This window comes from Corvus kubaryi, unplaced genomic scaffold (assembly GCF_017639235.1).
Source record: "Corvus kubaryi isolate FWS band 111438036 unplaced genomic scaffold, C.kubaryi_AGA036_p1.0 37157, whole genome shotgun sequence".
Lineage (NCBI taxonomy): Eukaryota > Metazoa > Chordata > Aves > Passeriformes > Corvidae > Corvus > Corvus kubaryi.
In genome coordinates this window covers 1,074,218-1,135,743 of record NW_024581041.1, presented here as the reverse complement: position 1 = coordinate 1,135,743, position 61,526 = coordinate 1,074,218, and the positions used below count along the sequence as shown (strand labels likewise).

General features: G+C 43.3%; 3 protein-coding genes and 1 non-coding gene across 12 annotated transcripts; 1 reads left to right on the top strand and 3 right to left on the bottom strand.

Moving 5' to 3' along the window:
* Nucleotides 1-5,189: 5,189 nt before the first annotated feature.
* Nucleotides 5,190-19,745, bottom strand: NFS1 (NFS1 cysteine desulfurase). Of its 2 annotated transcripts, XM_042021719.1 has the most exons (14): nt 19,613-19,744; nt 19,547-19,582; nt 19,382-19,449; nt 18,524-18,640; nt 17,030-17,113; nt 16,208-16,360; nt 15,181-15,274; nt 12,497-12,631; nt 10,969-11,126; nt 9,466-9,571; nt 9,218-9,299; nt 7,822-7,905; nt 7,605-7,694; nt 5,190-6,966 (listed from the first exon to the last, which is right to left on the bottom strand). In XM_042021719.1, exons 1-14 carry the CDS (start codon nt 19,707-19,709, stop codon nt 6,903-6,905), a joined length of 1,368 nt encoding a protein of 455 aa, XP_041877653.1. In that variant the 5' UTR covers nt 19,710-19,744; the 3' UTR covers nt 5,190-6,902. The 2 variants fall into 2 exon arrangements, with proteins under 2 accessions (XP_041877653.1, XP_041877652.1); XM_042021718.1 differs by having other exon boundaries at nt 19,547-19,745.
* ROMO1 (reactive oxygen species modulator 1) lies at nt 19,712-22,246 on the top strand. Its single transcript, XM_042021720.1, has 3 exons — nt 19,712-19,814; nt 20,367-20,497; nt 22,056-22,246. Exons 2-3 carry the CDS (start codon nt 20,367-20,369, stop codon nt 22,162-22,164), a joined length of 240 nt encoding a protein of 79 aa, XP_041877654.1. The 5' UTR covers nt 19,712-19,814; the 3' UTR covers nt 22,165-22,246.
* A 1,422-nt stretch (nt 22,247-23,668) lies between these two features.
* Nucleotides 23,669-52,791, bottom strand: RBM39 (RNA binding motif protein 39). 8 transcript variants are annotated; one of them, XM_042021716.1, is made up of 18 exons: nt 52,502-52,787; nt 49,335-49,398; nt 49,039-49,111; nt 47,429-47,478; nt 46,171-46,365; nt 40,683-40,748; nt 40,521-40,574; nt 39,018-39,135; nt 38,253-38,405; nt 37,572-37,709; nt 35,967-36,032; nt 34,743-34,947; nt 34,454-34,531; nt 28,827-28,859; nt 27,747-27,822; nt 27,494-27,599; nt 24,756-24,834; nt 23,669-24,667 (listed from the first exon to the last, which is right to left on the bottom strand). In XM_042021716.1, the coding sequence occupies exons 8-18, from the start codon at nt 39,078-39,080 to the stop codon at nt 24,567-24,569; spliced, it is 1,098 nt and encodes a 365-aa protein (XP_041877650.1). In that variant the 5' UTR covers nt 39,081-39,135; nt 40,521-40,574; nt 40,683-40,748; nt 46,171-46,365; nt 47,429-47,478; nt 49,039-49,111; nt 49,335-49,398; nt 52,502-52,787; the 3' UTR covers nt 23,669-24,566. The 8 variants fall into 8 exon arrangements, 6 of the variants coding, with proteins under 6 accessions (XP_041877650.1, XP_041877651.1, XP_041877645.1 ...); XM_042021717.1 differs by having other exon boundaries at nt 40,521-40,571; XR_006014981.1 differs by lacking the exon at nt 49,039-49,111 and adding an exon at nt 32,696-32,876 and having other exon boundaries at nt 24,413-24,667; nt 52,502-52,791.
* Nucleotides 52,792-54,799: 2,008 nt separating this feature from the next.
* On the bottom strand, nt 54,800-54,871 carry TRNAE-UUC. Its single transcript has one exon. It is a non-coding gene; the product is annotated as a tRNA-Glu (tRNA).
* Between the last annotated feature and the right edge of the window lie 6,655 nt (nt 54,872-61,526).

Below are 61,526 nucleotides of genomic sequence, written 5' to 3'. Positions count from 1 at the left end.
CGCGCGCGGGCGGACGACGCGTGCGCCGGGCGGGGGGGGCGGGGCCCTGGGGCCGTCCCGCGGCCTGCGGGGAGCTGCGCGCGCCGCTGGGCGCTGCTGCTGAGGGGACGGCGCTGGAGGGGAGCATTGGCCTTCGCACGAAGAAAAGAACCCTGAGAGCGGCTGTTTCTAACTTCTTGACTTACGACCAGGTTGCAGAACTAAAATGAAAGATTCCCGGGGGCCGATGCCCCGTGCTATGTTTGTCCTTGGCTTGACTGAAGACAGCACCGATAACCAGGCAGTGCCCTGAGCTGAGAGATCCCCAGACCCCTCTGGGTTCTCCATCACTGCGCTTCAGCAGACACAGGCACAGTAGCACTAGCCATTTCCAATGGAAAAAATTCGGTGTAGTCCTCTGCAAGAAACGGATAAAAATAAATCATTGCCTCCCTTTGCAAACAATTCTGCAGCAAATTTTGGAGTTCAACAATTCAGTTAACTTTGACCCCGGTTTCTGTTAAGGGGTGAAAACCAACAAACTCTCATGGTTGTACTCTCCTGAGGCAGAGTGATCCAGATACATTATACCATACAGCAGCATAATAATCTCCACTCCCTCATTTGTTTTCCTGTATATCCCCTCTTTCTACTCCCAAATTCTACTTTACTACTCTCATCCCATCCCAGTCAACAGCCCACGCTTGCTCATCTTCTCCCTATTAACCTCAGTTTTTCAGGTTTTGTATTCTGTTTGGTATTTATGATAATAGATGGCCTGAAAATACCAGTTCTGCCAAGCTAATATCTCCTTTTTGTCTTGGCAGGTGTGCCATCTAGTTACACACCTCTTTTTGATTGCTGTGGGCAGTATCCAGTAATTCACCTTTCTATAGCACTAGTGACAATAGGCAGGGTTGGCTGTCACCATGCACCCCGACACAGCCAGAAAAGTAGGTGATTGAAGTCACCAGAGGCATCAATAGCCAGGCTTGCCAGCTTCCCTGGAGAGCTGGTTGCCTAAGTCATGCAAGGCGTAGCAGGAGCATCTGTAGCCCAGGGATTCACTCTGTGACACCATAGCACTTCCCAAGCTGCACCAACCACCCTGCAGTGGGGAGACAGTGTAGGATAACAAAAGGACAGTGCTGGAACACCCCAGGTCAGAGGAAAAATAAGACTTTTCAGCTTTTGTGCAATTTGATGAGTCACCACGTTACTTTTGTTGCTCAAATAAAGTATGGTGAAGAGACTTGTGAGGCTTACTGTGTAGACCATCAAAAAAAAAAACAGGACCAAGCTCCATAATCCTCAGTGGGCCTCTAGACTGTGTCTGTATAGACTCCATGAAGGCACTCTAAAGAGGAAATCCCAGTGTCCTGGACAGCTTCTGCGAACCAGCACATGTCCTTGCATCTGCAGTGTTCTGGTCTTTGCTTCAGCTTGGAGCAAAGTCTAGAACAGATCCCCATGACATACTACACCAAGTCTCCAACTGCCTTCTCAGCCATACCCAAATTTTCCTGGGAAAAGAATGTCTAGTTCACTCAAGACCAAGAAGCAGATTGCTTGTAGAGTGGATGAAAGGGAACAAAATCCTGGACTACTATTAGTACTAGTATTAGTAGCATTAGGAGCATGCCAAGGGACCAAGGGTACCAAAGACAAGTCAGCAGCATAATGCAGTTAGTTATCAACAGCAGCAGGAAAGTATCTATGGAAAGCAAAACATAGATAGACAGAGGGTTAAAGGACAAGGGATCATGTAACTGTGTCCAGTGTTTTCCCTGTAACATGCATGTGGGGGAAGGCAGGCAGAGAAAAACAGCTTTAGGAAGGAATGGGATTTGCCTTTATTAGATACTAGGAAAGCATTGGGAGCACACTAATTTATGTGTCTCCTTTACCTAAACCAAAAGTGAAAAAAGGTGTTAGGTATGCAACTAGGGGAAGAAAATTTACACAGGACATTTTAAAGTAAAGCTTGAGGTAACCCACATCCACTGTGCCAATTCCACATTTGAAATAAATGTTTTCCTCCTTGCAATATACTTTTGCTACACTATTAGTCTGGAAGCATTACCCCAAATCCAAGGTTCTTTGCTTCTCCAGACCCTAAAGGTACCATTCCATAAATACAGCCTCTGATCTTATTCCTTCATCTGTGGTTTGGATGAATGAACTCAGTTTGCTAAATGATTCATACTACTTTGTATTTTCCTTTCCAATAACTACATGTCAACCACAAATCTTAATTGTTTCCAGATCATTTAGAAAACTGTTCAACAGAAATAATCCTCACAGAGCCTCCCAGAAATACTCTCTTCATTCCTCATCCCAATCTCTGCTTAAAACCTGTCTGTCAGATACGACGTGATTTAATGGTCCTGTGTAGTTACTCTTAGAATCAAACACTTTGTTGGTTTTACTATGCCTACTCAGCACAAGCCCGCTCTGATTGTTCATTAGTATGAGCTTTGCTCTTACATCTTGGACCTACCTTTTTTTGTGACTCTGATTTGGACAGATCAGAGGAGCATCAGCTGTCAGAGGGATCATTTCTCTCAGCCACTCATATTGTCCATTTTAAAAACTGGCATTTTCTTCCTTCCTTCCAGTGCAGGACCTTAAGCACCAGCCTGAAATTTCATCAAAGCTGTCAGTAGTAGAGAAGAGGTCTCAGGCCAGCTTTTTGGGACTCAGCTGGCCTGAGACTCAGTTGGGAAACTGTACCATTTCAAAGCACAGAGCATACATGTTAGCAGAAACAATTTGACTGGAAACTGGCCCATGACTGATCTCACAGCAGAGGGAGAATCTCCAGCCAGTCAGTGAGGCAGGTGTAGTTCCCAAAGGCTTCCATATTTCCCTTTTTAAAAATCGGGGATATTTTCCAGTCAATGAAAACTTCACCAGACTGCCACGACTTCTCAAATTGATTAATTGCACTTAGCCACTTCCTCTGTCAGTTCCATACAGGCCTCCTGGTGTTTCTGCCTGACTTTGTTGGGATGCATTGCTTCTGAGTTCAGAAAAGCTGATCCTTGAATATCAACCAGCTTTCTTGGGCTCCTCTTCCCTCCAGGGCATTATCCCATAGGACTATATCAAGCAGATCCCTGATGAGTCCGAAGTCTGCTCTCCTGAAGTCCAGCACAGTGAGCTTGCTTCTCACCCTTGTCATTGCCCCAAGGATCCAAAACTCCACCATTTCATGGTCAGTGCAGCCCAGGCTGCCCTTGAGCTTCACATTCCCCACTGGCTTGTCCTTGTTGGTGAGAATAAGGTGGCATAGCACCTCTTCTCATTGTCTCCTCTATACTTGGAGAAAGAAGTTGACATCAGTGTATTCCAAGAACCTCCGGGATTGCCTGTGCCCTGCTGGGTTTTCCCCCCAGCAGATGTCAGGGTGATTGAATTCCCCCAAGAAAACTAGGGCTTGTAAACATGAGGCCGTTCCTATTTGCCTGTGATGGCCCTCATTGGCTCATCTTCCCGGTCAGGTGGCCTGTAGCAGACCCCCACTGTGATGACACCTGTCCCTGCCCTCCATTTAATCCTGACACCTAAATTCTTAGTTCCTCATTCATCCCCAGGTGGAGCGCCATGCACTCCTGCTAGCCATTGACATAGAGAGTAACACTGCCTCTCTTCTCCCCTGCCTGCATCCAACTCTCCAGTCACAAGAGCCATCCCAGCAGCTCTCCCTGTTGCTAGGAGGATCACAGGCCTGCAGGCACGTGCACGGTTCTAACTGAAATACTCGCTTCAGATGTCTTTTGCATTATTCACTGAGTGAAGGGCGTGGCTTCAAAGAGTGCGGGATCTGCCCAGGACCCGTCTTCCGGGGATTCTCCCAGTGCAGCAAACGGGAGAGTTCCCGGCTTGGAGAGGCCCCAGTACAGGGAGGTCGCTGCAGCCCAGGAGAGCCCCAAGGGTCTCCCTCAGGGCCACTGTTTATAGGACCACAAAAGATGGGCTTTAGTCACAACAATGTTTCATCCTGGCCCCACTTTGGGTCGGAAACTCTTTGAAAGTGGGAGAACAAGAATATTATGCCAGTCAGGAAAAGTTTTCAAGGCTGTTAAAAAAAAATTCAGGAGCTCATTGGACAACACCAGTTCCTGGAGCAATGTTTCTGATAAGCTCAAGAGGAGCTGAGCCCAAGTGCTGTTCATCAAGGCCAAGGCCTGATGCCTTAGGTCTTAACTTTTATATTTTTCAAATCCTGTACTGCCTAGTGTGTAACTCTGAAGTTTTGTGTGGCCTGTTAGCTGCTGTCCTCTCATGCTGGTCAGACATAACAAACCCTCTCTAGGTTTGCTCTCCAAGGACACCTTGATTGTTCCAGGCCCCAAAATGTGTAAACTAAAGCCTGAGAAGAGTAGGGGCAAATTGGGGTAATTACATCATTAACTGCAATTATAATTGGAGAATTAACCCTGATATGCAAATGGACCAAACTTATAAAAGTGTGAAGAACTCATGACCCAGTGTCCGTCTTGGGTGTAGCCTTTGGACTGCCCAGGGTGTACCTTTGAAGGCCCTTCAAATAAATACCTACTTTTATTCTCTTATTTTTGTCTAGCCTCTGTTTTCAGGTAGCCACTTGAAGGCATCAGCCTTGAGCATTTTTCAGATCACGGTGCAGCCTGATGATGCACCACCATACATTGGCATCCAGCTGGTAAGAGTGGGATAGACTGAAGCTCCCCTCCCTCAATGGCTTTACTGCATTCAGTGCGGTACAGCTAGGTGTTCATCCTTGGCATTACTTCTTTCTGTCATGGGGGAAAGTATCTCCACTATACATTTTTCCTCATCTTGTCCTATAAACATTTCAAATAAATATTTGTTACTAATATGAATGAGTTTCCCTAACCTTTACATGTAGAATTTCTATTTTAAATCTTATCACATAAGAGGTGGTCAGAATCTTCAAGATGTGGGGCTCCCTTTTTTTCAAAATAACCACATTTTAAGCTATTTGAGTTAAAAAAAAAAAAATTAGCTGAGATCAGGCATTGAGTTTGAGAAGAATGACTCTTCAAAAGTCAAATGTCAACTCAGTGACAGCAAACTTCTAACAGTGTTTGCAGAAAAGTTTATCCTTCTCTGTTGCCTAATGAAAGCTGCAATTCAGCAACTTACTGATTGTCCTGTATGGTTCACCCAGAAAGGTGGATCTGAAAAGACTGACAGTAGCCATGTTTAATTCTTATCTGTAATTTTTTATCATTCTCAAAACACAAAGAACAATTCATGAACATGTATTTCTAAAACATGCTGAGAAAGCATGTTAATCCAGAAAATATATATGGCCCAAGGATGAAAAAAGAGTACATACAACACCGCTAAAACATATTTATGCATATGGTAGTTTTAAACATGTTGTGATGAAATATAAGGTGCCAGCACTACAATATTAAAACTGCTAAAGCTAGTCATTTCAAATAGAACAACCAAAGATTAGCTTTGCATTACAAACAACTACATCTGTCCTTAATAATAAAAAATGCACAAGCTTCTGTAAAACAATCCATCTTGTGAGATTCAGCTTCGGCTTTTACACAACATGGTTGATCCTCGAGGTAGATTCCATCCCAAACTGAAGGTGTACATACTGTCTATGGCATATATCAAATTCAGCAGCTAACACAGCATCCACCAATCAACACAACTAATTTGAGAACTCTTTGTTTACGCACTGAAAAAAGGCACTTTGCCATACAGGGTTCGGTTTCTTACTCGAAAGATCACCAAAGGTAAGAAAGGAGAAACACTGATACGAATTAATCTCATCAAAATCTTTTTAACAGATACTTCCCCCAGCAGGTGCAGGGAAAGGATTCCCATGCGAATCTCTTGTCAGACAGCGCAGTCTGTGAAACAAAGAAAACTTCAGTGCCAGGTGTTCTTATCTCCAGACAAAATACACAGGCAGAGCTGGGCAGACTCCCTGCAGTGACAGAAACCAAGGGCCCACAGACAAACCAAGTAACAGCAAAGATCCCATGACAAGGGGAGAAAAAAAAGACAAGAAAAAAAAAAAGAACCCAAAACCCAGACTGCCTTAAGATGTTGCACTGTGTCTGCTCTCCCCACCACCGCTACTACTCATGCTCCCACAAAACTGGCGCTGCCTCCAAAGCTGACATATTCTGCATATCCCCTCCCCCAGTCATTCAAGTTTTCTTTCCTCACTGAGAAAAAATTGCATGGAAAAAACCCAATGGAGGGGACAGCAAAGTGCATCATGATTGTATCATAAACTCTGGAACACAGAAGAATCTTTTGGATTAATGCACACACACACACACACACACAAAAGATGCACACACAAAAAAACCAAGGAAAATGAGCCCAAAATACTCAACTTCAGAAAAAAATTGTACAACTTATCTGTGAAGGCACATAGCCACACTGAGGCATCTCTTTCCTCTAGAGATCCAAGTGTCCTCCTATCTGAGAATTTCTTGCAATACAAGGCATTTGAGAGGCAAAACCCAGCTAATGTTGCAGGATACCCACCTCAAACAGAACAAATGTGCAACAGGTCTGTGGTGCAAACACAGCAGTGACTTGGGATGAGTTACACTGAGAAGCAACCTCTTGCCAGGATTCACTGGCTTGAGAGTAACATGCTGATTTCATTTTCTCATTAGAAAATATATTTCTGAATAAATTACGTTTTAGCATAAATTTCTGTGTGTCAATAGAAACACAATGGGTGTTGCATCAGCCTGTCTTTCTCCACGATAAAGACTAGTTTCATTTTTGGCTTCTTAGATTTTGTGGTCTGAAAGGGTAGTTCTCCGTTCAAACTGCAAGCATCAGAAAACAGAAGTGCTGCATAATTTGCTCAAGACTGTACAGAAAAATGCATTTTAATCCACATCTAGTCCACAGATAGCAATGTTTTCTCAATGCTGAGTCCATTTAATGCTTTTGAGGTCAATTCCATCCTGCACCATTTCCCAGAGCGGGCTGTAAAGAAAAGAAGAAAAATGAGGCCTAGCTAAAATGCACAGGACATCATCAACAATAATTAAACAGACAATTTTATCAATGACACAAGGAATTAGGAGATATCTATCTGCCTGTCTCGCCCTTCTGGAGGTCAGTGAGCTTCAGGTGATCAGCCCTCACCTGTGTCCTCAATCCAAAATACAAGAGGTGAGAGGACAGGTGCTCCACCTCATTTCCTGTTCCCACTTTCAGCATAAAGCACTGGTGTCTCTGGGACTGAACCCTTGCATTTTCACTGTCCAGATGAGTCACTAGTCTTTCAGTTTCACCAGAATAAAACAAGTTATCAATACATTAACTCAGTAATACCATCTCTGGCTTAAAACCTCCTAGGTACTGCCCTATGTGCTTGCCCTACTCATATTCTTCCTCTGACAAAGGCAGGATCTGGGAAAAGGTTTGGTGTCAGATTTGCTTCCTTAGAAATTTGTCACTAATGTTAAAATCAGGCCCCTACCCACTTGGGGGACACTGCTGATATAGAGAAACACCACCAGATTTTTGAAGCAAAAAATTACTTTCAACCAAATAAATCCAATTCTTCCCATGATTATAACACCTCAGAAGTCTTTGTGTTCAACCTCACGTGTTCTCACCTCATTTCTCTCAGCCTCTTCACGTGCTGTATGCACTTCTGCACTGTATAGTCTACTTCTTCTTCTGTAGTGAAACGACCAATACCAAACCTAAACCAAAAGAAAATCATTAAGGAACTGAATAACATGCATATGGAGGGGGTGGAACAAATCTACCACTTACTTTTATCAGGAAAGAAAAATATTTGAAAGCATTAGGGCAGACCACTCCACACACCTTATAGATGAGTGAGCCAAGTCTTCATCTGTTCCGATTGCCCGCAAAACATAGGAAGGCTCCAGAGAGGCTGATGTGCAAGCACTGGGAAAGAGAAGGCAGGGAAATGTCAGACTTTTGTTTAATCTCTTCCAACAAAGAACAGGTCACTTACCTCTTTACAACAACCTGTATCAGCTTCCCCAGCCTCCTAGAAACCACAAGTGAATACAAGCAAGTAAAGTGATATTTCTGCTACCGAAGAAAAAAGAATACAAGGGGCAGGCATTAGCGAGAAATGAGAGTAATAAATTAGGAGCATAAGGAAAGGAGAGAGAATACAAGAATAAACAAAATGCCCCATAGAGGCAGCAGGAATGCAGATTAGGAGGTAGTTAAAAAAAGACAAAGACAAAAACTATCCAGAGAAGGTAACATACCAGGAACATAAAAGGGGAAAAAAAAAAAAGGCTTCACAAACTGCTGTTTGGCAGCAGAACAAATAAATGAAAAACAGTGCACAGAGGGATCCAGAGCAAGATGATTGCAGTTGTCAGTAGAGAGAGCTTCCACCTTGCAGCAGTATACAGAACTGGTTACATGCTGTGACTCAGTTTTTACAGGTAGCAACACGCAGTGCCAGCTGGAGAGCTGTAAACAGCTCCACACTGCACAAAGCAGACACTCAGAAAAGATCTTCACATTACAGAAGTGTTTGGCTTCAGAGACAGTCATGTGGAGACTTGTTCTTCCTGCTCATAGTGCCAACCAGTTTCTAATTAGGTTATGCTGACCACTTTGTTCCCAAAGGTGAGGGAAAGAGGGGGGAACCTCCTTACACTCCATTCATTTCATCATAAACATCAAGTTTGTCTTGTCACTCCTGTAGTCAGAAGAGCTCCATAAAAGCACATGTCATTTTCTTTCTTGCTTTTGCATTTAACACAGGAATTATGAGCTGACTTAATTCAGATACATGCCTAGCCTCACTAATTGCAGTTAAAACCTGCCAAAGGGCAGAAGCTGCTCAAATGTTGGTGGCCTTTAGAATTGAAGTGTCACCAGTACAAGTTGAGGCTACTCAAATAACCAGTTTGCAAGGCCAGTAGGTAGGAATTTCTGGGCTAGTTTTTGTGGCTTTGTGGAGGTCTTTTTGTTAGGATTTTTTTGTTGTTTGGTTTGTGTTTGGTTTTGTTTGTGGTTTTGTTTGGTTTTTTTTCTTCCAGGATAAGTAACTTTGACCTTCAGTTGAAATGTGTCACTTAAACACCACCTTAGAATGTAATCAATGCCAGTCTGACTCATTAACTGAATATGCAAATATTCAGAGGAGACTATTCCTTAGCTTTTACCTTCATTAGCAGAAGCTATTTTCTCTCAAAAATACATTGCTATCCTTCCTATACATTCCACCTACCTTCCTGAAGACAGAGCCACATCTTTCAGAGCCATCAGAAGACTCTCCCCTTCCACATAAGCAAAAGATAAATTGATGCATCCTACATACAAAAAAATGAAATAGAAAAAAGAAACCATCAACTAAAATCTCAGTTGTCCCCTGCAAGGCAGGACTTGCATCATGTGCTCAAGTGCATAATTCAGCCACAGCCATTAACACCAAGGAGCCAGACAGTACTAACAGGCTCAGAATTTTGCTTGAGTTACCTGGATAGCGGTGCTCTCGGTCTCCATTCATCACCACATCAGGAACTTCACTCATTATTTTTGTAACCAGTCGTTCTGCCAGTTGTGAGATTCGCTTATGGTCATACTAAGCAGAGAAACCAGAAAAGACACAAATAATAAACAGTGTACAGTCTGACCTCACTCAAACTGCTTTGTGTCACCAGCTGCAAGCAGAATTAAGGGAAAGAACACAGCTGAAACTTAAACTGTCAAACTTTGCCTGCTTTACACACTTTTTAGACACTTAGTTTTAAAAGAGAATAACCACTCAGCTCCAAGCTAGCTCAGTCTTCACAAATGTTTCAAACCGATCAGAAAGATCTACATACACAAGCTGCTGAACTGACTTTCATAAAAGCACTGAATTCTCTGTGTTTAAAGACAAGTTAGTCAATGCAGAAGATGATGCATTTTACCCAAGAAAGGGCACCTATTATGGCAAGTGCCTCTTATTTCCCTGGAGCTCTCTAACCATACAACAGAAAGACACAGACTTGCAAATTACTATGAACTCAGCTTTTACAGTAAGTAACCCGCACAGTGGGAACTGTCCACATGCAGTGTCTTGTTCTAGACTGAAAAATGAGGTCACTTATACCAAGAAAGCAGTAAGGTCTGGGATCAGCTTCAGCACACAGAACCAGCCACATGCACACATGCAATTCATGCTTGTTTACACTTGGAAAAGTTAAAAGAAAACCAGGCTAGCTCCAACACCAGTTGGTTTTAAAATGCCATAACTCTGCCAGGCAAGGAGGAGAATCCAGATCAGAGGCTTGTGCAGAATTCAGACTCTGCAGACTCTCTAGCCTCAACTTCCATAACCACCAGCTCAGATGGTGGAATTCTGCCTGTCTCCTGGGAAGAAGCTTGATCCTTTGGGTGCAGATGTCTGGCCTATGCATCCCATTGTCACTGTAAGTATTTTTACATTCCAGCTGTAAGGAAAGCATTGGTGCCCACAAACCAGTGTAGAAGCATACAGAGGCTCAGACACCAGACCTAGCAAGTAAACTTTACTGTCCAAGCTAGGAAAAAGAAAAGAAATTCTTAGTTGCAAAGTTGCAGTAAACTCGAAGTTATACTTAATAGGTCCAATACATATAATAACGGACTGGGAAGTCTTATTTTTTCAATATACATTACATAAACACAACATTCATTTCAAAGATGCTGTTAATACACATGCATAATGCAGAAGTGAATACAAGCACATAAAGCCGTATTTCACTAAAACTATCAATTGTAGCCTTGTTGTAGAAAACTATGATTCAGACCACTTCAAGAAAAAAGAAACTTTAGAAAGAACTTACAATTACCCAAAAACATCCCTTAAGTTCTCAAAACATTCAATTGATGCTAAAAATGAGAATCAAATTTAATTTAGTTACATGGATGCAAAAAGATGTAAGGAATGCAAGACCTAAATGGTGCTGTTATACTATTTTCTGGAACCCAGGACAAGTATCTTGTTGCACAAACCTCCATCTCTTGCTGTGCCACGTCACACGCTGCCCCCAGTCCCACTGCTAGAGGGGTGGGCACAGTTCCAGACCGCAGTCCTCTCTCCTGGCCGCCCCCACTCTGCAGGGGTTCTAGCCTGACGCGTGGTCGGCGGCGAACATAGAGAGCACCAACTCCTTGGAAACAAAGAAAGATGTTTTACCCATATGCCCAGAGTTCTGAAATTATGAACAGGGACTCCAAGCTTTGGTAACATTCCTTATTTCCACAGCAAACACACATGTGGACTCTTAACTGGAGTGTCCAGTTAATGAAGTGAACAAGTTCAGTATCATTTTCTAGGAAATGGTGTTTGTTCCCAGTGTTCATGTTCAGGCTTGCATAGCTTCAGTCATGGGAGCTCAGCCTCTTCCACTGTGCTTCAATTACCCAAGGACTCAGCACTTCCCTTCCTTCCCATAATTCCTGTACACAGCTGAAGTTCATCCCTTTGCACGGAAGTTTTTATGTGCATTCACTAATGTTCTCTTACTGACTTCCAAATTCTTTCCCTGGATTACTAGGCCAGCACCAGTCCCAGGAGTCCTCTCCCTTTCTTCTCATTAGGAAGACTTATCAGTGCCAACAATTTTCAGTGGGTGGATTAGATGAGCCAGTTTTGATAGCCAGTCAGTTTAACACTCTCCTCACCTAGAAATTTTTATGTCTTCAAGTGCCCTGGTACACTTAAGGAGTGACTGTCACCACAGGAAGAACAGTTGCAACTTCCAGGCATAACAAATTGTGAAAATTTATGTCTGTCATCTGTCCAAAGTTACTGGTTGAAAACTTAGTCCTTGTCCAGATATAATGTCTTCAGCCCTCAGCAAAACTTATGCAGAAAAAAAACATGTTGAAAAATAAGAATTTTGTCTTTTGTTTCCAAATAGCACATAGCATACAGCGAACCTGTTAGCCTTTCTGGCTAACACCCACTGTCACAAACTAAATAGACTATGACAATAATAATAGCTGGACTTTTAGTATTTGTGAGTCAACCAGAAAATGCATAGCTGGATATTAAACCCCATTCTGCAAAGAAAATGCAAAAATGGAGTCAGGGGAAAGAAGCCACTGGAAGCAGAAAACAATCAAAAAATCACCAAACCTTTTGGTCTCCTTGTTGCAAGTCACACTCTGGTCTAAACTTTGCCCTATAACCAAGTGATTTCATTTCAATCATTTCAGCATCAGTTCTCCTTCACATCAAGCAGATGACTCCTGAAAACCCCACTGCTGTAATGCTGCCACCATTTATACAACACTGTTTCTTCCTTCAGTGAAGCTACCTCGACCCATCTAGCACCGAAGATCCACTTACTGCAGCTGTACACTGGCAGCAGGGCCTGAGCTACTCTGAAGTCTGTCCAACACCACTCAGAACAGTTTTCTACAGCTTAAGTAACTGACACTAGGACAAACGGGTTTGACTTCATACCTTGTGTAGTTACCTTAAGGCAGGTATGGAAACATATATTTATTGCCTATAAAGCACTTCAGTGAGTACCTTTGGGCCCATAAATTTTATGGCCACTGATGCTCATTAGGTCAATTTTCATGTTGTTGACGTCCATAGGAATTTTACCAATCGCTTGTGCAGCATCCGTGTGGAAGAACACCTTATGTGCACGGCAGATCTCACCTGTAATAAAAACACCAAACCAAAACCACATTATCTTTCACTATGATCCCAAAGATTCCAACAACGGATCTAAAGCATCAGTGAATCTAAAACAACAGTAGGTTATTGAGGTAGCTGAGGTGACAGAGGTAGAAATGAGGGCTGTGATGTTTCTTTTACAGTGAAGTGGCTAAAGCTGGGCAGAGGCTACTATAGCTGATGCCTTGGCACAGGTTTAGGTAGGTAAAACTACAGTGAATTTCTTCAGTTGAGAAGTTTAGAAGTCTTCTACCGTTAAGAAGTGATATTATTTCCAAATCCACACCTAACAAGTTTAAGAAAAGTGGTTGCATGGAACATCAAAGTTTCCACACAACAATGACTCCACAGTTGGACAGAATTGCTTTTTCTTGATTCTTTTTCTTCTCAATGTCCAGTACAAGCCAACCTTCCTTTCAAGTTTGTATTTGCCAAGTATTTTTATGCCATTTCCTCTATTTTCCAAGTTTTCCAACACTCAACTTCAAAAACATTCTCAGAATTTTCACACACACACTTATTACTACTACCTGAAATCAGCTGAGCCTGTCACCAGGCTAAAATATACGAAGGAACAAAGTAAGGTATTGTTCATGGGCAGTAAACATAAATATTATTTATTTTTGTTATCAAAAAATCACAGTGCATCTTCCACAGAATCTGCACAGCTGCATCCGAGACCTCTCCTCTGCACAAGAGGTTCAACATGATACTTCACAGGATAAGTAGTCCTCCTGTGGTCCAGCAAGGTCAGGCCACAGGCAGTAGTATCAGGCCACATGGTAACAGGGCCTCAGGCTCCAGGGCCTGGCCTGTTGGACCTGTTATAAAGGTGTTATGAGAACATACTGGGGGAACTAGAGCTGGCACCAGCTGTCTCTGGCATTTAAACATGGGACCATAGTAAGGGCCTTGACAATATAAGCACAGGACGAGAAAAAGAGTCCTCGGGCCTATAAGCAACTCACTGATGGTCAAATGCTTGTCAATGAAGAAACGGAACCTTGAAAAACCTTGGGAAAAATGCTGCTTTGAGCTTAATGAAGAAAAAATTAAATGCAGCAGCTAAGCAAGAGGAAAATCAGGTGCACAACAAGATGCCTGCCATAGCCTAAGAAAACAATATCCTCCAGAGTATGTACTTCAGAACAGAGACAAAGCCAAAATATTGTCTAAAAACTCCAACATCTTATGAAAGGATATCTTGAATATGAAGGTGTGCTGGTTTTGGCTGGGGTAGAGCCAACTTCCTTCACAATGGCTAGTATAGGGCTGTATTTGGATTTGTGCTGAACACAGAGGTGATAATAGAGAGATGTTTTTGTTATTGCTGAGCAGGGCTTACACAGAGCCAAGGCCTCTTCTGCCCCTCGTACGGCCATGCTGGCGAGGGGGCTGGCGGTGCATGGGAGGCTGGGAGGAGATACAGCCAGGACAGGTGACCCAAACTTACCAAAGGGATATTCCAAACCATATGACATATGTCATCTGCTTTCACTATAGAAAGCTGGGAGGAAGAAGGTGGAAGGGGGAGACGTTTGGAGTGATGGTGTTTGTCTTCCCAAGTCACCACTGCATGGGATGGGGCCCTGCTCTCCTGGAGATGGATGAACACCTGCCTGCGCATGGGAAGCAGTACAGAATTCTTTGCTTGTGTGTATGGTTTTTGCTTTCCATATTAAACTGTCTTTATCTCAACCCATGAGTTTCCTAGCTTTTACCATTCCAGTTGTCTCCCTGATTGTGCTGGCGGGGGAGTGAGTGAGTGGCTGCAAGGTGCTTGGTTGCCAGATGGGATAAAACCAGGACAGAAAGGGTATGTGTATATGTTTTGTTACTGTCACAGAAAACTTTTATCAACAAATCACCTGGGATCCAGGGACCTGCCTATGTAGGCACCCGCTCACCCTGCTTGCTCCACCAACCGTGGTTCTCCAGGGCCTCCCTTCATCTGCTCTGAGGTCCCTGTCACTCCACCTGCCAGCTCAGAGCCTGGCTCACCCTCTCCCTGCCTCCTGTTCCAGAAGCGTAGCTCTTCAGTGGCCTTTTGGCCTACAAAGGAATTGTTCATGACTATATATGACAATACTGGGGGAAGGATTGTCTAAGTGTGGCGTTCACCATCCTCTCCCACTCCAAATCCTGCACATTTCTTCTCTTAAACACTACAAGTGCTCAAGAAATTGTTACAGTATATAAGCTCAATTTTGGCCAGTTATTCTGTGCAATTTGTTCATCCATCATACAGTCCAATGAATTGCAGCTGATCCATCCAGAGCAATGATTGCTGCAATGCTCACCATAAGGGTACTGAATTTCATTCTCATTTCCCTTTTGAAATCAGTTTTTATTTGGACCGCAGTATTATTTATTTATATTACATTTTTTATTTTAAAATATTTATGTTAGTAATTTTTCCTTAGCTATATTACACCTAATCTTTTGCATCAGTACCATTTGGGGATGAAAACATTAACTAAAATGAAGCAGAAGCAACCTTAGATGGCATCTGGAAGCCACAGTGTACTTACCAATGTCATGAATTGGCTGCTTTACTCCTATTTCATTATTTACAGTCATCACAGAAACCAAACTTGTATCTGACTGGAACGCAGCCTCCAGCTCCTGGTGAAAGGTTCAGAGGGACAAAAATTGTGACTAACAGAGAAGCAAGATTCCTGTGCACATCTTCAATTTGCCAGCAACTCAACCAACAGTCCCTCATTCGCAACAAACACCTGGGGTTCTGACAAACAGCCGTGGGGAGAACACTAACCCATGTGAACATTAAATGCCTGTAGGAAGAGGAGTGGATTAATTGCATTTGTGCATGTCCTAACCCTTCGATGCACCTGCCACCCCACTTGATTAAATCAAGTCTCAACAGGCTTCACTATATCCTGTACATTTCTCTGAACTATTTTCTTTAATGAATTAACCACCCACAGAACAGCTTAAGCCTCTTCTAGCCAAGGTGAGGCTGGCTTTAAAGGAATGGCACTTTATACAAAGGTCACATCACTTCTGCAGCAAATGCTCAGAAAACACAACTCACTGTTGTGCCCAAAGGCTGATCCCTCGGACCCATCACACACACCACCGCTCTCCATGGCAGGTGAGGGACTAGGAATAAAACTGTCACTGCCCCGTGCTACAGTATGTCAACGATGAACTAAAAACATACAACTTCTACATCTCAGGGCTGCAGCCAGTACACACAGAAGGGCTGGCTCATGGACAGACATAGGAAGTACTGTAATCACTGAAACAATGCCTCAAGTACTGGGCTCCCTATAGGGTACACAACAGCTCCACCTGCACAGCAGCAGCTGAATGGTGGGATAGAAGGTGGAAGTTTTGGTTGAGAAAAAGTGTAGGGCAACAGACAGAACAGAAAATCCTTCTCCAGATCTGACAGATTTAACTATGACTCTCATTCTACTTTGTGATATTTATCATACCTTCCTCTTTTTCATGTAGAGGACACAAGGTCTTGAGCATCAATCTGAAGTAAAAACCTCTTTTATTTTTAGTTTCTTTCTGTCAGTAACAACTTACCTTCAGATCTATGAGCCCATTTTTTTTAACAGGCAGATACGTGACGCGAAAACCTTCTGTTTCCAGGGAACGACAAGAATCCAACACGCACTTGTGCTCTGTTTGCGTAGTAATGATATGCTTTTTTCTGGATTTATAGAACCTTGCAACACCCTGTCAGGCACAGTCCATGAAAAAGAAATTGGCCACTGAAGAAAGCAAGCATTAGACCACTGAAGAAAGCAAGCATTACACAAAACGATTTGAAATAAGAAATTACTACTTGGATATAATTCATTTGGATCTTTCCTGTTTCACCCAAGTCATGAATCTAAAAGGCACTGACACATAATCCATGCTACATATCTACATCAGCACTTGCTTTTCAAAGCATCTCACTTCTCAAATACTCTGCCAAAATGTTTATTGATAGAAGCTGTAGATGCCATTAACCAAAGCATTTTTTGGAAAGCTTTTACAGTGGAGTCATAAACGCAGAGAAGAACAACCACATACTACATACACAACCTAGTCTTCATCAGAAAAAAGTTTCTAATCTGCATGTCCACTATTTTAATTACAGAAGCAGAAGGATTGTATTTGGTGTACGCAAGATAAACATCAAATATTTTACACTGCCCTCAAAAACATGTCCTGGGCACCAAAACATTCATCCATGAATTTCCTCCACATATGTAACAGAGTATCACAAAAAGTAAATCCAGGAATGAAAATATTTGCTACCTACTCCAACATATTAACATTTATATTGTTGAGAGATGCATACAGTTCTTAAACACATAATTTTAATATAAGAAATAAGAATCGGCATAAACTTTTTACCTTAATTGCCATATTATTAGATTCTGTTGCACCACTGGTGAATATAATTTCCCGTGAATCAGCTCCTATTAAATCTGCAACTTGCTGTTTAAAAAGAAATAAAAAGTTGACTTGTTAAGAAAACATACAATGAATTCACTACAGCAAAATACATGCAAAATGTTTTCAAGAATACCCCCTTGAGCCTCAAAGGGATTACAGCTGGTACTTAACAAAGTTATGCTACAAATAGTCTCTATATCTGCATTAATATAAAATACAAAAAGAATTCACAGTCATTAAGAGTGGTATTAAGCATTAACCTGTTATAAAAGAGATAAAAGCTTAAGTGGACAAAACCCCATTATGTATTACTTAAAAAAAAAAGTTATACCTATACCTAAGATTAGAAGAATGATAAAATATGGAGTTAGTCCAATGACTGCATCAACATGCTTGTGACTCCAGGAAACCAAAAATACTGAGGCACTTTTGCCTAAAGTATTGGTTTCTACCATTTCAGTTGCTCTAATCTCACTGTTAGAGCAAGTGCTGGCTTCTGCATCTTGGACTGGACAACCCTGGATGTCCAGACAGACTGGGGAACAAGAGGCTGGAGAGCAGCATCATGAAAAGGGACCTGGGAGTTTGGGCTGAGGGCAAGTGGAACAGGAGCCAGCAGTGCCCTGGCAGCCTCAAGGGCCAGCCCTGTCCTGGGGGACATCAGGCCCAGCATTGCCAGCCGAGCGAGGGGGTGACTGTCCTGCTCTGCTCTGCACTGGGGTGGCCTCACCCCAAGTCCTGGGGACAGTTTGGGGCAAATCTATATAAGGATATGAAGTTATTAGAGAACTACAATTAGAAGTTATCCAGAGGAGAGCCATGAAATGGTGAAGGGCCCCAGTGGGTAGCCTGTAAAACAAACAGCTGAAGGCACTTGGTTTTTTCAGTCTGAAGAGGAGGAGATGGGGGTTAGACCTCACTGGGGGCTGCAGCTTCCTCATGAGGGGCAGCAGAGAGGAAGCTCTCTGCTCTTGGTGACCACTGACAGGGGCTGAGGGAACAGAGAGAGCTGTGTCAGGGGAAATGTAGGCTGAATATCAGGAAGAAGTTTTTTTACCCGGAGGCTGGTCAGGCACTGGAACAGGCTCCCCAAGGAAGTGGTTGCAGCCTTAAGCCTGCCATAGTTCAAGTAGTGTTTGGACAATGCTCTCAGGCACATGGTGAGATTGTTGGGGTATCCTGTGCAGGGCCAGAGTTGGACTTGATGATCCTTGTGAGTCCCTTTTAACTTGAAATATTCTATAATTCTATTTTTTCTTGCAATAAATCTACTAAAGTACAGCAATAAATCTACTAAGCAAAGAGGAAGCTGCTAAATCCAGCCAACAGAGAACAGGGGGGTTTTTTTCTTTGGTTTTTTTTTTTTTTTTTTTTTTTTTTTTAGGTTCTTTTGACCCTGAATTTCCTCAGCAGCAGGAAAACCAACACAACTGTGGAGAGCTGAAGACTCACCCGCCTCGCCTTCTCCATCGCAGCCTCACTCTCCCAGCCGTATGCGTGGGTCCTGGAGTGCGGGTTGCCATAGTAGGCTGTCAGGTATGGGAGCATGCTGTCCAGGACTCTGGGATCCTGTGGAACAAAAACCACCCAACCTTAGAAAAGCTGAAAGGAAAGCATCTCTGTTCCCTCTGGACACGCTCCCTGCCACAGGACCAGCAGCACTTCTGTCAGAGTGTCTTGCTTTAGCTCAGACCAGATCTTGGAAACTTGAGCCTATTACATCTTACGTACAAGTATTCGGCAATTATGTTCTGTGCATGTAATTCTGACCTGCACCAAAGGTCAAAGAAGAACAGCATCATTTGAGAAAACAGAATCACAGACTGCTTTGGGTTGGAAGAGACTTCAAAGCTTATCTTGGTCCGCGCCCCTGCCACGGACAGGGACACTTTGCACTAGATCAGGCCGCTCCAAGCCCTATCCAATCTGGCCTTTCTTCTGAGCAGAAAGGATACAAGGTCTTAAAATGTTAAGAAAAATGTCAGATCAGTATTTTGGTTGAATTCACTTCCTGCTTCTCGCAGCTGTCCCCACTCCCGCAGGGGTCGGTGCGAGCCCCTTCGCGGCTCCGCCTCGCTCCCGCCCTGCGGCGCTGGGGCTGGCCGTCCAGGGGGTTGCCGGGCGTAGCTACAGCCCTTCCGGGGGATGCCCGGACTGCCCTGTGGTGACAGGAACAGCCTGTGCCGCTACAGCCGGCGCCGAACGCCGCCTCCGTTCCCCCGACAGCTCGGGACACACGCGACCGCTCGGGCGAGAGAACCGGGAGTCTGGGGACGCCGCTCCGCCTCCCACGCTCGGCGCGGCCCTTACCAGCGGGGTGGTGGCCTGGACATCCATGTAAAGCGGCCGAAGAGCGCCGCCGCCATCGCCGGTTCGCCCTGAGGGGAGAAGAGGGGGAAAGCTGCTGTCAGGGGCCGGCGGGAGCGGGGGCGTTGTCCCTGCCCCGGCACGGGCTCTGCCCGACCGCGGCCTTACCTGATCTCGGTCCCGATCCCGATCCCGGTCCCGGTCGCGGTCCCGGTCCCGGTCGCGGTCCCGGTCCCGGTCCCGGTCCCGGTCCCGGTCCCGGTCCCCCAACCCGGAGCCGCCGCGGGACTCGCTCGCCCCTCAGGGCCGCCAGGCGCCGCCACAGCAGCATGGCGCGCGATGGGCGGGGCGCGGCCGTGCCCGCCTCTTCCTGTACGTCACGGCGCGCGCCGGAAGCGAGGCCCGGACAGGCGGAGGCGCGGTGCGGCCTAGCGAGGTACGGGCGGGGCGGGGGCCTGGGCGCGGACGGGGTGCTGGCGAGGTGAAGCGCGCGCTGAGGACCCCGGAGCGCCCTCCAGACCTCTTGCGCCGGGTGGCAGGCGATGGCCGCCGTTCCCGGGGCGGCCAAGGCCTGAGCCCCTTCGCTGAGTCCCCGTTCTGGCCTTGGTCTCCGTAAGGGTGGGATCGCTGCCCGTTCCTCTGTCCCCGAGGCCGGCGGCAGCCGGGGAGGACGGGCCGGTAGCGGAGGCTCGGTCAGGTGCCGCGTGCGCTGCTCACTGGGGACTGGAGAGCACACAGGATATGAGGCCCCGGAACAGCTTCGGCAGCCACAGCGGCGCTCTCAGGAGCTTGTTGAGGGGAAAACGAGTCCGTCGTTCCCTCTTTGTCCCTCCTACCTGACAAGCAAGGAAACAAGCCTGGGAGCCAGCACAGCCTCCAGCGCTGTAGGCGCGAGAAGCTCTGAGCTGCACGGGCCGGCCTGCCAGCGCAGTTTGGTTATATAAGTCTGTGAGATAAAGTAGTAAATCGATTGTCCTTTCTTTTTTAGATGCCTGTGACCGTGGGCCCGTATGGGCAGTCGCAGCCCAGCTGCTTTGACAGAATAAAGATGGGTTTCATGATGGGCTTTGCAGTGGGCATGGCTGCAGGAGCGCTGTTCGGCACGTTTTCCTGCCTCAGGTACGCCAAGGAACTGGCTTCCACAGACAGGTGGTGAGAGGGCAATAGCCAGAGAGAAATGGCCGTGCTGTGGGGTTGGGAAGGGATTTGTTCTGGTCCTGTGCCAGTCCCATGAGTGGAACTTTGTCTGGGACTCCAGCTACTGCAGTAAGCCCTGGGCTCCAGCAGGTGAGTCTGGTGCTGGCAGGGCATCACCTCTGGGTCCCCCATATGCCGGGAGTTCACAGGTTCACAGACCTTTTCTTACCTCTTGTAACGGAGGTTCATTGGGAAGCTGAGGCTGTGGAGGATCAGCTCCAGGAGAAACTGGATGAATTGCCTGTGCAGATACATGGGCAGCCCTCTCCTGGCCCTAAAGCTTCCTGAGGTGCTCTGTAAGCTCTCAGTGCCTCCGTTGTGGTCCCTTTGCGTGTCCCATGCCCTGCACAGAGGCAGTTACCAAACTACCCCCGAGTCTGAACTGCAGAGCCATGGCTGGTATTGGCACAGTCCCACTGTGCAATGGAGAGGGGATTTATTCCACCTTCCCCTGGGGCTTGCCAGCATGCTGACATGAAAACAAGCCATGCTTGCTGCTCTGTGTTTGCTCTGGCACTGCTGACTGGCTTTGCACATCACCTATGACAAAGAATCACTGAAGTCAGCTCTTTCATACTTAGCAGAACTCTTTCTGTTTGATAGTTTTTATCTGTGATTAAACGAGGGCAACGATTTCATAGTGAGGTGAAGGAGGAAAAGGCACAAAGTCTAATCCAACGGGAGTTTGAAGTTTTCCATTCCCTCTCAGTTCCCAGAGGGTATTTGTAAGCAGCACAATGCTGGTAGAGGATGCAGATTTAGGGGATTTAGAAGAACCAGTGAGAGTGGTTCTGTCATACTTGAATGACACATACTTCTGCTGTACCACTTTTGAGGGAAAAATCTCATGTTTTAAGAATGAAGTGCATGAAATTCCTTAGACCCTAAAGTCACTGCAGTGCTTAAAAGCCAAATACTACAAGAGTTTCTTGAGACAGAACAATTCTTTTTGTTTCAGTGTGACCTCAGTTAACTGAAAACTGGAGAACAGAAACACCTTTTGAAGTTTCTAGGTCTTTCAGGTGTCCTGTATTAAAAACAGAGTCAGTAGTAAATAGAAAGATAATTTTAAGTTGGTGGTATAAAAAACACTGCCAATGCAGCTGGAGAGGATGGCAGTACAACAGCTCAGACAACTCTTTTTGTACTCTGGCAAGTGAAATACTGGGACAGCACTTTTTTTTCCCCCCCGTATTAAGGGTATTTGGGAGACCAGGATGCAAAGCTATTCCTGCTAAGGGTATGGCAGGAAGGTTCCACTGCAGGTAAAAACACACATGGGCCATTGGTGAGGGCCACCCAAGAGCCCCTGCAGTAGTGCAGGGCACTGCAGCCAGTCTCTGTACAATTGCCCAGATTTAGACTGAAGAAGTATACAATTTGCAACCATGAGCTGATTGTCTCAGATGTTTTCGGGTGCATGTCTGTGACCTGTCAGGTTTCAGCTTTTATATAATCCCTGTGGTTTTCTTTATCTCAGGATTGGCATGAGAGGACGAGAGCTGATGGGTGGAGTTGGCAAAACGATGATGCAAAGCGGTGGGACGTTTGGGACATTCATGGCCATTGGTATGGGAATACGCTGCTAACCTGGAGTTTGGGATTTATCCCAGAGTGCCCCCACCCAGCCATTCCTCCTCTGTATGATAATAAAATCTTTAGACACCTGAAGTGAGAGCTCTTCGTGAAACAGCACAGTCCTACCCTCTGTGCTCTGCTGATTGTAAGCATGCTTTTTACAAAATTTCTACTTTCCTCCCATCTCTTACTCCCAAAACAATGAGAATTAATAATCATTTTTACTACATTAAAGGTCCTGTTTTACAGATATAAGTACACCACACAAGTTTCTCCCTTTGGCACTTGGGCAGCTCACATTCCCATGTGGATGTGGAGCTGCTCTGGGGTCCTCATGCATTCCTGAGTCTAGGAAAGTTAGATGGTGGGTAGTTCAGACTAATGATCAAGTTTCTCTCCTCTTGCAAAAATAGGTGGCTTGAAGGTGGCCCCATTTCTGAGTTCCAGGTGTCACGGGGCAGATGCCCCCAACAGAGTAAGGGGGCCCAGGATTCAGGCAGGTCCCATAAGAGCTGTACTCCCAGAAACAGAGCCTTTTCCTACATTCTGTTTTAGCAGCCCTACAAGGTGGTCAGCACTCCCCCAGGAGAGCAGGGGGAATCACTCCTGCAACTCAGCAGCCCCAGAAGCACTGCCTACACCTGACCTAGGAAAGGGTTGGTGGTGGTGTACTCTTCCATTACTTGCTTTTTGAAACAAGGCCTCTCTCTGCTCCTCCTTTAGTTAAGGGAGACACATGAGCAGCAGCACTACCTCAACCAGCACCTGGTACAAGTGCCTTTTCCCATTTTTAAGGCAGAAACACAAATTCACCACTCAAAGCCTGTTCTCAGGTCAAGCACACCTAGAGAGCAGCTTTACTTCTTCAGCTGTGTTACTCTTCCCAAGATCCTGCTGTAGTATATTCCCAGCCCCTCTCCACCTTTGCCTTTTGCCTGCTCCCAGTTCCTTGATTAAGGACAGGCCCTTGCCTCACTGCAGCTCAGGCACAGCTACAGCCCCAGGGGCTGCAGAGCACGTCCTCTCCCCACACCACCATGGGAACACCAGCAGCATTGCTGCCTGCCCCACCTTCGCCCACCCCCGAGGAATGTTCTGTTCTCCCTACTCTCTGCCTTGGTCAAACAGCTTTTCTTAGTGGTTAAAAAGGCCAGGGATTGAAAGGGCAAAGCACAGGGGCAGGCTCCCTCTAGAACCCAGACTGAAAGCCAATGTAACTGACTCCTCCAGCCCCAGGACTTGTGAAGAATGGGGGGAGTGGAAGTGGGCAGGAGGGACGGATCTCTGGCTGCCTGAGGAAGATAAGAGTTGTGGCTAGGTCCTCAGCAACCACGCACGGGGGGCTGGGAACAGCTCCTGCATGTACTCTCTGAGCACATGATATCCCATTGTATACCTGGATACTGTACAGTGGGATCCCAGACATCTGGTACTGCACAGCATCTGTCACCTCCAGGCCTAAGCCCACACTGCTTAAATCACACTGGGAGAGCAGAGAAATAAAGCTTCATGAAGGCCTTTTTAAGAGAATTTTATTTGAGTGGTTCTTACAAAGATTGTTGCAATATGAAAGTCTTTGATAGAAATATCAAGCTGTCTTGTCAAACACACTGAAGTAACCCAAAAATATATTTCAGAGCTCACAGAGCTTAAAAAGAGCAAAGATTATATGCAACCAGAACAAAACATGTTTCTGTATTTCCTACCCATTTTCAGACTTGGCTGAAATCCTTCAGCTCTGCCCCACTGCACACATGAAAACTCAACCGGAAATGCAGAGATGTTTTGTTTGGAAACTTAGACACACCTCACAGTATTTACAAAGAAACTTTTACAGATACAATAATCAAAAGTTACCATCAAGAAATAAAACCCTTCAATCCTTCTATTCTTACCAATTATTGAGCACAAAGCAAGCTGAGTAGCTGTCTGCAGTCAGCATCAGGTTTTTGGATTTTCCATTTATACAAAACACTAAATATGTCCCTTCATCCAGTCTCTCTCTGATATTACCCTTGAGCAGATCACTCACATGTAGTGAAATGTAAAATGTCTTTGCTGCATTAAAAGAAAGGCTCATGAAACATTAAAAATGTCATTATGTCCCATCTGCCTTTTACAGAGTACTTGTTATCTATGAGCTACTTCTCAGTTCCTACAGATCACCTTTGTCAATGTACAAGAATTACAAGGCAGAACAAGAAGTCAACAGCTTTGTATACAGTGGAAATGCTAGTTAGGGAGAATGAACACACTGCATTTCTGCTTACTTCATTTTATTTTTAAAGATAGCAGGAAGTGTACACAAAATGACATTAAATCATTAAATCCTTTCCTTTAGTTTTATCTAAATAAAAGATAACTCAATCTTCCTCCAAAAAATACCTATGTACAAAACTGACTAAATTAATCTTCATCGTCGAACAGGAACCAGTAGTTGGGTTGCAGTCATGGAGTCTGGGAAAAGGCTGTGGTATGTTGGAAGAGGTACATACGCTGCTGTAATCATTTTACCTAATCACAAGAGGAAAAAGTAAAAAATCAGTATTTGGTCATTTCTGTAACAGATGACTAAATGTAGGCGGGTACAGGGAACACTCACCTGCGAACCACCTCCCATGCAACGCATTGACAGCCGCGATGGCAGCAGCGATGGAGGGACATTTGACATACACATTGCCCTGCAAGACACAACAGTGCAGCCTGTGAGGAGTTGGGACCCTGGACCTGGCTGTGACAGAGGCACACCCGCTCCATCAGGCATCCGCTGGCATCAATCAGTAACACAGAATGAGCACAAGAGAAGGGGACAGTGGTACTGGCAGGCACTACCCCACTGTGGCAGTTGTTGCAGTATTCAATTTTTCTAAACATGATTTTGCAAGACAGCCTAAACATGTGCTTGATCTGCAATCACTGAGCCATGGATGGCTGATCTGCTCCTGAGCGCCTTTTAGGGAAGGGATCTAAAGGCTCCCAATCACTAACACCATGAGAAAGAGAAGAGCACAAGGGGTCTGGCTGCCCCCATGGCAGCCCAGCTGCCAAGGTCTATAAAAGCCACTAGCCTGAACCACATATGCTTCACTCAACATGCAAGCTCACAGCATGGATCCCACAAAAACCAAGCACTCCCCACTCCCCCAGACAGGAAGGACAAGCAGCACTTCAAGGGAGACTGATACCATAAAAATTCTACATGAACATCAGCATGTCTGTCGTTACTTGAAAAAGAACAGAGGCAAAGGGAAAAATCCCATCCCAGCAGGGCAGGAAGAGCCTGAGATGGTTCCCAAGGTGAATGACAGACTGATCTTCGAACTTCACCAGAGACACCTGGAGTTTCCCATCTGCACATCAAGCACTGTGCCTCCCTAATCCAGAGAACTGCAACAGTCACATCCAACAACTTCAAGACACGCAGTAATGTGTGTCATTTTTCTGGCTGCCTGCTTAAAAATAGACCATCAGTAATACCCAAGCAGACCAAGTCTAGCTGATACAGATTTTTCAGGAAAATAGTATATTAAGAAACAGACTCCAGCCTTCCCCTTAGCAGTTTTAGTCAGTCTGTATTAACTCTTCCCACTGCAATCTAATTCATCCCCTTCTCGTGGGGTGAACCTGAACTTAGGGGCTGGTGATTAAGGCACTAAGCAATCAATAAACACACAGAGCTCTGCTCTCAGCCTCCCCCTGCAAAGGGACCCAAGCTGTTTAAATGCCCAAATGAGGTGCAGCAAAGCTGTGCTTTTCCTGAACACTCAGCAACGCAGATAGGTGCGGTACATGAGCCATGCACTCAGCTGGGACTGGAACTGTTTCATCCACAACAAATCACACCCTCATAGCCAACCCAACAGCCCTCAGCATGAAAATCTTGTCTGGGACAGCGCTCTGAACACGCCCAGAATCTAAGCCTGGAAAACAGAGTGGTACAATGGAAACTGTATCAGTACGTATTTTATATCTGGGTCACCGCAGTGTTACTATAACAAAACAGATTTCATTTTTTATGAAACATTAACTCATTACATAGTAGCTTGTAGTTTCTTCTTTTAAATCCACTTGCTAAGGTGAAACAATTTTCCAGCTCCATGTGCTCAGAACCTGTGTGAGGTATCTTGAGGGTTGGTGTGGTTTTGGGGGTGGTGGTTTTTTGGGCGGTTGTGTGGTGATTTTTTTGTGTTGAATTGTTGGGGAATTTTTTTGGAGGAAGTGTTCTGGGTTGTTGGTTGTTTTGAGTTTTTTTCTGTCAAAGAACACTTCATTTTCTCTAAGTAACAAACACATTGTGGGCAAGGTTTCTGCCTCTCATCAGTCCAACAGTACAAGATCACAGCTGTGATCTTGAAGACTACAAGGTGCCAGGGAAGGTGGCATCTTGTTTTATGAGCTAGACTGCAGCTCCTATCTAACCCTCTCTGTAACCCACAAGAAAGGGTTTCAGTGACATTGGGGCACCTGCACAAGACAGTGATGATTGGTGAGTGCCAAGTGCATCACCAGGGCAGAACAATCCCACCTTAAGCACACCAACCAGAATATACGTTTCGGCCTTGTACCACAGCATGGAACACAAGAGGATACTTTTAGGGTCTGATAGGTAGAAATTAATCTAACTGTGAAACCATATGAAGACTGAACTTCTATTTGGGCTGTGAATTCTTTAAAAAAAGGGTTCAAGATGGTTAATCTATTTACAGACCTTCCAGAGTTTATATGTTCTAAGAGCTGAAATACAGAGAAGAGGTAACCAGTCTGGGGATTATGTAAACATGTTGAAGTCAGAAGAAAAATATATTCACCTGTTTAAGACCCAGGTATGAATCTGAAATTCAGTCAGCAGCAGCAGTCTTCCTCTTCCCTGTTGTAACTCCAGGCCCTCAGACTGCCCACTACAAGGCTTTAACGCCATGAGTGACCACAACTGTTCCTAAGCATGGGATGACGCACACATTTACCTGCACACCGTAATTTTCTTGGAACAAGGGCCCTTTCTGCTGAAGCCTGTGCTCTAGAAAGAGGAAATTGAAGTCCATGACTTGTGGGAAAGGCAGAGCTTAAGGGAAATGCCAAATGCCTGAACTGGTCACTGCTCTCCTACAGGAACTTCAGCTGCGTAAACCTGCAAGAGCAGCACCAGAAAGCTGCTCGTACCCACATCCAAGTTACACACAATGATTCACAATAGGAGGAACCACCTACATTCTGCACAAACTAAGAAATTTTGGCTCAGTTTAGGAAAAAGTCCTGAATTTGTAACGCTCCCCCTAGACAAAAGAGAGCAACAGAACTCCTAACATCTGCTCAGTGTGTCCCCCCCGAAACCAGGCATACCTGAGCTGAGTTTTTGTCAACGTAGATGTGGATAACTCCTCCATGTTTGTTACATTCCTCAATCACATCATCTTTAATTTCTGTGTCCCAGCCAGCTTCTTCTTCACTATATAAGGAAAGGAAAAACAGGACAGAGATATCACTCAGACAAAATCCACCCCCAAAACCTATTAAACCCACCCCTGCAACATTCTGATTTCTTTCTTACATGTTAAAGTCACTGACAAATGCCAGACAATGGTAAATCACTTACGTTTGAGGATTAAACATGTTGGAAAGCTGGAAGCACTGTGTCGCAAGTGGTTGTACAGAAGCAGCTGCAGCCAGAACTGTTGTAATGAGAAAAAAATCCATTAGCATATTTAAGAATCTGCTATGCAGGGCTCTAATTTATTCAGCATAAGAGAAACAGCTCTGACTAAACAAATTGAAGGCAGGAAAGCAAAACTCAAAACCAGACACTAATGATGATAGATACATTTAAATAAATCAATACAAAAACCAGCACATTATGAATCACAGTTGAAGCTGAAAAGTGAAAATATAATTGTGTACATTGATTTTGGCAGATTTTCAATTTAAACATTAAAATGCAGGCATCTTCATTTGCATCTAAAATGTCTGCCTGAGTTGTATGTCAGCATCACCTTTAATGTTTTGCTCCTCATGGAAGCCCAGCAGCAGCTCAGGACAGCACTACCTCAGCTGACTGCACAGCAAAGGACAGACACCTTGTGGAATTCTTAAAACCTGTTTTAAGCATGTTGAATTATGCTTCAATAGTATACTTGCTCTTTAATCCCTTGAAAATGCAGATTGTAGGAAGCATTTGACAACTGAAACTGCTCCTTCCCTCTAACTATGAAATTATTACTTGTCATTTACTGCTGCTCATCATCCCAGTACATTGTATTAAATGCTGCCCCACAGGCTGCTCTTCCATAGGCTTCAGTCAATGGAGCTGCAATAAGAGCCCCCCTTTCCCATGTACTTCAGACATTAAGGGTTGTGCAGTCAGATAATGAGCAACTCAGAGACAGTAAATCCAAAATCCTGGTTCTCAAATGACCCCTCTCTAAGGGAGGGAAAACACTCCTACCCAATCACAGATATCAACCCACACATTTTCTTGGACTAACACATGGCTGGGGAATGTTACCAACACTGGAGAAAATGCTACAAAGAATTTTCAGTCAAAAAATCAATCACAGCATGACTCCCCACAGACACTTAACTAACAGGATACAATTTCTCAGGTACGGGCAAATCCTATACCAGAAGCATTTCAGTAATAAAACCTACTAATTACAAGTCATATCAAGTGATCATTTACCTTCATTCTGCTGAGACAGTCTCGTTTGTAAATCTAAAGAAAAATACAGAGAAGTTAATTAGTATGCTTGCTAGCATCACTATATCATCACCTGCCAGCCAGGTTGTTCAGCTTGTATTTCTGTGGTTAAGAGCTTATTCCAGTATCTCAACCCAGTCTAACTGTTCCTCTCTAGTTGTGAAGTTTCACTAATTTCAGCTTGTCTCCTGGAATATTCTGTCCTTGACAGATTCCATGACCACAAAGCATTTCAAAGAGAAACAATCCCTAAAAAGGACAGACATGACCATGTCCTTTAATTCAGTGTATCACTCCCAGCTTGCTTTTGCTGTGATTGAACTCTTTACAAGACATGTTTTATTCCATGAGAAAATAATGACAGCAATTTTGACACGCTTTACAGGTTTGACGTCTTTACTACCAGAAAGCAGTTAAACACACAGCTATCCAAACCTAACATTCTTAAAGCAGTTATCAAATTTCATTTCAAGTAGAATAAGGCAATACTTCATCTGCTATCCTTTCATACAGATGGCATAATGATACAAATAACTTTGGTATTTTTCAAATTCAAAACGTTTTCAAGTGTTCAGAACATGTAATTTGCCTAGAAAACATTTACTTGTTTAACAACATCATTATTTACTTGTTTAACAACATACACTTATCCCAATTCTAAGTGGTAAGAGCAAACAAATGCAGACTTTCTAGCTATTCCAAGTACATGACTTCAATACTTGACATCTTTGAACTAACAGAAAACTTCAGAATCCAAGAACTGAAAGCATAAGCCCCTTCAATAATGGTTCCATTTAACAGACACAAGGTGTGAGAAGACTGAAGCAAACCATCACCTTAATCCACTCATTTAGAGAGTAACAAAGTGATGAGCACCAAGTAAGCTTCCAAGCTTACCTGGAAATACCTGAATGCACCAGGTATCAACACACTTTTTCCCTTTCTAATAAGATTTCCTCCACAACACTGAAGAACCAACAGGAGTAAATGGTTTTTTTCTCTAGATTTTCCTCAAGTGCCTTTCCAAGTGCCTTGCAAAAACGAATACATATCAGGAACCATACTGAAAAGCAAGAGCTGGAAGGAGCAAGCTCTGAAGGCTGAGTTGTAAAAAGAGCTGGCTATGTTTCACTTTTCCATCCAGATCTGAAGACAGGAAGTCCTCACCTCCATAGAATGAGGAATATCACCATAGCAAAGGCTGCCTTAGCCTGTATTCTCTGCAGAAACTGCATGGTTTTGGCCAAATCTGTAACTAATTACCTAGTTAATTAATACTCAGACCCTTTTGAAAACAAAGGTATTTAAAAAAACCCAGCAAATCTCCGAACTCTCTCAATTTAGATGAGGACAGACACTTTTTCCTCTGCAATTCCAATCCATCATGTCCAGCTGAACTTGTCTATGTAGGTCAGCCTGGGGCTCTAGAGACAAATGCTCCAGAATTCCTGCACCAAACATGGTAAACTTGCTTGTATCACCAACACAAATTCTGTTCAGGGTCAAGTAAGATCTGTTCTAAACACAGCAAAGTCAGCTACCACTATCCTGTGCAACAGTTTCATAGGTTAATTATCTACCACCTTTGTAACATAACCCCCTGCTCACCAGATCTTTTACCAACTAACCGGATTCTCTTGTTGCTCGTGACTGAAGAATGGTCCTCTCCTCTCACTTCTAAAATCACTCCAAATTAAGAAATTCATTGTCACTCTTTACTGTCAACTCGTGTTTCCCTACATGCAGTTTTGAATAGTATGTGGAAACTAAAATTAATACATCTGTCTAATTCAGGTCAATTTTTCAGTATGTTCTTATATATCACCTCTAAGAGCAGCAAGTGTAGCATGATAGGAGTGCATGGTTAGCGTAGAGAGAAAGCAGAAATACAGACATATCTATCAAAACATTTTGTGTCTTAAAACAGTAAGTTTATTTTTAAATCCAGATGGCTTTAAATAGGCCAAAGCCTGCCAAGTATTGCCCAGTGTCCCGAGTCATTACTTAGAAGATAACAGAGACCAAATCGAGGTCCAGGATGATAATACCTATCCTTCCTCTTTTGCAGAACACCATCACAATTTTTTTCATAAACAGATAGCTCCTTCCACAAGTAAGGAATGTTTTGTCCCACAAAGCATTAGAAGAACGTTCTACAGGCTGATTATTTTAAATTTCTTGTGCTCAGACAGAGAACAGCTAAAACTGTTCAGCTTCAATTTTTTTTTCCTGCTAGAATTTTCTCCATAGGAATAATGGACAAATTCTCAGGTCTCCCATAAAACTAATTCTTTACCTTCCCTATTTTGATTGACCCCCTCTTGAACATGGATTATCAGAAGTGTTTGTGGATGTATACACTACACCTCAGATACTCAGGCGTGCCTGCCTCTAGGAACACGGCTGATATTTTAACAATGCATCATGCTGCCAGGTCATATTCTGGCACCGATAAACTGAAGTACTTAGGTATTTTTCTCCTCCTTGGCCATTCTTCCACTGCTAAGCTCCCAGACTATGTGATTGGAATTTGATTCAACCCTGAAGAGGTGAACAATTTACAACACCCCAAGAATCTCTTATCTCTTATCGACAGCACCTACGCATTTATTCACCTCATTCCTACCGCTGACCATTTTCATTCATGTAAATATTACACAAGACCAGCCCAACACCTGAACTGTGGCTTTAACAACAGCCTCCAACTTTCCTAGCTTTTGCCTGTAAAAAAAAATCCTTCTTTCTCTGAGCCAGCTTCTTGACACACCTTGTACTTCCTTTATTACCCACTTCTCCAGTTTAGTAACTTCCAAATGACAGGAGTCCAAGGATCAGCAGGAAGAGAGTTCTACTACTGCTCCTCCTCTGCCTAGAAAAGGCAGTTTTATCAAAGACTCTTGGTCTTTAAATGCAGTTTCTGTCAGTATGCCATACTTTCATAATATTCCCTAGTTTACCCTTCTTTAGAATAACTTCTGAAGGAGCAAAGTCTAGTCAGTAACAGGTCCAGAATCTGGCCAGACAGTTCCTTCAAGTGCACGTAATTTAGAGTTACATGTTTCAGCTATATACCGTATCATGGACTTAACATGTTTATTAACAATACCAAAGATGAGACCTCATGTTTCACAACATGTATTCCCTCACTCATTTCATATCAGTTTTACTCCTCTGAACTGTTTACATTAGCCTCTTTTAGATTCATTTCTACCTCAGGAATAATCTTCAGGTTTTTTTAACTACATATTCGTAGCGTACCTTCCTCAAATTCCAAACTTTATGACCAGTGCCCCACTACAAACTGAGGCAATTAAATACACAGAAACTTCTTGGGAGTAGTTTTTCATCCACCTGAGTCCCACTGCCTTTTTTTTTTTTTCTTTAGGAGTTGATAAACCTTCATCTATTGCTTTCATGACTTCCATAATGTCTAACTCAATCTGACTGTTGACAGACAATTATCAAGTATCTTTTTATCTGTTTTCTGAACTAAAAACACTATTTTATTATCTGTCCCTTTTCCCTATTCTTCACAGGCTGTGTGGTCATTCCTTATTTCTTCTGAGGTAGCTAATCACCCAGGTTTAGTGTGGAGCCCACACTAACAGGACTTTTTCTTCTTTCTGTAGAATACAGACCCAACACAGCATTAGCAATGTGAAACACAAGAAACTTTTCACATCCTGCCTGTTCAAACACCCAAGTTGCTCAGACCAGATGACTTAATTGCCTTGTTTCTTCAACCATCAGTTCGACCTGTTTGTGTATCCTTCCATTTAAATGTGAGCAACTCATGATCCCTCAAGTCAATGGTCATTTCTATTCTCATCCATAACATCTTCATTACTTACCAAATTGAGTTTAAAATAGCATCCCCTCTTCATGAGTCAGTGAGTGTTTGATGAAGAAATTTGTCGGATATCACATCCAGGAATATCTGGGCCCCACCATTATTACTAGCAATTCTTCTCCAATCTGTATCGGGGAAGTTAAAGTCTCCCACAATGACATAATTCCTGGTAGTAATTTTCTCTAACAAGAGTAAAGAGATCTTTAATCCATAACCAAATCTCACTTTGGGGATAGCTCATGACTCTACGGCAGCAAAAATTTTTATGTTTTTCTGAAGTTACTTAAGTTGCACATGTCTGCATTATTCCTTTTGTACAATACAAGTGGAATAAACAATGTTACCCCTACCGCCTTTATTTCTACAGTTGCTAAACATGCATCTTCTTCAAACACCAGTATTCAGCCTCATCATTTATTTCTCCACAGCCATGTTTTCTCATGCTGATTCCATGCCACCTGAACCATTCCGCTGTGTCAGATGTTTTTGGCCATGTTCTTGATTCAGTGAGCTTGGATTTTTTTGACCTTGTTTGTTATAAATGGCAGGGATGAGAAGGACTGGTGTTATTTTAAAACACTACTCTCATTTCTAATTGCCTACATGTGTTTCTACACAAAACTGCCACACCACTTTATAAACTGCATTAATGTTGATCTAATTTCAGTGGTGGCTACCTTTCCTTCTTTTTCTGGACTAGACACACTTTTTTCTCACCACTGTACCTTTTTCATCCTTCTCAGACAACTGACATTTTTCTGTCACTAGCCAGTTCCTTTTCCTTTCAAGGGTACATGTCTAGAACAACTCTATTATATTCTTTTAGCAACTGTCTACAGCTTCACATGTATGCTCTTCTTAAGACTGCACCTGACCTTCAGTAATATGATTCAGACCTATCTTATTAAGTCTGAATCATTTCCATCACAAGCTCTGCTGGAAGGCAAACAGCAATGCCACCTTTTCTTTGCTACTTTCCTTACACTTCCCACATGTTCCAGCATCGGGTTATTTGTGACATTCAGATCTTTTCTACTGCTATAACAGTTTCATATCCTTTGTTCTTAGTATTAATCAAAAGTAGCAAAAAAAAAAAAGTAACCTTCAGGGAGGTTATTCACTGCTCCTAGTTCTGAAGACCCCATGAATAGTTTGTTTTGCTGGCCAGCTATGAACTAAGCAGCAGCAATCACATCCCTCAGCCTTATTCCAGCATACCCACCTGCAAAACACACATCCAATTACAGCCAAATCCAAGCAACACACATATTCCCTGACATAAAATGTCAAGTGTCTTTCCTCACCAGGACACATGCTGTAAAAACACTGCTGCCATCTTTGTGATGTGTCCCCCATAAAGTCCTAATAACCTTCCTGCCCCTTGTACAGCTCTGGTTTTTCTAAATGGGTCAATCCCCTTCCAGTTCTGAGCCTGTCACTTTTAAAAGTCAACACTTATACTGCAGTAGAACATACAAATCCCCACTAGCACAGAGAATAGTAAAGAGATAAAGGTTTGGGATGAAAACCAGCAGATTTGGGAAAATATGCAAAGTGAATCACACCCATCCAAATTGTGATATACTGGTACTAGTAATTTGCTTATGGATTTGCAGTGTTTTACAGTTTGTAAAACATGCTGCAACACCTGTGTTCTTATTTTAAAAGATCAAAAACCATAGTTAAGTACCTCTTGTCTCAAATTTATAAAGTAATTTTAAAACATATATATATATATATATAGGTCATCATTTCTTACCTGTCACAGCTCCAAAGGCCAAAGATCCACTCATCTGTAGAGCCTGCTGTGCAGCTGGAGGAATCTGCAAGCCAGTACCTGGAACAGAACACAGAGACCTTGGAGCAAACCTTTCACTCAGTTAGGGATGCAGTAACAGAAGTATCAGAAATCTTCACTGTTAGAAGACAAAAAATACCATGCATTTAGAAGTTTCATACATTTATCCTAACAGTTCTGTGGAGTGTTTTAATTCAAATTCTGCAAACTTCTGTATGTTCACACACTTGTTATTCAACATTACACGTACCTTCTGCAAGTCTTGCCATCAGCTGAAGGCGACCAGTTGTTCCCAAGTCAATTCCAGTCCGTTCCAACTCATCACTGTCCAAAAATGAGCTAGCACTGGAAGCATCAGTACGCTCAGTTACATGTCCAACTTTCATTGGCCTCCCAGCCAGCTCAAATCCATTGAGTTGTTCCAGGGCCTTTTTGGCACACTCAGAGTCTGAGAACTGTAGATTGAAAAAACACAAATTCAGTAATACCGCCTACAGGATTCAGCAACACTTCTACTGTATGTAATATCCACAATTACACAAATAGGAGAAACTCTTCAAGGTAATAGCAACGAGCTAACGTAAATGTGCTCTGTAGTTTTCATTTAAACCAAACACACGCATATTTTGGTATTTGCTTTCTCATAGTTAGGTACTACATATTTAAACATATTGCTGAAGTTACAGCATCTAGAAACTGCAATCAACAAAACCCATGGCTGCAGTTCTCTTTCAAGAGTGACACTCACTTCCTTTGAAACCTTGTAACTGCCATGGTATTTACTGGTTATTCCTAAACAGATGTTCTGCTTTATGCTGCGAAACATCAAAATAAACATACAAGCATTTTATCAGTGTTAAAACCGTCAAGTATGAACTATATAGTAAGTTTGGTTTCATTTGTGTCCACATGCCAGAGGTCCCAGCTGAGACTTTTTTCCCCATGACAAATTGCCAGGTCAGTCAAGAAACTCAAGTTCACAAAATTGTGTACCTGAGGGTAAAGAGGAAAGATGTTTTCAACTGAAAGTTTCAGCCTCTAAAATTTTATTTCCCCTAAAAAGCTCAAATTCAATTATTTTCAGCTATAAAAAACACCAGTCTTCACTAGTGTCTTTGCCTGCAGAAGGTAGCATTTGCTTTTGCAGGCACTGATTACAAAGGAAACTATTCCTATCTAAACACATTCATTGTTCATTCACAACACCCAGACAACTGTCAGAAACAAAGAAAAAGGCCAGTGCTGCATCCTGCAACACGACACTTCTAAAATGAGACCTACAGAGATATAAAGTTGCAATTTAGTAGCTACTATGTATATGCAACAAATATAGGTTATGCTTTGTGTATTATGTTTCCATTGCTACTATACAGCCACACAGATATACACAGAAGGTTTATATATAGAGATACTCTCCTACATGGGAAGGTTACACTCAGAAATTGTCTAAGAAAGCTGGCAATTATAGTCATACCGTGATGAATCCATATCCTTTTGAGCGTCCAGTTTCACTGTCCATCATGAGCTGAATACTTTCAATCTAAAGGTAAGAATAAAGCTACTTATTATCAGATATTTGGAACAAGCCCCGAGATACCAGAACACAACATGAAAACAGCCCTGTCAAATACACATACATGAATATGAAACTACTACTTTTATTTTTTTAAATCAGTTTCTCATTCCTTCCTCATTTCAAAATTAGTATACAGACAGCTAAATAGGTACTTGGATAATAAGACAGAAGCAGGTAAACATAAGGGTTTTGAGCTCAGCTACAGGCAGAGGGTTGGTCCTGATGCAGAAGTCTAGCAGATAATGAGCACGCAGACATGATCAGGTCCTATCAAACACACTGATCATAGCACCTCTTGTAAAGCTGAGAAACCCTGTTTTACAAGCTAAGAAAAGCAGTTTGCATGACTGACCAGGGTCTTTAAGAAACAGCTGTATATTTTAATAACTATTGGTATATGGGAGCTCCTAGAAGTTTACAGTTACTGAATTTAAAACACATTGCTGAGTTACCCATTAGCCATAAAGTAGCACTGGGAAGAACTGGACCATATGGAATAAGAAGGAAAGATCTTCACAGCTCTCCATGTAAGCCTCCTAAACTACCTTAATCCTACTGCCAGACCTTGAGGAAAAAAAAATAACCACCCCAAACCACAAGAATAACAGCCACACATGTGGATTAAAATTTAATCAATTGTAGCAATTTTCCAAGGTTTTGCACAAGAGATTTAAAGGAATACTGATTCTGAATACAGCATGTGAAAAGCATTGCTACGTGTTTGAGGCAGAGTTCATATCTAAAGAAAGTATGCAAAAACCTCAAACATTAACAGACTTCTTTTTCCCTATTAAGAAGCATATTGAGTATCTAACTTTTCCCCTATCTAAATGATATATACCCCAGTACCATAGCACAGTAGGGCTAACATGTATTATATCTCCACTGGAAACTTCAGATTTTATCCGCTCACTTCCATAATTCTCTCTATATAAACTTACAGCCGTGCTGCATCCTGCAGCCCAATGCTCAGGAGCGAGAATGGGCCCAAGTCAGAGCTGTACAGGACACACTGCTAGTTCATGGTCTTAACATCAGCAAAAGCTGCAGCAAAAAGTCCTCAGAAACAGATGACAGACAGTACTACACTCAGAGACCTCAGCTCTGTATTTTGTGCTTTAACCTGTGAAATGGGGCTCCCATTCACAATCCTGGGAGGGAAAGATACTACAAGCCGCCGGAGTGGGATACAACATAGGGAATTTATTTGGTTTGGGTTTTTTTTCCCCCCTGTTCCTTAATTTCAGGTATTCATTGAATTCTGAGCTTTGTAAGAAAACATTCATATTCACTGGACACCATCACAAATCCAAGTTCTCATCTGCTCTCCAACACTACCCACATACCTAAGGCCTGTGGATGCATGGGCACAGCAGTGCAAGAAAGCAACAAGGGTTTTGTGAGTACGAAGCTGAATTATTTCCGGAAGCTGCCAGTGCTCTACAACTAAGCTACGTTTTTCAAATAAACTACTCTAACACAACATGCCAAATTAAAGTTTACCCTGCCAAATGGCTCGAAGATTCCTCGAAGCATATCTTCAGTTATGTTGAAGTGTAATGATCCCACATAGAGCCTCATAGGACCAGCACTGCCCTTCTGCAGATTATTTGCCATTGCTGCTGCTCTGTTTTTCTCTGCCTAAGGAGAAAATAATAATTCACCTTCTATAAGAAATTAATAAAAACCCCTAACATAAGAAGTCTGTATCTATCAAATCAAAACTGGAAGATTCACCAAACAAACAGAAGCTGTTGCATGATCTGCAGTCTATTCATCAGACTTGAACTTAAGAGCTACAAAACCCAAGACCCATGACGAAGTACAGAGACAAGAGATTCCAGAAGCCTTTAAACTGAACAACTTCATGCAGAATTCTGGCTTCTACCCAGTAAATTAATGTGGAAAGCATACACAATATAGCTTTCAATTCTGTAACACTTAAAATTACTACTACTTGCTTAAGATCTGTATTTTCCTAATGCCTTTATATAACTTTGAATCACTTTAATTTGCCGGTTATCTCCAGGAAACAGAAGTCCATTTATAACTAGCTTAAATGATCATCCTTGTTAAGGTTTTCCAAACATTCAGTGGTAACCAAATTTTCAAACTTTAAGTTTCTCATCAAGATACAAGAGGTGTAACTCTGCATGAACAAAAATGAGGTTTACAATTCCTTACCTGTGATGCCTGTACTATGATAGGTACACCCAGGACTCTCTGTCCAGTCAGTCCTATTGCCAGGGGCACTGAACTAACATCAACAAATTCAACATAAGCAATTCCCTTTGAACGTCTGGAATTTCTGTCTGAAATCATTCGCACATCACGAACCTGAAAGGCAAGAATAGAGATGGAAATACTTTTAGAGATAAAGGAAAAAGCCTGATGCAGCCTATTTCTCAGATAGGTATTAATACTGAGAATTATTTGACAAGCCAATGGCTTTAATTATGCTGAAAAATCTACAGCAGCATACATCTTTTTTTAACAAACATATCCCAGAGGCAAGCTAGCATTAAAGCTGCTGTTTGAAGTCAAATATAGTGACAGAACTTGAAGCACTCTAATGCTTTACACCAGAACCTTACAGCTGATAGAACAAATGAAGTTTTTCCAGCTTAGAGGTTACATGAATATTCAAATTATGCTGTAACTGAAAAACCTATCTGAAAAAAGAAAATATGAAAAATAAAGTTGTTTGAGTCAGAATTGCATCAACATCTTTTGCCTCACATCACATGAACAATGAGCTACTAAGAAACTACATTTTCATGTTCAAAGCTTTTAGTACTTAATTCATCATTAATCCCCCTTTGCACAGATATACAAAGCTCCAGAAAGCCACACGCTTACAATTCTGAAAAAATACCAATCTTGTACTCAAGTTGTACTAGGACAGCTTGAAGCAGTATTCAGAATCATTTTAACTTCCCTATCACCTACCTTCCCTACTGTAGAGAAAAATTCTTCCAGGTCTCTTGGTCGAATTCTCGCAGCCAACTGCATGCAGAACACTGTTCGAGCATCCCTCTCTTCAGGGGTAAGATTATCAATAGGTTCTCTGGAAAGAGTAAAGTTCAGTTAAAAAAATAAGCTGAATTAAGTTAATTCATATTTGGACCGCACACGAAACACTAAATGATCAGTACTTCACAGTCTGATGGGAAAAAACATGCCTGCTGTATTAAAAATGCATAGTTAAGAACTGAAGGGAATACCAAATATTAACATGGTAAATTGTTTACTTTTATAACATGACTGAATATCCTATTTCAACTGTGAGCATCAAATACGACTGAAAAATTCTGTTTTATGGACAGAAGCCCAAACTAAACAGAGGTACCATTTTGCTACTGTCCAGAACTGGTACCACGTACCATTCTGGAGCTTGCATGTCCTTTTCATCAAAAAAGGACAAGAACACAAAGGCAAACGGGGTGAACTAGCACAGATCAGCTGTTCAAATTCTCAGACAAGTAGTGTGAGCTAGGCTATGCCAACTCACATCTTGCATTTACCCAGTCACTTTAGAGGCGCTACAGCCACCGCGTAATACTGACATCCACGTAAATAAACTCCCAGTCCCCATTTCATAGTTTCAGCTTGTTAACCCATAAAAAACTATGAATAGTGAATAATTACTTTGATCCTTGACACATTAAGAACTAGAATAATTTTATTTCAATACTAAACTGTTAGCTGAAATTAGATGCACCACTTTGAACATATCAAAGCTTTCAATCTAAACAAATGTGACTTGTACTCAAGTACAAGTTACACAAGAAGTAGCATGGTGGATCCTGGAATGAGTTTCCAGCCACGTAGTATGTATTTTTGTTAATATAATTACATAGATATTAATCACCGAGAATCCACAATAAAATTTTAAACTGAATTATCTCAGTAAGAGTTTGCCAGTCATTGAAAAACAAAATGAGATTGGTTAAATTTAACTGCATTAATGTAAGAGAATAATCTCATTAGCAGCTATCTAAATCCTATTCCCTTAAATGAGAAGCCTAAGAATGGATAAGCAGATCCTGGATTCCAGAGGCATATAGCCTCTCTACAAATAACACAAATAAATACTGAACAGTAAAAAGAAGCATTTGTACTTTTCCATTCCATACTCTAGATTATTAAGTACAATTTAGCAGAAAACTAATTTAAATCACAATCAATGAAAAGAAGATTGAGAATACAGAAACCCAAGAAACAAACAAAGCAAGACTTGTTTTGCAAACTGACATTATTTACAACCTTTTATGACATGGGGAGAAAGCAACGTATTATCAATGTTCTTCTCTCACTGGCTTCCTGAATGAATTCCAGCACCACTTATGAGTATAAGCTCAAGAGCAAGTAGTCATGCATTATTTCACCATCACTTTTCCAACTCCAACTGGACAAAAACAAACAAACCCAAACACACATAAAGAGTCATACCTAACAGGGCTTTTGTCTTTTCTGAAAGGACTTTTGCTTCTGGAGCGACGTCTGCTAAAAAGAAAGATCAACAAGATTACAAGAAAACCTTCAAATATACCACCCCTGATTCTAAATAAAACCTATTAATGATGTAATGAAAAACAAAGAAAAGTCAAAAACCTTAATTTGATGCTGTGAGGCAGACCGATCTTCCCTCTGATGGCACTGTTGAATTTTGGACCAGAACTATGGCAGAAGAAAAGACAAGACACCTGAGTACCTGAATTCAAGACTTCCTGTCTGTACTCACATTACACTGCAAGCGCTCACCCACCCTTGCATCTGAACTAGTCAGCATTTCCATTAGCATCACCCACAGCATGCATAAAATTATCAAGAGGTTATCAATACATGCCAGACCATAAGGCACAGAATACGATCGATCCCCTCTCACTTTCACCTACATCACAAAATCCCAGAATATGCAGGACTGTTCATGAGCCAGTCAGTCATAGCACATTTGTACATAAAAACTATTCTGAGCTACAGTTACTGTTGTAACCATTTTCACCTGGTTTTTTGTCCACATGCAAGTTCTACATGGCAATGACTGCAAAGGATAACGCTCATGGCCTGGAACTCGGCCTCAGAGCTGTATGCCAAGTGGTGCTGGCAGGATTACTTGCTCAAGTGTAACATTTTAAAGTCGAAAGTTCCATGAAATTTAAGGTGCAAGAGGAAACCAAAGTGGATCCCTGCAGACACCTGCAAGGGATACATTCACTAACGTTGTCTCAGCTCTCACCACTAAAGTGCTACAAATATATAAATGAAGCTTCCTTAAAGTTCCTAATGGCCGCCAAACCACAGAAGCAGTGAACCCAGCAGTTAGCTGTATACAGACATGTAATCACAAAAGGAATCCAATCTCTTGACTGAATCTAATTTAATTCTCCAGGCGTCACAGAGTCTGTTTGAACAAACTGTAATCTGCCCTTTGCTTCCATGTTAAGGACAGTCCTCTCGCTAGTTAATGGGGCACACAGGAACAGACTGTGACACGAGCAGTCAGATTCGTCCTATCGCGTTCTTCCTGAATTTGATCTCCTGGTAGAGAGTTGTTCAAAAGGCAAAGAACAACACCTGTTAACATTCTTCCTGTATCTCCACCAAGCGCAGAAGCACTGCTGCACAGACTGAATGCTGTGCACTGGGCTTTGGCTTTCCATCTGTACACAATTGATTCTTTCTGCTGTGGCTACAAATTGATGGGAAACACCCTGAAAGACATGGCAGGCTGAAGACATTAAGTAGTCTTTCACTAAATCCATTTGGCCAGGCAATTTGTCTGAAAAACGTCTTCTTGCTCCTCAATGGAGCAGTAATGCTTAGAGTTAAACTCAGCATCCACCACAAGTAGGAAGATGCCCGTTTTTTAAACGTGTCATGACACAGGTGGAAGTAGTGGGCCAAGATCCAAAACCGTGCTGGCCAGGTTAAAGCAAGGGAAATATGGCCCTGTACAACACTGGAAAAAAAAATAAAGAAAAAAGACCATTTAGAAACTACTTATTAAGAGAAGATAACTACTTATTAAGAGAAAATAAGACATAAAACACAGGCACATGTTGAGATGAGATCACTATTGATCAAAACCAGACTTTTTTTTGCCTAGAATAAATTATTCAATTTTCTGCTCAAGTCCAGACAAATTATTGCTGGGAGTGTCTATTCAGAGTCTTCAATACCTATGGCACAGCCACCAAAAGCTGCATCTGGAAATACTGGTACTAGTTCCAGAGGCTAGCTTCTTATCAGACACGGGATTACCTTGCACCTTCACATCTGATGTAAAACATGGTGCTCTTCATTTCAATTCAAATGCAGCCAAACAAACCAATTACAGTGACTCCAGAATACTAACATGCAGACCAACTACACAATAATAAGACCATGAGTTTTCAAGGAAATAATAAAAGAAATCTTGTATTTGTCTAAACCTAATGAAAAACAAAACCAAAACACAAACAACTGAGAAGTAACAGTTTTCAAATACAGGCACAAGCAGGGGGCTGGGGGGGGAGGAAGAGGAAAAAGGGGCAGGGAAAACCCACAACCCACCACAACTCCAAAAGTCTCCATTTTCACTCTTGACTAGTACCATCTCATTTACAAACTCCATGAGAGCAACATTAAGAAATCCCAGACCACTGGAACAGACCAAGCAGAAAGCTGCCTGGGGCAAGGTGAGAGTCCAAGTTACCTTCTCAAAATCCCTTTTCAACAGTATTCTCCCTGTGTTTTTCTAGTGAGACTTGCTTGTAAAGCTGTGGATTTTAAGTTTCTTCTTTGCTTCTACTGTCTCTACAATTGTTGCCCAGTTCCTGCTAACCTGTACAGAAGCACCAAGTCACAAGCCATTAATCTCTATGTCTAGGAGTCACCTTCCTTGTAAGCCGAAGTCCTGTGTGCAGCCAAAGCACACACTTTCACAAAACCTATGTGATGCCACATGGCCCAAAAACGGTCACGTCAGAAGACAGCCAGCAAATTATCAGCTTTTACCTGCTCATTCATATTCAAGACTTTGACAAAACAATGCCAGACAAGGCAAACTTTGGCTAACAAAGTCCAGGAGAATCACAATGAACTTTGAGTCATCATGTAATAAACCTGTTTTCCTAACAGCTTTGTCTAAATTCTTGGTTTCAGAATAGAAATAGGATGGTCTAAGTGACTTCTACTGTATGGGCCGGGATTTGCCTGACAGATGTCTAAGCAAGACTACTCAGTCAAGTTCTTTCTCCTAAGAAACCTAATGATACAGCTATGTAGCACTTAAGGGACAACATACATGAAAATAACATTAGAAAAAATACCCCTGTGAACACTAAGCAATGCAAGCCAGTCACCTAGTTTTAAAGTAGTAAAACATTTTACCACAACCTCAAGCCTAAACTGACAAACTTGAAGTTTTCAGGTTCTCTGTAGCACCCTCTTCTTTTCCTTCAGAATCACCTACACTACTTCTCTCACTGTTGCTGAGACTCCTCCTAACTGCTCCCACCAGCAAAACCATCTCAGTTTGCAGATATCAGCTTGAAAAAGAGCCTTTATAAAGCTAATGAGAAAGACCACAAAGAGGAGGAAGAGTAAAAAATAAGATAAAATAGAAGGCATAAAGCATTTTGATCTAGATGCTGCAGTCAGCTACAACCCTGCCAGCAGTAACTCCAACCCAGAACTACCAGAACAGCCCCACAAGGAGAAATTCCAGAAATAAATTCTCCAGCCAGCAAGAGTACTCTGGCAGTCACTTTTGAAACAGTGAGCTTATGGCACTGATACAGAGAAGACTTCTTCAAATGAAAGCCCAGTTTTGGTAGATCCAAAGGTGGCTGGTGATGGGGAAGGCTCAATCGCCAAAGCTTTTGTCTCCCTGAAATTCAGCACCTGTTATACAGATTTAAAGGTGGGTCTCTGCATTTAAAGAGCCTGAACAGGAAATGAAGAGCTCTCCACAACCGCATCTTCTGAGGTCCTTCTCTTTCACACCTTTTGAGCCAAAACAAGAGTTTTGGAATCACATTAGCATGTTTATCACTTTAACAGGACCATCCATCATCTACAACTGAATAACAGCAACTGCTTGCTGACTGCCGACAGTGAACACCAAAGCTTCTGGGATACAGGTGCTTGCCCTATACCAGTCTTCCACTAACCCATCTAAGCACACTAGAATTCTACTTGGTTAAATGAAAGCAACAATTTGGCAACTGAAGCAGAGAACAAACTATCAAATGAATAAGCACAACTATGTATCCTCAGAGCATACTAGATTATCTCTGCTTCTTGTTCACTGTGCCTCAACACCAGAGAAATCACCCAGAACAGCTATGGAAGAGTGTCAGAATAGCAAAAAAGACTCCTTGTAACCATTTACCTTTTTGGCATAACATATCTCAGTGCATTAAAACAGGCATGGGTTATTGTAGTAACATCAATACTTTCAACCTCTGCTTAAGGAAATCATTTTGGAAGACCAGAATACTGGAACTCCCAAATTTCTCCAGGTGAAAAACTACCTCACCCAGTGACAACTAGAAAAACAAAGAACAAAATCCTCCAACATAGCTGGGAGAATGCAGCAAGTCCCAATTACAAGATGAGACAAAGGTACATCCTCTTCACACAACACTGCACTGGAGGTGAGGAGACCAGCAGGCTTCATATATAGAAGGCTGAAGTTTTTGATCATGGTCATCTGTATCTTGATCCACAACAGCAGCACTGGCGCAACCCAACTAGCTACTGTAATCTTACAGGTGCAAGAGTTGTAGGAAAACAAGCCAACTCTGCACTGCTGAAATCTTCACAGCTGAAGCCCAGAGCATTGTACAGAGGCTCTGATATTCAAGACAAAGGAAAAGCAGGGCTAATACATAATATGATCCCCACATACACAGGGCTGATGATGCAAAGGATGCCACTGCACCTCAGAGGACCCAGGAACTGCAATAAGTTTTCGTTACGAAAATTACAACATCCAGGTGACTTAGCACAATGAGACCCTGAGACCTCAGGAAGTTTTGTCTGTAGTCCAAGAGTACAAAAAGCCCCAAGAAAAACATTCATGTGCATAAAACTGCACATGAATTTTATGCCTACAAATGCCTACAATTTATCAGAAGGCAAACACTGTCTGCTCCAACATCTTGAGAGAGCTCTCCATCATGGTGACATTACATGTCATGAATAAAAAAATACACCTTTTCAAATGCCTTCTTTTTACATGATCTTGCATTCCAAGATCTGGCAACGGTTGAGAGGAGACCTGGACAACAGCAGAGACAAAGAGCAGTCTCAGGTAATCAATGACAGTCAAGCATACAGCCCAGTTCTCACTGTGCTTCTGCAGAAGGAAGCAATGGGAAGCAAAGGGGAGAGCCACAGTACAAACCATCAGAAATGATAACTGATGAAAAAACATCTTTTGAGAATTTATTTACAAATGCCTGGAACTACCTATTGCTGAAGTTCTATCAAACTAAATATCTGAGAGGAACAAAAGAATTCTTGTCAGCCTCTAAACAAGTTGAGAAAAAGCAGGGCAAATATGCAACACATAGGCATTGCTAAGACAAGATGCTTCCAGTTTGGATGCATAAACATGGAATGTGTTTGTGTGAATATTCATTTAGAGAATTTAATGTTTAAGAACAGCAAAACAGTAAAAATCTTTAGTAATACGAAAAAAAAGGGGTTTATGAGCCTGTAACCAAAGTAACAGACTACTATTAATTTTTTGACTGTTAAACCATCAAGTTCATATACTTAAGATAGTTAGGACACAGAGACAATTTGGTTCTTACACTGATTTTGTGATAAACTTTGCTACTGATTTTGTGATAAACTTTGCTTTCCAGTCAGCTGTACACATTCTTTCATTTGCTTTTCCATCTCTATGTTTGGCTAAGAATGAAAATTAGAAGAGGAATATTACTGTCCTCCTCTTTTTCACTCCATATTTATTGACATTATTCAAGCTTAACCTCTCACCTTCTTTTCTAAGATAATTATTGGCCAATTTAGAAAGCAGAGCGAAACTTTAACCTTCCACATTGTAACATTGAAGCAGCACACATGCAACTCTAAACAAATAACCTACTAGGGACTTCTATAGCGGCCTCTGAATCTGCGATCTCTACTCCTAGACCGGCTGCGTCTACGTTCTTTGCTTCTGCTCCGTTTCCTTTCCCGGCTTCTGCTCTTTTTCCGTTCCCGATCTCGGCTCCGTTTGCGTTCCTTACTTCTGCTCCTCTTTCTATCATGGCTTCGACTTCGGCTCTTGCTCTTTTTTCTCCTGAAAAAGAAAAGTGCAACTTCAGTTACACACATAGCTCAGTGTTATTTACCCCACATTCCACATTTCCTCTGATGTCACAGACATTGATAGGAAAAGTTTCTACCTGTTGGTATTTATACTTTTTTTCGTTAAATGGGTGGCTAAGCATGTCAGCAATCTTCTATCATGAGCCATGTCAAGTTTGCAACAGCGCATTTCTATTTTAAAATTTTTAATTGCTAGAGAATGCTTTCAGAAGAGTAAAAGGACTAAAAACTCACACTTCCAGTGTTAGATCTAGTACATAGCAGTTGCAGTACTTCATGTGGCGTTTAAACATACTTTAAACACAGCTTCACAATTCTAAGAATAAATTATATATAACAAAGTAAAACAAAACACAACAAAAATAGAAAGGAAGAGGCAAGTCTGGGGGAAAGGAAGATTGTTTCCTCTTAATACTCCCTGCCAACAGTCTGTAACATGCTGCTTAAGAGTTTTGCTTCCTACTTGCTACTCCCACTCATAAGCCACTTGCTTTTTTAAGTCTATGGCTGTTATAGATTTGGGGCAAACTGCAGATTTTTGTAACTTTACCCATTTACTTAGAAAATTGAAACTTCTAAAACCTGTATGTCAATTATACCTCGTATTTGAAAAACAGTGAGCAACTGTTCCATTACTGCATTTGGGTTATTCACAAATTTCTTCCTCCATCTCAGCCTGAGACCACCAAAGCTTACAGTTTCTCCTAGTTTCTAAAATATATCTGCATGTATACATAAGACACATATTAAACAGATGCTCAGGCCATTACTTAAGACAGCAAAAAAATTAAATATGCTGAACGTAACAAGTCTGTATATTTATCTAATGCTAAGCAAATGTTTCCACAATTTTGATGACATCAGTTGCAAAAGGTATTAACCACATTTGTAAGCAAAAGAAAATTTCCAAATTGCTGCAACTGCAAATACAGAGTTTTTTCAATTTATTTCTTTAAACACTATTGACATGGATTCACAAGTCCACGAAAATCAGCAGCCTCTCCCCAAACGTAGAGAATTGAGAAAATACTTACTTCTTGCTGCGTTCTTCGTGGCCATTGGCACTGCTCAATTTGTTCTCATCCTAAGCAGGGTTGATAGAAGAACATCGTGAGGACGAAGCGGAAATATTTCAAGTGGTCAAAGGGTAATGGGAATAGGAATAAGAAAATAAAAAACAAAAATTTTAATACTAAATTACTTGTTTACAGCTTAATGTGGAAAGCTTTAGAAAATTTAGATAGGCATGTTTAACCACTTTGCTGCTTAAATTTAAGTCATACAATTACAAAATACAAGACTTACATCATTTAAAAGTGTGTATTAAATTGTAGATACTTCCTTACATGGTTTAGAGAGCAAGTTATCCTGTAGAATTCAGCACTCAAGTGGCTAAATGTTATTTCTATAAAATTTAAGAGGAAGTTTGAGGTGTTTGCGAGCCCCTCTGATTAGTACCAAGGCTATCTCTGCCTAAGCCCCGTGGCTACACTAGCAGCCAGCCACTATGGAATTCCTGTGACCGATGCCATTCCCGAGATCTTCACTCATTTTCGTTGAAGGGTTGTAAGAGCTTGATGTCACCTCTGTCACACATCTTGCCCTGAAGCAAACAGGGATTCACACTGCTTTAGTAACGTCGACTCCCAAGAAAGCCATCAATAATCCACCAGTCCAGCCTAAACATTCCCTATTTCCATACCTGTTTACATGGAAAATATCCATGTTAAGCCAGGACACAAGAATTTTAACACAACAGTTCACAACTTTCTCTTCAAGATGTAAATGTAACTGCTAAGTATTACATAAACTAAATATACCACTTAAAACTTACGAATGCTCATCCAAAATTCATGACATAGTTGTAATAAACACTGCAAAATAGACTAACAATAGCTGCTATGTAATCTATATACTGGCTTTACAGTTTAATCACATTGGTTACATCAAAAGTACAATTCCTACGCAACTTAAACTTATATACATTTCTTTCAAAATCAGTGCTAAAGCATGCAGTCTGTTAACACTTCACCACCATCTGGTGGAAAACAAAAAAAGACTATTCATTTGCTGCTGGTTTAAGTGAAAGACATCACTAAGCTAATTGATAATAATTTCACACAAAAATCAACATTTCCTAATTAAACAACTAGGACAGAAGAATACAAGAGCTTATTTTAGAATGACACCACAGACTGTGATACTGTCTTTTACTCGCTAAGAACATTCTATTCAGGGATCCAAGAATTTCTGTAAATTCGTTCACTCAGCAATTGATTTTCATCTGCCCTGTTGAAAGATTAACCGCCAGCAGCCTTCTGCATTAAAAGCAAGTCCCACTCTTCTCGCACTGAGCAGATTGTTCAAATATTTACTTGCCATGGGACTGGTGAAAAGGTTATTCTTGGAACCCTGCTGTTTTCCCAAACCACTGCATTCACCTTGTTGCTATACCAAACTAGACTTGGCAATTTTAGAGGAAAGGTTTTAGGATTTTGGTTTCTGGGGTTTGTTTTGGTTTTGTTTTGGTTTTGTTTAGTTGGTTTTTGGGTAGATTTCTTTTGTTTTGTTTTGATGGTGTTTGGTGTTGGTTTTTTTTTAACCTAGGGGACCACGGTACAGCGATACGTCACTCAATTACTACCTTATGATTGACAGTTCACACTGGAATCAAAGGTGAATTCATGGGAGTAGAGGTGAGATATCGTTAGGCAAGTCTACAAAGAGAGATAGATGGGCATTTATTCATCACGCTGAAGTGAAACTACTGCACAATATAATTACATTAACAGTATATATTAACTTGACAGTAACATGTAATGCATGTCCAGTAAGATAAATCATGAGGGCTCCAGGGATGTTAGTTTACAGTTCAGCAGTAGTTTCATGAATAATGCTAAATTAAGGTAAACAGGACCTCACTGGCATATTTTTTCTCACCTTCTTGTAAGGAGCTTCAAGCATTGCTTCAATATCAATATCATCAGCCATTTTTTCAGGACACCTGAAAGAAGAAGTAAATTCCACCTGAGTTGGAAAACACCCTCGTGCTTTATATTGCAACAGCTTTTACTTAAGAGGTCATCGCTGCATTGGCTCAAAGTCACGATGCAGGGCTTCGGTAGATATTTCCCACAAAAACTGGAATGAAGCTTTGCCCAGTGAGCTGATAATGAATGTGTGCAAAGTAATTACAGCTGCAAACAACAAAATGTGATTGAACACCATTAGCCAGAGGAAACCCCAGAGGTATTCCACCAATTTCTTTCAAAACAAAGAGCACAGTGTATTTATGACACACAAACACAGCTCTGGTGGCCATCTTGAGAAGTGCTAGAGCTTCACCAAAGGACAATGCACCATCAGGCAAACCTGTTCACAGCTCCTAGCCTTTGCCATCATCATTTATCAACCTCAGGATGTGGACACTGTGGTACTTTGAGAAATGCAGCCTCCTGCATAACAGGGGCCACAGGAAAATAGTTATGATTCCAGTACTAAGAGCTACTAAAGCATACATAAAGTCCATCCAGTCTGGAACTTCTCAGACAAAAAAGACCCACCACACCAGGTAACATTTGGCACCACGAACATTTTGGGTTTAGTTGCTCCTCTTATTTTCCAATTTCAACCCTTTAATATAATTTTATGTTTACTATACTCTGAATCACTTTGACACTTGATTTCCTCTCCCTATGCATATGCAATTAAGCAACTCTCAAGACTCCTGGAATTAAACTTGGACATTAACTTCCTCAAATCTCTTAGGGAAAGTTTCTCTTCTTTTTCTTTCTTAAGCTCAAGAATAGCCAGTCCTCTAGATACAAGTCTGACGGCCCAACAGTGAAGATTTCCCTGCATGTGCACAATAAAATGGATTTTTAATCATACAGGTTAGTTCTTGCACCTTGTCTACAGGCACTACTGCAGGAACTGTGCTGTCCCGAGACTTGGGCAGAATAATGAAATTGCTCCAACACATCAAGATTCTTTAAACAGGCCACTTACAATGTCATAATTGAGAATGCTTTACCAGAGCTGCAGCACATCTGACCCTGGCCCAGGAATACATTCTAGAATAAAACACAATCCTCAAGCAGGATCACAACACTGGAAGTTCACACTCAATTACTTAACTGAGGCACACTAACCTCATTTTCAAATTACTACCTGCTGGGCTATAGTGCTATCACTTACAGATATGAGCATCCTTCATTTAAGTGCAATGGCTCAATTTTACTTCTTACTACAGTATTTATATTCAGCTTTTCAAGCCATCTACATACATGCAAGTGATTTAATTCACTGCTGTTCTACCAGTATGTAGTATAAATAGTACATCAGTATGACTAAGGGCCATGAAAAAGCCAAACCCAGAATTCTACAAAAAAATTCCCACCGGTGACAACTCCCACTCAAAATTAGTTTCAGATGTGTAATTTAACCAACATATCCAGCTACATTTGGTGAGGAATTATTCATCCTGAAGAGGGGTGGCCACAATAGGGACCATCAAACCTTGAATGGCATGGAAAAGTGCCGAGGGAAGAACTATTACTGCATTCACCCAAACAGTAAGTGAATGAACTATCATCCAGTGGGTTCAAAACAATGGTCCTTATTCACAAAGCATTTAGCCATTGAATTCACTGTGGAAGGGCACTATGGATCCCGACAGAGAAAAATAAGCACATGCAGTGTTCAAAAAAAACCCCCCCAAACCCATAAAAGTTTACAGAAAAAGCTTTTCATTAAACAAAGACACGCCTCGTGACCGTGAACCACAACTAAGTGCACATAGAGAGAACTGTCAATGTGTGACTGTGCTGTTCCCATTCTTTCTTTGGCATTTACTACTGGCCACCATCACTGACAATCTCCTGAACTGCATGGACCTTTGGCCTCACCCCAGCAATCTGTACCCTTTGTACTCTTTACAAAACACTTCCACTGGGACAATAGCATGTTATCAGAGTACGTTCTGTCTATGTAACAGAATCCTGCTATCAGCCCTGCAATGCATATATGTAATGCATATAATAATGCTACATATGGAGTTGAAAGTATTTTTTTTAAAATCACAAATGAAAGTTCGCAATAATTTCAAATGACTAGAAAATCCTGACAGATTTTCAAATATCTTTCATTAAACACTGATGCTCAAAATAATTTTCCTGAAAGCCTTTCAGCTTGCTCAAAAAAGCGACTAACTTGTTTGTAGAGGGAAAAAAAATAACAAAACCACCCTAACAAGCAAACAAAAAACCCTCCCAAACCATCAAAACAAACAAGGAATGAACTACACCTGAAACTTTGTGGATCTACAGAAAACGTAAAGGGACAGGAAATTTACTGCAACTGAACTAGTCACTATTTTGAAGAGAAACACTCTCTCTTTGTGCTGTACTGTATTACATAAAAGGAATTTAAAAGGGTTCCGTTCTCAAAATTATTTGTTTTAGAAATCCAATGAATGACAATTCTACACGTTTTACATGTAGTGTCCTGGAAAAGCATCAGGAAACTTTAGGGAGGACTCCGACGCCTCGGGAGGGCAGATCGCCTCTCAGCAGGACCCATACGTCTGCACGCAACTCCTCAGTCAGAATTCCCGCACTCTCCTGAGACGATCACGCGGAGCGAATTCGGTTTCCCAGACACAGTGATGCCCAGTGCTGCCTACCCTGCTGTGGCTGCCCTCCTACCTCGCTCCTTCCAAAGGCCTTCACTCCCCGCCCGCCCCACCTCCGCCCCTCCCCGCCCCGTCTCCCAGGGCGAACAGCCCCGCAGCCGCTCCCGCCCGGTCCCTCCGCACAGCGCCATCGCGGGAAGGGGGGGGCTGTAGGGGGGAGCCGGGGCGGGGCAGCGCCATGCCGGGGGTAGCTCGGTCTGTCCGCGACGTGGCCACGAACAACCGAACCGCACACGGCCGGGCGGCGGGGCGGGGGCCGCCGGGAGCTCTGGTCCCGGTGACGGGCAGAGCGGCCCCGCGGGAAGGGCCGAGGCGGCCATGGCGGCGGGAGGGGCGCAGACACCCAGGCCGCAGCAGCCCGCGGACCAGGCCGCCGCTTGCCCGGCGGGGGGGCCCCGGCCCCACGAGCAATTACCTGCGCCACGATCAGTGCGATCCTCGCTAGGGCCCCTTGGTCCAGCAACGGCGGCTCCGGCGTCACTGCGCTGGCGGTGGGGGATGGGCCCGAGGGCTCAAGCACCCTCTCCAGGCGTCTGAACCTTAAATGGACAGCGGCGCTCAGGCAGCCGCGGGGAGCGGGCGGCTAGGGACAGCGCGGTCGTGAGTCCGTCCCGGTGCCGGTCTGGCCCCGTCTATGGCTCCGCGGCTGCTCCCGAAATGGCGCCCGGCCGCTCGCCGCTCCGCGCACGGCACGGGGGCGCCCAGCGTACCGCGCAGGGGCTCTCGCGAGATGCACGGCCAAACAAGGCCGGGCACCCCCAGGCTCGCCACCTCTCGCGAGATATCGCAACCGGAAGCAGTGGCGGAAATGCTCGCGAGACTTGGGTAGACAGGTGGCTTTGTCACGCGCTTCTGAGCTCTCGCGAGAGCTTGCACGCCCGCCTGGCGCCCGGCGGGCGGGCCGAGCCTGGGGCCGGCTGTGGGCGGGGCTGCGGCTGCGCCCGGGGCCCGGGGCCCAGCTTGTGGGTTTGCGGTGCGTTCTGAGCGCCCGTTCTTTCCCTGCCTTCGGAAGGGTTCTTCAGGATATTCTGAGCACCATGCCGAGGCCTTGTCGTAGGTTCTTGCTTTCCAGCACACTAAAGTGGATTAGGGCAGGAGGGCGAAATTACTGTGTTCCTTCACCAGAGATTGTGCTGACGTGATGATTTAATAGGGTCTGTGGTCTGATCTTCCTCCTTTTGGCCGAGGGCTTGATTCATTCAGATTAGCAATGTCCGAAGGTGTTCAGCAGTACCCTTCTGCCAGAAACAACACCTCCCTTAACAGGCCAGCAGTGTCTTGCAGATTTTTTAGCCACTTCAATCCCAAGTAAATCTGTCAATGGCCTGCCCTTCTGGTGTGGCTTTTGGCCCAAGCCACTGCAGATTGCTGAAGTCTTGAAGCTGAATGTTTAACTCAGAAGGGAACTAGTGTTTTTGTTTAAACAAGTCCGTCTTGTTTCATTAACAGTGCTTCGTTTCCCTCAGAGCTCACAGAATGGTTCGTTTGTATTTAAATTTAATAATACGTTGTAAATTTGGAATTGTTCAAGGTAGTACAGATAACATAAAGTGGGTTTCCTGCTGGTATCAGCATGCAATAAATTGTTGCTGGGGAATTTTAGGTTGTTTATTTTTTTTTGTTCTACAAATCTGAAACAATGTAAAGATTAATTCTAAACAAACTTTTCCTCCTGAAATGATAACTTTTCTGGAAGTCCCAGGCTACTGTCTCATTTAATGTCATTTCTAACAACGTTTCTGAAATGTTAATAGCAGTAAATGGTCCTGGGGCCCTTGCCCAGAGTGTCCAAGTCTTTCTAAGCTGAAGTGGTCAACTAGTAGAGTTTGGAACATTTAGGAAAAATGATCTGTTTAAAATTAAAAACAAAGCATGACTGTAATAGGGTTTTTTCCAACCTAATTGTTTCTGTACAGGTTGGTTGTAAACAAAATTACTAGTCTTCTCACAGACAAAACAAGATTTATTCTATTTATTCCCATGCACTGTCTGTCCCTTACGCCTCGGCTTCCAGGCAGCCATCAGGTCTGCTCTAACCAGCTCCATGTTCCTTGCTCCCTCATCTTGTGATTGTGACTGAAGTATGTGCATAGGCTCATGTTGGTGGATTTACCTTTCTCTCCTATCATTTGCCTGTGGAGCCAGGCTCTGGAAGCAGTACACAGACGTGGGGGTTTTTTGTCTTCTCCACGAACACACCCCTTCCCCTTGGCTGGTGCCCAGGCAGTGTACGAGAAAGGATGCAGCCCCACGCTTCCAGTACTCACGGACAGGGCTAAGGTGGCTAATGAGGGGTCGGGAGTAGCAAAGAGCGGCACAAGCTGCGTGTCCAGTCTTGTTGCCAGACCCAGCGTATCACAGCACTGCCCTGGCCCGTCGGCTGTCGGCGTTCAGCTCCGCAGGGCTGTTGGTGTGGTCACTACGCACTTGGCTGGATTCACCTCTGGAGCTGAGGGGAAGCTCTCAGTAACACATTCCAAAAAAAAAGTTTTCTTGTTTGTGGGATGGCTTGATCCGGAGGAGGGACTGGCTCTGCTGCGCTAGGGGATAATGCCGACTATCGCTGGTGTTCGTTCCTCCCTCTAAACCTGGGCGTGCGTTCGCGTAAGGCGCCGGGGGTTGCTCGTGTCACCCGCGCCGTGAGCGGTAGAAGGGGTCGCGCAGAATTTACAACCGAAAGGCAAGAGGGCGAACGGAAGAAAAAGCTCGCGTTTTCCCACACCGGGAGTCGAACCCGGGCCGCCTGGGTGAAAACCAGGAATCCTAACCGCTAGACCATGTGGGACTGCTTGGTAAGAGTGCCTGCTTGCGACAGCCGCTTCCTGCATCGCTGCGTTCCTGCACCGTCTCCTGCCCGCCCTGCGTCTTATCTGCGCCGCCTGCCTGCGCCCGCGCTGCCCACCGCTCGTTGTCCCTGCCTGCTGACCACCGTTTGCCTCCCACTGCCCGCTGACCACTATTCACTGCTCGCTGACCTCTGCCCGCGCCGTTGGTCAGGAGCAGGGAGGGGGGTGAGGGGTGCAGGGCCGCTCCCTCACTTAGTTAAAAGACGAGGTTGGAGGTTGACAAAACTGAAAAAGTAGGAAATTACTAATGGGAAGATGAACAAATGAACTCCGGCCTAAAAAGGCACAGAAACTTGGTAACAGCCACCAATGTGCTCCTAAACAAATTTGAGCAACCACAAAAGCAGGCAGAAAAGCTACACTACCCAGTTTTGACTGAGAACAACCTTATCAGACACGGGTACAAGACAGGTAACAGGTAGAACACTGCAGTAGCTGGCTGCGGATGTGCAGGAAGAACTGACTATTGAGCATGTGGAGGAGCGATGCTGGATATTGAAGAAACTTCGGTATCAGTGTGCCTGAACCATTTTAATCTTCCAAGATGTAACACTGAACCCCTATATGTGGAAAACTCACACCTAAATAGGCAAACGAGAGAATCAGGGCTATTGTAGTGAACAGACTGTAAAACCAGTGGTGGTGACAGTGACGTATTTAGGAGGTCAGATTGGCTACCAAGGCAGAAAATCATTATGAAAAGTCTCCAATTACCCCCACACCGAGTGAGTAAATGTCACATCAGCATATCATGCGGTTGCTACATTTAGATACCACAAAGGCTTGATTTTTGGAGCAGCTGGCTGGAGAACATAAAAGAAGCAATTGGGTTTAATGCTGAGTTCTGTGAGGGGCCATTAGAACAGTCATGCATAGCAGTGAGTATTATGTTCAATCTGGTGACATCAGAAGAATAACATCAACAAAGGAATTCCTCCCTCAAGAGTTGATTAAAAAATGAATAAACTGAAAGGATAACATGATTGTAAGAAGCATGGAGATTCTAAAATTACTCAGAACAGTTGTATCACCACAAAGAAAAAGCTATGGCTACTGTTATAAACATATATTATAGTATTGGCTTCTCGCAAAGTATTAAGATAGATATTATATAATGTTAGAAATGCTTTTTTGCTGTGTGGATGTAGTTTTCTCTCGTTTTAGCAAGAAATGTTAGCAAGTGTGAGCAAGTGTGAGCAAGTAAGAGAACCTCCAAGCGAGCAGAGGATGAGGCCCAAGGAGCTGCTAATCAACACTTTCTCCAGGGAACAAAAGGGCCCAAAGGCTGCTCCGCCTGGAGAACGGGCAGCCAGGAGGGTCCGAGAGCCCTTATCACCGCTCTGCCCGGAGGGCAAAGAGGCCCAAAGCTGCAATCAGCCCTGACTGTCTGGAGAATTAAGAGATCCACCCCACCATCGACTCTTACCTAGTGGGCCCAACCCCAAGAATCAAAAGAAATAAAACCACAAGGCAGAAGACTACGCATGCTCTAAAAAGGCGGAACCAAGGAGTGGCCATGCAGAACAGTTCCTGGAAAAGTTTGAATATGAATAGAGAACAGACAGTAAAAATGGTATAAAAAGGACTCACCTCTAGCATCAGATGTGCTCTTGGCAGAGCGCCAAGGCACCCGGCCGTTATCCCTTTGCTTTATTTTATGTGTCTCTTATCGTCTTTATATTAAACCCTTTAAATTCTCACAGGAGAGTGAACCTCGTTTTTCACAGCTACAAAGCACCATTAAAAAGGCTATTAAAATATTAAATTAAAGATAAAATACCCTTCAAAATGTGAAGGTGATGTAGACCATGTCCATATGCCAGCAGAGAAAATCCTGAATAGGTTACAAGCTATTGAATCTGACTACACAAGGTAGATTTGAGCAGATTCTGTTTCCTCGCATGGATCCCAACTACAGCCCACTGGCCTGCATGAGGTTGCTAAAGACATGGGCAGGGACTGGCTGACAGCCAGAGGACCCAGCTTTTTTGGCACATGATGATCTTAGTCCATCTCTGACATGAGGGGGCGATTTGCTCCCCAAGGACTTGACACCGCTGGTGGAGAGATTTGAGCTTCTTCCATGTATCAACCTGCCTGTCCTCAGCTTCTTTTCTAGTTTGAGTACTGGAGGATGCTGTTTGTCCTTCCAGAAGGCCTGGTGAGATGTCAATATGAGCAGCAGAGCCAGCATCTACACCCCTCCACTTCTGCTTGCCTAGGAATTGCATGTGAGGAAAGGGTGAAGGTTTTCCTTTGTCAACCACTTCTGGAGATCAGGACCTGGGGGAGGCAGAACTTTGGCCTCGTTTAAACTGGCCATGCTCATGCTGTTATCTTACCTGCCTGTGAAGCTGTTCTCTGGGCCCCAAGAGCACTAACAAGCCCTTAGGCCAGCCCCACCTAGGGCTTGTAGCCCAGCCCTGCACAGGACCTGTCATGGGCTGAATCTGTCCCTGGTCACCATCACTGGCCTCATGCTGACTCCAGCCTGTAGACTGACTCCAGGTTGATCTCAGACCTGCCTCATCCCCGTGAGCTGCTCAACAGTCTGGGCGGCCCATGAGACAGCCCCACCATGGTGGGGCTGACCATGGCCTCCTGCAGATGTGCTGTTCTGGGGGACTACCTGTGGGTTGCATGGGGTGGTCCCCTGAGACACTGCTCAGGTGTAATCCCAAGTGTTTTCTCTCTCCTCTAACAGCAGCTGTTCACAATGAGCAGCCTCAGAGGTACATGGACAGAGATGCACAAGTTCCAGCTGTCAGCACCCAGCCTGAGTGCACAGCACTCAAATTAAAATACAAGAACCTGTTTGTTGAGTTGATCTGCCTAGTAGATCTCCAAGATGCTAAAAAAACTAGCAAAGAACAGCTTTCAAAGGGGTTTGCCTAAAGCTGAATACCTGGATGTTGAGAGGAACCCAACTTGCCTGACACAGTTAGTGCAGCACAGGGGGACATTCAGCATTGCAATGCTGGCAACCACAGGTTTGGAAACTTCACTTCCTGCTGGAGTTTTGTGGTAGAGCAAAGAACTTGCTGCTGAGTTCAGCAGGAATCTGGCTGGTCCTTGAACCCTTGACTGAGAAAGGATAACAGATAAAGAGTTATAACCCACTTCTAGTGCTCATTATAGGATTTCTGTTTTCAGTATGTATTAGTAAGGAGGTGGTGTGCAGGCAGAGCTCAAAACAATACCTGAGGGTAAAAGGGATTGAATTTTAAAAAATGAAATCTGTATTATTTTATTGAAAGGATACAATGAGAAATAACAACATGCAGAAATTTCAGTTGAGGACCTGTAAACAACAAAATGAAACAAATTTTTTTTGTGTTACATAAGAAGAACAGGAGTCATGGGATGAAGCTGAGAAAACGTAGGCAATACACCCTGGTGGGATCTCAGACAGATGTCTGAATGATCATCCCAAGAGACAACAAGGCCAGAAAGAAATGCCCCCAGAAATGTCTCTGCACTGGTCAGAAATGGTGAAAGTGATCTCACAAATCCTCATCTTTCTTTGTCTTGAGACCTGACTGTGGAACCTTCCTTCCAGGTTATTCACAGAAATGTGGATTCAGTTAATTTGTCAAGGCTTGTGAGAAAAAAAGTCAGACTGTAGGATTAACTTGAGGAATTACAGATTCTGTCTGTGGCTAAACAATAAACTCACTTCTGGCCAAGTACCTACAGTATTACATTGTGCAGCACAAACATCAGCCACAGCAAGGCCAGATGGGCCAAGAGCATGTGCAGCCCAGTGGGAGAGGGAGCAGGGAGGTACAGGGAGGTGGCACAGCTCTGTCTCCACTGCTCATGCTACTGTTTGGGTGCACTGGCAGTACTAGCTGAGTCTTGTGTCATAAGCCCTGGCCACAGGCCTCTCAGCAATCGTCCTCTGCTCTGGGCAGGTGTCCCCCAGCTCAAGGCTGCTGGTGGTGAGACAGTTTCATATTTTCCAGAGTATAACATCTCCTGCAGAGCAGAGAGCACCATTGCCCAGCTTGACCAGTAAATCCTTAGCAGACACAGATTTGAGAGCAGCAGAGCTTACCAGAAACAGAAGTGTGGGAGGCTGTGATACAGAAGTCCTTTGGGAACATGTAACTCATTCGGTGTCAGGGACATAGGTACTTTATTTTGGGGAGCTTTCATCCTGCAGGAATTTTGAAGTAAAGGCAAACCTCTGCTGGGGAGATTTTCCTGACCTTCACTGCCAGCAGCCTCATAGAAAGTTAACTGGCAGCATGGACCTCCCTTCCTATGTCTTGTCTAGCTTTTGGACAAGGACTACCCTGGACAGCGGAGTCGATCTGGTTCACAAGGGACATCCCATCTCCACCTTCCTTCCCTGTTCTTCTCCTGGCCCACCCTGATGTGTGGCTCCGCTCCTCATTCTCATCCGAGTGCTTGCCAGATCATCCATCAGGCCAATAGAGGTTCTTGACAGTCTGTTGGGGAAGATGAAACAGGAAAGCCTTGGAAATATGATTGCCTGACAAAAGATTTTGGGAATATGAAAACTACAGGCAACATCGAAATGAAAGCCACTTTTGAAATACCAGGTCTTAGTTACTGAACAACTGGAAAACAATGGTATGGCCACTGAAGTAATCCCCTCTTGATGGAACAATACCCTCTGCTTGCAAACAGGTCCAAGGGTCAGAGCAGACCCTACTAGCTCAGCAGAAGGGGTCCAAAGAGTAGTTTTTAGAAGTTAAGATGTAACACTCTATGGTAATATAAGAACTCTTATAGGCTGTATGTAAATGCTATAGGATTTGTATCTTGTATTAGATTGGTTAGTGACAATTAGAATATTCAGTACAGAAGATGATTTATTGTATTGTAACCAGGACTTCAGACATTCTCTATTCCTCTCTTCCACTTCTACTCTTACTTCCACTCTTGCTCTCACACCCTCTCTCTCTCTCTCACCTGCTTACTCTCTTGGGCCTGCTCAGAGCTGAGTCAGGCAGCTCTGAGCAGTGCCCCTATACCCACGCCTTTACAATAAACCGACTGTGTCCCAAGACCTGCCTATAGAGATCTCTCCATTCGTCTCCGTCTACGTCCGTCCGACTCACCCTTAACCTACAACAGTCAAAACAAGACTCAGTTTTGTTCTGTGCCAGTTTAATGAGCTGATGGGGTTCACCCAAGCTCAGATGAACACAGAATCAGGACTCAGAGCAACAAGAGAAGCAGGACTTGTTGCATGGGCAGCCCTCAGCTCAGTTCAGCCATTTCACCCACTACACCCTTCTTTCCCCTTCAAGGGCATGTTGACATTGTATCTAATGCCCTTCCCCTCTTGGCTGCACTCCTCTCAAAGGACAGAGCTCTCCTTTGCTGCAGGGAGATGTTACCCCTGCTGTATAATGCCATGGCTTTGTCAGCAGCCAGGGAGCCACAGCAGCAAGGAAGATGGCAAAAACCTCTCCTGAGTATGTACTCACAGTCTGTTTTAAAAAGCAGGAGAGGAAACAAAGAGCATTTGCTGCTCCATCTGTGTTTCCGTGTCCCATGCTGCATGGTTGGGTTACAGCCAGCTGCTGCCATTGCCAAGCAGTAACGCAATAGCACTGCTACTTACTCTGCAAAGGAGCTGAAGATGGTAAGGCAGAAAAAATTAGGACAGGATGATTTTTTAAAAGCCCCATTGCAGAACACCTGGCTAGTTATACAAATTTACATCATGCCTGCTATAAAAAAAAGCCCCACAACAACCTCCTGATTGGTGCTTAAAAACATGTATTTTTACAAAAGGTCAAATATCTCCAACTATCTTTTTCCAGAGGACTGTCCTGGGCTGTTCAATATCATCAGTCGACTTCACAAAACGGACAGGATTAATGAAGAACAGGGATGTTTTTTTCTTTTCCTCACACTTGCTAAGACCATTTGATAGAGAGAACTGTCACAGCACACAATCCAAAGAACTTCAGCCAGCAATGCCTGCACCCAGATCAGCCTGGTTCCATTCAGTAAGGTCTTTGAGACACTGGATACAAGATGTCTGTGCTGGATTACTGGAGAATTCACTACATATGTCTGCCCAGCTCAAACCTCTAGCTCCCTGGTATGGAGTTACAGACGTGCTGGTTGGGAGGACCTTTGGTGGGCATTAGCCCAAACTCTTGCTTGAAATGAGACCATCACCAATACTAGATCAGGTAAACTATGGCTTTGTGTAGCCAAACCTTGAAAATCTGCAAGGACAGAGATCCCATCACCCATCTGAGTGAACTGTGCCCCTCAGTCAGCCCAGCACTTTATTGCGGCAAAGAGCTCCCCATGGTGAGCCCACATGTAAACACTCGTAGGAGTATCTGGGCAGTAGTTTGACCTATTGTTGGGGTTTTAGGAGTTCTCCTTCTGTTTTCTTTTTCTGCTAAAGGAATTTTCCCCATACATGTTGCCAGGGGGACAAATTACTGACCGCTTAAGAAAAACAAAAGACCTGGCTACAGAGGGAGGGGTCCAGCTGGCTACTCTCTTTCACCTGGGGTTTTCTCGTGTAGGGCAGGGGATACCACGAGATTTGAACTGGGAAAAAGGGTTGGGTACAGCCCCTGGCTGGCTGGTTTC

Coding starts and splice junctions, on each gene's coding strand:
- NFS1 (XM_042021718.1), bottom strand. CDS start 19,709: ATGCTGCTGTGGCGGCGCCTGGCGGCCCTGAGGGGCGAGCGAGTCCCG. Junction 18,641..19,381: donor TCCAGGCCACCACCCCGCTG/GTAAGGGCCGCG, acceptor TTTGTTCCACAG/GATCCCAGAGTCCTGGACAG. Junction 11,127..12,496: donor TAAAATTTATGGGCCCAAAG/GTACTCACTGAA, acceptor TTTGTTTCCAAG/GAGTTGGTGCTCTCTATGTT.
- ROMO1 (XM_042021720.1), top strand. CDS start 20,367: ATGCCTGTGACCGTGGGCCCGTATGGGCAGTCGCAGCCCAGCTGCTTT. Junction 20,498..22,055: donor GGCACGTTTTCCTGCCTCAG/GTACGCCAAGGA, acceptor TCTTTATCTCAG/GATTGGCATGAGAGGACGAG.
- RBM39 (XM_042021711.1), bottom strand. CDS start 49,385: ATGGCTGATGATATTGATATTGAAGCAATGCTTGAAGCTCCTTACAAG. Junction 47,479..49,334: donor TTGAAGCTCCTTACAAGAAG/GTGAGAAAAAAT, acceptor AACCCTGCTTAG/GATGAGAACAAATTGAGCAG. Junction 39,136..40,520: donor AAAGACAAAAGCCCTGTTAG/GTATGACTCTTT, acceptor TACTCTTTCCAG/AGAACCTATTGATAATCTTA.